This window comes from Balaenoptera ricei, chromosome 15, assembly GCF_028023285.1.
Source record: "Balaenoptera ricei isolate mBalRic1 chromosome 15, mBalRic1.hap2, whole genome shotgun sequence".
Classification (NCBI taxonomy): Eukaryota; Metazoa; Chordata; class Mammalia; order Artiodactyla; family Balaenopteridae; genus Balaenoptera; species Balaenoptera ricei.
In genome coordinates, this window is record NC_082653.1 from 6,203,405 (window position 1) to 6,264,352 (window position 60,948).

The following is a 60,948-nucleotide window of genomic DNA, read 5'->3' on the forward strand; positions in this document are numbered from 1 at the left end:
AGTTTATTGGGATTTAACCCCATCGCCAGTCAAGGAGGACCTGTACCCGAAGTCCTCAGAAGTCACAGCAACCTGTACAGGAATCCACAACAGCTGGTAACCAACACTTACCCCGCGAAATAGGCAGTGGGCTCCCGCATCCCCACCACTGCTGGGCCTTAGAAGGAGTTTCTCTGTCTCTCACCCATCCATGACCTTATCTTGTTTTGTTTTTTAACATCCAAATACAGGAACTTCAGGTCTCAGACCTCACCCTGACACTAGACCCCCAAAGAGAAAAGAATGATGGTTGTTATGAAATCATTTCAAATGAGAAACAGACTAACCGTCCCTTTCCTAACTCACAACTTAAAACTGCGTGCACTTGGGAGATAAGACAACCATCAAGTGCTATTGAAAACACCCTCTGACCTCCCAGAGAACCTCTAAGTGTCTGTGAGGCAGGCGAGCACCTCCAAGGTGCCAGGTACCAGGATGGGCAGGTATCCAGTTTACAGACGCAGAGTCAGTCCTGCTGAGTCCCTCTCATAAATAAACATTAGACCGCACGTGCCTTCAGACAATGGTTTTCCTTCAGTGCAACCAGGAAAAAAAAGGGAGCATCTTCATTTCTTCTCCCAGAGGGCAAAGACTTCAGCAGCATCTTGTGTCTTCATAAAAAGCAAGCCCAACCTGTCAAAGAGCCAGCCGGCAACAACGGCACAGGGTGAAGGGAGAAGGGAGAAAGGAATATAATTCCTACCAACACAAGACTTGAAACAAAAACGCTGGCCCCTGGGAAAAACAAGAGTCCATTGATCTGATGGTCCTGGGAGGTGGAAGTGCTCAGAGGGCAGGAAACCCTTCTCTCACCGATGGGAAAGCCAAGACAGCCGGTGTTTCGGTAGCGACCTCATGAGGGTGCTTGGTTGTCCTCCATGGCACCAGCTCAGAGTGTTGGGAAGTAAAACCTGTTATCATGCACTGGACCCAGGAACCCGGTAGCTGTCCTCCGGTGTCCAGTGGGAGTGAGGAAAAAGGAGAGCTGAGCGCTGAGCCAGGCATAAGCCCTGCTTATGACTCACTCCAATCCTGGGTTGACTTTGGGTTGATTCCAGAACATTGTCTGCACTGCAATTCAGCACAACTCCTCAAAGCCAGACTCTAGTCCCAAAGCAAGTGAAGGCGCCGATAAGAAAATAGTCCTTTTTCCTTTGGCCCTTTGCCCCCATAACTTCCTCTTAGCACCCAATGTCTCACGTCTTGACTGAGAAATAACTGCCAATATGAGACCTTTTTGCTGCTCTAAAGCAAAGCAGTTGTGATCCTGACATATCAGCCAGATAAATCCAACTTAATGGGAATGTTCAGCGGCCAAGAACAGGCTGCCAAGAGCAAAGTATTAGGCTGGCAGAGTTTAAATTACTTAACAACATCCAATGCCAACATTAAATCAGGAATTGCTGATCATTTGGTAGAGAGTTATGAATTAAGGATTATGAGACTGGAGTTGAAGCAATAGCCTTATCCAATGTTGAAGCGCAGCCACTCATGCCAAACTATAAACATATCACTTCCTGGAGGATGTGCCAGGCCACTTCAACTTGAAATCAAGGACTGTCGGTGTGCATCCAAGATCCTTGCAAACATCCAGCAAGTACACAAGCCCTACCAGTCTCTTCTGCTCCGCAAGTACAGAGACCCAACCTCTGATCTGCCCAGCAGACAAAATGATTAGGATCCCTTGGATAGATGTGCATAATCATGTTACGATGGAGAATTTCGATTGATTGAAAACACTCAGAGCACCTACCACACCGCCACTGCTTGCATTTGACTGAATGCCAAGTCCTCCCAAGGAGGATCTGCCCAAGGATTTACCAACAATCATCTCATTTCCATTCTCAAAATTTTGAGGTGGCAACTTCACCATAAGTACAGTGTTTCTCAACCGAGCAGCCTTACACAAGAGACATGATTCCCAAACTGCGGATTCCTCTCTTGTTGTCAATCAACCATCCCTCACACATCTCCCAACAGCCCTTGTGTTGGGGAAGATGGTACCATACACAGTCAAGAACCGCTGATGAGTGCGGGACGTGGCACAATAGAGCAGTCTTCCAAGAGAGACAAAACGAAACTCCAGATTCCCCTTGGCACAGAGATTTCCTGCTCCGTCTTATTAACTAAGCCACAGTCAAACCAGAAATTAGCTCTGCCATTCTTCCACTCCTCTTAGAAGATTAAAAAAACACACATCAAGTTACAACCAGACTTTCACAGCTTCTATTGAGAATACTTTCTTTTTATTATACAGGTTTCATATACATAACAATTATTTAGGGAACATTTACAGGCAAGGAGTTCAATTCCAAAACTCCGTTTTCACCCACACACACTGTACTTCACACTCATCTTCGGGGTCAGCCCAACAGGAATAAGACAAAAGTTATTGCTTTGTGAACAGACAGCTTCAATTAAAGTAGAGTCTTCCAGAGTCGAGAACAGCGCTCAGGATCCTCTTAACTCTTAATACCCTGTGTACATATGAATAAAGCCTAAAGATGTGTCTTAGATTACCCCTTCACCTTTAAAAGCTAATATTAAAGTTGAATCCCATTTCTCAAAAAGTCATAAGAAGTGCACCCGTATTTACAGACCCCATTAAATTATGCATAAATAAAATCTGTACACTCAACGCAGCTTCTCAAAATACAGAATCTCCTCTGGGACTTGGGATGAGAGACAGCAAAAAAAAATGCTTCATGCCCACCCCTTTTCAAGTTTTCTCGAAACACCAAGATGTGAAATAAATACGCAAAATAAAGCTTCCGTACCTTAAAGGAACATGTCTTTTCAAAGAGTCTCCTCCTATTTGAAGAATTAACTTTCAAAGTTTTGTTTTGTTTTTTTCTTAAAAAGAAAAACATAAAATCATCAGCAGGCTTTGCTTCTACAAGTTTCGTAAAACCCGAAGGGTCCCTGTGAACAAGGGATTTAAAGTGTGTCAAATATCACCTATTAACCAGTTCTTAAGCGGATAGAATCCTTGCCTCCTGTGGTATGTAGGATGAGACTGAAGAGGGTACATAAATACTTTTACTTTAACACTGAACCTTATTGTGGATCTGAATCACATCAATTTGACATTTCAACAGCTATGTGTGTGGGGGTTTTTGTTAGCCCAGGGAATTTATGTAAAAGCTTCCAAAACTTGTAGCACCACTTTCAGAGAAAGGAAGAATGGGGTTCCAAAAAATAAAATATCAGCTTAACGGGTAAAGAACCAGCACTTGTCACCTCCTGATAGCTCGTCCAGAGTTTAGGAGACACTTCAGCACTCCTTAAATACTAAGGAATCCAGGAGGGCACGTGAAGATCTGGAAATCGACGGAGGCCCTTTTCATGGGAAGGTGGATAACAAACTCTGTCCCCCAGGCAAGCGGGGTTCCCAGTTTGTCCTGGTCGAAACCGGTTTTGGAGCCCTTTTCCTTCCGGCCTCTTCGGCCCTCGGCTCACCCCTGTTTTACTTCCTGTGCCTCTCCATGTTGTCCAGGGCTTTGCTGGGGTCGGCCGGACTCTGATCTCCGGGACTCACGCAGGACTTGTCTATGGCCATCAGGGCTTCTTTTACGTAGTTCTGCACGGCAGATACAGCAGCACAGATGGCCCGGCTGCCAAACCCGTGGGTGATCAGGCTGAAATGAGACAAGCAGTTCTGCATGCTGGCCTCCAGGACCGGGGTGGGCCGGTTGTTCCCGTTGGGAGTTCGGTCTTGATTGAGAAGGTCGGTGAATTCTTTACACACTTGCCTGTGAAAGACAGTCAACACACACCACTGAGTTCAAGCTAGGCCGTGACAGGGAAAGAGCACAAACTACTGTGGGGATGACACCTAGAGGCAAAGAGAATTTGGGGCTGGCCAAGGAAGTAGATTTTAAACTAATAGCAATAGCCAGCTGCTGCACTTAGCACCTATTCTGTACTGGGCCCTGGACTAAACTCTTTTTATTTATTTTTGGCTGCACTGGGTCTTCGTTGCTGCGCGGGCTTTCTTCTAGTTGCGGCGAGCGGGGGCTACTCTTCGTTGTGGCGCGCGGGCTTCTCATTGCAGTGGCTTCTCTTGTTGCGGAGCACGGGCTCTCGGCGAGTGGGCTTCAGTAGTTGCGGCACGTGGGCTTCAGTAGTTGTGGCTTGCGGGCTCTAGAGCGCAGGCTCAGTAGCTGTGGCGCACGGGCTTAGTTGCTCCGCGGCATGAGGGCTTGAACCCGTGTCCCATGCATTGGCAGGCAGATGCTTAACCACTGCGTCCCCAGGGAAGCCCTGAACTAAACTCTTTTGAGTACTATCTTATTTAATCCTCACTGCAATTAGAAAAGATAAAAGGATTAATGCCAGAATCAACTGGCCAAGGTCACCAGGACTGGTTAGAGGTGGAGTCAGAATTCCAGCCCAGGAGAGTAAGGGCTAGCTTTATTTGATGCAGACTGGTTCCTTAAACCAATTCTGTCAAGAACCCTGAATTCATTTCCCTGAAACTCACTCTTTCGATACAGGCTGGTTCACCGTGCTGTCTTTTGCCCTATTTCCCACTTGACTAGTTCTGCTTCATTTACCGTGATTTTAAAATCCATTTACTCTTGGTTTCTATGAGAAATCCCTCAGCTGCATTAAGTCATTTTGAGACATTTAATTTGCCCTCGTCTCCTACACGCCCAACCCGATCATTACATTTTAAAAAGTAAAAACATCTTGTTATCAGGAGGCAGAAGGCACATGATCTTGACTGGATGTGATAAAATAAATTGTTTTCAACACATTTTTGTTAAGACATGCAAATAAGGTAATGAAAGAGTAGCTTAACTAGTTTGAGCTGAATAAGTAAACAGCTCAAAGACACTCATTCTGAGCAATACACTCACTGTTCTAATTCTTCTAAATCCTACAAAATGTTACTCTCATTTGACTCTGTAAAAGATGCTCCTTGCCATTTCCTTTTGCTCAACACCCTAACTTACTTAAGGGCCTTTCTTCCTTGAGCACCAGGGACTGTGCTGGCCCCTCAGCTGCAAGGTCAGAGCATTAGGGCATCAAATTCTCAAGCCTGGATACTCACTGTGCAGCCAGCAGCATATTCTTCCTAGTTGCCATCTCATTCCGTCCTCCGAGATGAGGTCTGGTTAAATACTCGGCCACGGATTTACTAGGAAATTCTGCTTCGCAGACATAGGCAAAGTCCCGAGCCAAATGAACAGCCTCACCTAGAATAATCGGCAATGGCAACAGACTTTAGGGCCGCTGTGGTCCCCACGGCAAACTGTCCCTTCCCTCTTTTTCCAGCACTATCGGTATTGGTCTAGCAGTCATTTTGCATTCTAAAATGAAATCATACAAGGGGACAACAATCCAGCCGGTAAGTAGAACTTCCTGGGTACTTTCAGTGGGTACTCTCCCCTAAGGTGGAATCATACAATGCGAGAAAGAAAAAAAAAAAAAAAAAAAAGCCTGAAAATTTTAACTGTATTTAAACGATGTTACCCCAGTCCTCTGCCCAACCTGAGCAGATGAAAAAACACACCCATGCTTCCTCTCGCTGATAAAACAGCACCCAGCATCCGTCGGTAGTGCATAAGTCGGAAAACTTAGGGGGGGTGAGCATGACTGACAAAGAAGCAAACTGTCACTTTTCTTTATGAAACTGGGACAAAAGTCTTTGACACGGAACTTTGTTTCGTGGGCGCCCCATTACTGGTGGAGGTAAGTCTCTAGAATGTTGCTTTAAGAAAGAGAAGCAGGAGTGTTTCCTACTGGAAATGTTAGGAGCCCTACCTACCCTCCTGTCTCAGGTATTGGGGGGCACAGAGGGAGAAAAACGAGGGGAGGGTGTCATTTCCCACCCGAGGCGCTGGGTTCTTTCTGGTTCCAAGATTTGGGGCTGCTAGAGCTTTACAAACCCAGATGGTGGACCCCACCCACCATCCCCACTTCCCTCCCCGACTCACTAAATCAACATCTGAGAACCATTGTTCTGGCACACGCTTTATCATTCAAGCACCCCTGCCTGGCTGGTAAGGAAACCTAGGGGAGCCGCATTTATGCTCCACGAATGCAGAATCCACCATTCTCCATGCAGGACAGCTGGTCCCCAACAGCATCGAACAGGCCAGGCAGCTCCTTTCTCCTTGCCCTGACCTCCAAAGACACTCGTAAAAAGGTAGAGCAGGGCCCTGCCAAGTCTCTTTTAGCACCGCAGTCGCGCCATTTAGACCAGGGAAAGAAAGTGTTCAAAAGATTGCCTGGCTACCAGGAGACCACCCCTCATTGGCTCCCCCCGCCCCGAGCCGGGGCCCAGCGCCCTGCTGATTGGGCGAGGTGCTGGCGGCCGCTCCAGGCTTAAGGATAAGCCCCTCCGTGTTCATCAACTCGTTTTCCTGTGCGCAGTAACAACGAGCTTGTTTTGTTTTGAAAAATAATTATTTCACTTTTCCCTCGCCCACTTTGTAAAAGGCCGTATTGCATTCTTGGCTACTTTCCAGGTTCGGGGTGCAGGCCCATTCAAGAAACTGAAATGTCACATCCTAACTATCTTAGGACTGGGGAGAGGGGCTCATCTGTGGGCCCCATTACTTTTTTTTTTTTTTTGATGGGGGAAATGAACAAAGGAACTGTGAATTGGGCTAGTCTCATTGTATACAAGGGCTTTTCTCTTCACTGACCACAATCCCAATATTCCACAGCTACAAAAACTAGAAACGGTCCTGCTGCCCACCAGTAACCAGCTTTTTTTAAAAAAGGTGTACCAAATGATCGATTGCCTCCTTCAAAAACTGGTTCATCTGATAATGTGATGTCTTAGGAAAACCAATTTCTTTTTAACAATGATTTTCTGGGAGACCCAGAACAGAATACTTCAGCAGACAGATCGTTAAATGTTTAACTTATTTGATTAAATGACTGTGATTCATTGTAATGAACGCATGGCAAATCGCTTGCATCTCTCTTTTGTGACTAAGAGTTGTGTTTAACCTTTTCTTATACCTCTTTTTTTGGGGGGAGCGGATGCCGCACCCCACGGCGTGTGGGATCTTAGCTCCCCGATCAGGGGTCGAACCCATGCCCCCTGCACTGGAAGGCGAAGTCTCAACCACTGGATCGCCAGGAAGTCCCTAACCTTTTCTTTAGAGAAATATTCAAGACTCAACACAGCACTAACTAAAAACACTGCAAAACAAAAACACAACTCCACTGACCTTCTACTAAAGATGTTAGGAGGGTGACGTGAGCAGCTTTCCGTCTCCCAGCTGGAAGATTCAACCCAATCTTGTCCAACTTCTCCCGCAAGGACCGGCCACCATTTTTAGATTTGGCTCTGAACAAAATAATAATAATAATAAAATAAAAAATTCTTTTCTCAAGAAACCACTTTAAAATTCTAAATGCCTAACATGCTACTAACAAAACAGACATCTGTCAAAAACAATCTACATTATATGGCTCATAATCAAGTGATACAGGGAATCCTTATTTAGTTAATCCCTGTAAAATTCAAAAATCTTTCTTAGCATCGCCAACATTATTTTTTTTTTAATCACAGAACATTGCAAGTTGTACGGAGCAGATAAATTTTCACTTGTACAAACTGCAGCAGCCCCCAAAAAACAACTCCCTGGGGGAATCAGACCCATGGAGCTCTTCTACTCTGAATACAGATGCTACCACTTCATACAAGGAATCAAATTCTAACCAAATGAGAATTTGTTAGCGCTGTTTTAACACTTCCTTCTACATTTGGCACTTTCTAAAAGAGAAGATGTGTACTAAAACTCCCTGAGCCAATGAGAATTCAGTGTCAGGTATAAAAGTTCCATAAATGTTAAAACTATCTCCCTGGTCCTTTTATATTATTCATCCCCATTCAATCGCCATGCCCAGAACGTGTCCCCATGTACCTTCTGAGGACACCTCCCAGTAATGAGGCATTTAAGCACTCAGGCGGGGACAGTCGCCTCTGGACTTCAGCAACTGTCACTTTGTATTTAGATGTAGAGCTGAGGAGGGACAATCTTCCAGGGACCGAGCAGAAGACCTCGCTGGGATTCATCACAGCCTCCACCAGCTCCTTCTGACAAGGGAGACTCAAGGGGTTCTTCGTCATTGAAATAGGACCTGTGAGTGAAGATCAGAAGTGGCATTCCCAAGCAAACCACTAACCAAAGCTGAAAGAGCTCTTTGAACAACTAACACTGCAATGTTGGACTATAAATTGCAAGCAGATTTTTTTAAATCCATATTCTTCAAAGATAATCGAATCTGAATTTCACAATTGAACACCTTGGGAAGTTAGTCAAGATCCCAAGCGTGGAGGGTTTGCATTTCCTAACCACTGTTAAAATCTGTTTAATTAGAACATTTATTTTCAAAAGACTACTTCATAACTAAATAAATGAAGATTTCTTTTTCCCCCTCACTCAACGAATATCCAAAATCACAGGACATAATCATCTGGCAAAATCTTTCAGTGCAACTGATCACAGTAAATTTTAAAATACAAACACACCTATTCCAAGTTTACTGGGAAATTCAGTTTATTTTCTGAGGTTTTCTTTCTTTCTTTTTTTTTTCCCCAAAACCCATTTTTCCTCAGTTGATTTCAAACAGTTTAACCTCAAGTAACAGACCATAACTACATTTCATTTAGGATTACCCCATTTCCCAACAGAGCTAAACTGTTAATCCTGGCAGTACGTAACTTAATTTCATGAGCCACTCACTCGCCCAAGTAATCCAATTTTCCAAACCCCCTCCCACCTCATCCCTGCATAAACCCGACAGATCACCCAGCCTGATGCTTTTAGGGCTGTATGTTTTGTAGGCCAAACTGTGTCCCACCTTCTTGCAGGTCAGAATTAAGGCTCCTTACTCCTGTGTGTATTTGAAATCAGAAATAAAATCACATCAACCCATTCAACAATTAAAGTTGTCACAGAACCGATCACTCCACTAAGGTATGTGGTGACTTGTTTTCCAAATTTAATCACAGCCTTAACTCACTCTGGGATTCTTTCTGGAGCATTGTAAAAACACTCTCGAATTCCAGAAGTAACACCCGCCAAGGGAAAACTACGAAGTAACAAATCCGGAGATTGAGAGGCAGCTCCTGAGAGCATCCTTTCCCACTCAGATCTTAAAGAAATGCCCGGTCTTCTCACTCCTAAAACCTACCTGCCTCGAGCCCCTGTCACTCCCTTCCACCACAAATGTCCCAAGCCGGATACCAAAAGCCCTACCTTACCAATAAGTTAATAACTTCCCAGTACCGCTAAGAACCAGTACAGGGTGTGTGACGCCAGAGGAAGAAAAGAACTCGCGCTCACTCCGTACCTTTGCGAATAACCGTCTGATCATGCAGAAGTAGGTGCTGGTCGTCGACATTCTGGGGGAGAAATGACAAAGTTCCCTTTAAGTTCGGGGGAGCCTGGGCGGGGTAGGAGAGAGGCAGTGGGGCGAACGGGTCCGGGCACAAGGGGCAGGGCCGAGGCGCTCACCTGCACCTCCTCCATCTGGTGCGCCATGTCGTGGAGCCCCAGGTTCTCGGCCAGGCCCGCGGCGTCCAGGGCGTGCGAGTGGGGCAGCAGCAGGTCCGAGCGGCGGTAGGCGTCCCTGCGGGCGCTCACGGCGCCGCCGTCCAGCCCGGAGAGGTGGGGCAAGAGGCCGGCCGGGCGCGCGTGGTGCGAGGGCAGCCCAGCCCCCTCCTGGCTCTGGCGGCCCGGCCAGGCCTGCTGCTGGCTGCCGGTGGGCGCCGGCTGGTGCAGGGGGTTGATGGCGGCGGCGTACGCTTCTCCCAGATGCGAGTAGGGGTCGGCCGCCTGCGAGTAAGCCAGCTGCTGGTAGGGAGGCGGAAAGTAGGGTGGTGGCTGGTATTCGGCGACTCCAGCATGGGAGAGGGGCGGCGCGGGGTTGTAGAGATGCTGCCCGGCGGAGGAGAGGTGAGGCAGGCGCGGGTTCCCATTGCTGCTCGCGTCGTGGCGATCCTGGGCCAGAGAAACGGAGACCCGGTTAGTACGAAACCCCGCTACTGCGCACGGCCCGCGGCCCCCGCGCTGAGCCTTGTGACCCCCGGGGACCCACCGCACCGGCCCGGACCGACTCCCGCGGGGCCTGCCCTCGGGCCAAAAGGCCCCGGGGAGCAACGTGCCCCGGGGGTTTCGTTGTCAACCGCGAGTCCGCAGAGGAAGGGGAAACTGGAGAAAGACCTGGAGGAACGTGCCCTCCGGGCCCCGCGGCGAAGGTCTGACGCCCGAGGTATTCTGCGGCTCCAAGTCCGAAGCCCAGGCCTTGGGCCGGGAGAAGCTGGGGTAGGGGTCCTGGGAAAAAACCTGCAGGCAGCGCAGAGAGCGGTCGCTCACAAGCCCGCACATGCTGGCGTCGTCGGCCGAGAGTGGGGAAGCGGTGGGCGCGGATAATGCGCGCCGCGCAGGAAGTGCGCCGTTTCCCCGCCCCAGGGACCCTCCCTTCCACGCCCTCAGGACAAAGACCTCCGGGTGAGAGACCCTCCCTAGCGGGGGCAACTACCCAACGCCGCCCAAGGGACTCGGGGAGGAGCCCGCCGCAGCCAGGGGTGCGCTCCCTGCTAGCTGTGTCCCGACCAAATAACGCCGTCCTGCCCAGCCACCGTCAGTCTCCCCACAAATCGGGCGCAGAGAGAGAACGAAGGGCCCCGAAAATTGGGCAACCTTGCCTGCGCACGTTCCCTCGCCCCACGGCTGTCCGACTTAATTCTCAAAGGACGTGTCGCCATGTGTTCCCGGGGTCAAAGGGGTGGCGGGGGACCAGGAGAGCTATGGCACCGTCGCCCCCTAGCTGAAGCGCCCGGGCCTGCAAACAGGGGCAGCCCCTCTAGGTCCCGCGGGCGCACGGCTCTCCCGCGTCCACGCCGCCACCGCTCCCCTCTCCCGGGGCCCAGGCTCACGCCTCGCGCCGCCTGCGTCTTCTTCCTCTTCCCGCTCGCCGCCTCCCTCCCTCCCACTCTCCGAAACTCTAGCTCAACCTGTCCGACAGGCTGGAGCACTCCCGAGCGCTTACGGCCCCATCTGGCCTCAGCGCCCCCCCCGCCCCCCCTTCTCTGGAAAGCCAAACTTCGGTTGTTTTCTTGTTTCCCCGAGGGGGTAGCGGGGCAGGTGACAAGCCCGCCTCGGAGGAGACTCCGCAAAGGTGTCGCCTGCAGGTCGCCTCGTCTGACCCCTTTGGACGGAGGTTTCGTGCGTAAAAGCCACCTCTAAAAGTTGCAGACCCAGCGCTCTTCCGAGAAAACGGGGAAAAGGGCTGTTTTGCTTCGCAGGAAACCGGCCGGTAAGCTTTGTGGTAAGCTATGCTCTTTCCAGGCCCCATTCCCGAGACTGGATATTTAGGTAAAGGCCCGATTCAGGAAGGGGACCCCGGAGAAACGCACTAGGGAGTGTCCGGAGAAGTGGACCCTGTCCCATCGAAGGGCGAGCGGTGGGTGCCTGTTCGCTGCTCCTGCGCCCTCGCCCCCGACCTCGGTCCAGTGGCCCGCGCCTCCGGGACTGTACTCGGGCGGGGCCAGGCTGCGCCCTTGTGCCCAGCTCACCTCGCAGTCCTCTTCATACTTGACATTATCGGTTATTTTCCACAACATGGCGTCCGGCGTCCCCCAAAACAGTCGCCAGTTAAATCCAGGTTCCCCCCACCCCCCGAGCGGTAAATCCAAAATTGGGGTCACGGTGGCCAGGCGTCTGCCGCTGCCCCCGCCGCGCGCGGGCCTAGCCGTCCCGGTCACTGGACGCGCATCGGCGGCTCCGCGATTATAGATGCTGCCGCCGCGGGTGTAGAGGCCGCGGGTGTAGAGGCCGCGGCCGGGGACCGGGAAAGCCGCGCCCGCAGTGTGTGTCCAGGCGATAGCCGGGGGATCCGGGCGCCTTAATGAGAAGGAAATTACCATAACTCCTCCCCGGGGGCCGGCGCGAAGGCCCCGGCGCCGGGCGGGGCGGCCCCCAGCCAGTCCCAGCCTAGCTCCGCCCCGCATCCTGGCCCGGCGCCGCGCGGAGACCCACGCCTCGGGGGGCTTAGGAGAGGAGTCGAGTGGGCCGCACCTCGCTGACAGCCGCAAACCTATGAGGCCAGTGTCCCCCATCACGCCATCCATCAGTCACCCTCACCAAGCACACACCTGAGGTTGGCAGAGCTGGGGACCGGGATCCGAACCCAAGAGCCCCCCCTCTTTCACCGACAGGGCCTTCCCCCACCCTCCAGAAGACGTCTCAACAGCTGAGGTCCTCCTATCTCCTGAAACGTCCCAAACACCCGCTCCAAGGAGATTTAAGGTTTAAACTGGGATCAGGCCGCTGGAGTCCCAATCCCTCCGAGGGACGACGCCCTCCCCCACACGGCGTGGGCACAGTGCGCTCGGGGTCCTCCGAGGGGGCGGGGGTGGGAAGGCCTTCTGGGGAGTTGGCCCCAAGCGCCACCGAGCGGGCGGGCCGCTCCACCGGCCCCGAAGTCTCGGACAACCGCGTTTCGCCGCCATCGCCCGAAGCTCCATCTCCAAGGCTGGGCTGCGGCCGGGAGGCGGGTGGGGGGCACCCGCTTGCCCTCGCCCGGCCCAGCCCTGCCCGGTGCCGGCTCAGCAGCTTCCTCCGACGGTTCAGGCACTCAGAAGCCTCAGCTCAACCGAGAAAAGAGGTGCGGGGCTGAATGCAACCCTAGCGTCACAGGCGGGGGCGAGGGAAGAGGTGGGGGGAGGGGGAGGGGCCATGGAGGGACCCCACCCCCCCGCTGGAGAGGTGAGCACCCGGGGTCCGCAGATACAGGCAGAAAACGAAACTTCCTTCCACATAAACGTTGCCTCTCCCCCCAGTATGCGTTTGCCCCCCAAACTTGAAAGCAAAGCGCAATACTGAAACATTTTAAAGAAACGAAATCCATTGGCCCGATTATTGTAATTGACCTTTTTTTTTTTGCTGCAAGGGAAAGTCGCTCATTCTCGGGAGCTGAATTTAAACATTCTCAGGGAATCAGAGAAGGAATCTTTCAATTTGATTCCGAATCCGATTTTGCAATAATCAATACCTATCAGTTTAGTGCCCCGGGCCTGGAGTGGACGCTGCTCCCAAACCACAGAATGAATGCACCCACCGCTTCCCTACTCCCGCTCGGGTTTGTTTGAACTTTAGCATTTCTTTAAACCGAGATGGGCCTAAAATAAAATAACTAAAATAAAAATAGGCGTCTTCCAAGCGAAAGGTTCTCCCTCGCCCTAGAGAGTAGACAGATTCCAGGTGATATTCCGACCAGTTGTGAGAACAAAACCTGGAGGCAAAACCACTGGGGGCTTTTCGGCCATGTCTGCGGGCTCTGCACTAGGAAGTACAAAGACAGTGCACACACGACCCCTAACACCTAGCTTTCAAGACACCGTGGTGGGGGGGATGGGGGGTAAAAGAGAAAACCGCAGAAGCAGCGCTCCTGGTACTCGGGAGTGGGGGCAGGGGGCACCTGCTCAGGGCAGGAATCGGACCCGGCGCGGTAGGCACGCTAGCGCCCTGGGCGTGGAAGATTGGGGTCCCAGGTACTTTCGAGGGAGGTTGCGGAGCCTCTGGACGCCCCAGACACCCAGACCAGTGACGCAGGAGCTCTCCTCCACGCTGGGCCTTCTAGCCCCGGCTTTGACTCGAAGACCCGGCCGGGAATGCAGCTTGAACAACTTGTCTCGTCCACGCCTGCAACTTTACCGCCGGGCATGTTGGGGCCAGGGCTGGGCAACAAGGTACCAACCCCCCGCCCCAGGTCCTGGCTGCCCTTCCTTTCCGCAGCAGCGCTCGCCAAAGCCACCCGGAGGGACGGAAATCCCTCGCAGCCCCGGGGCGTCTATGGCGGAGGCAAAGGGAGCCGATGGGCCCCGAGGGTTTGCGCACCTCCGTTTAGGGAGCCCCAAGGGCACAGAGGTTTCGGAACCGCTCAGCAAAGGCCATTCATTCCCAAGCCAGCGCCCTGGACCTGGACGCTGCCCCCCTCCAAGGGACACGCGCTCAAGCTAGAGCGCGACTTCTGCGCCCTGGATGGGGAAGGCGGCTCAAACGAATCCTCAACCTTCCCGGCCAGGCAGACTCTACCCCAACACGCACAGCTTCTGCTTCAGGGACGGAACCCAGGCGCGCGCGCGCCCTGGTCCGGATGCCGGAAATCTCAGCCCTTCCTTGAGCTCAACTTTTCTGCTCTGAGCCGAGAGCAGAGAGCCGATGGCTCCCACACTCAAGACAGACCTCCCCCAAGGCCCCCGCCCCTCGCCGCGCGAAGACGCGTGACCGCGTGGCCGCGCCCTTAGGCAGCCACGGCCTGGGAAGGGTGCCCCCTCCGACCCTCCGCGGCTTCGCAGCCGCCAAGTGTAAACAGAACGTGGGGATCCCGGGGAGCAGCCTCGCCGCTCGCCTCGCACAATCAAGGATATGGGGCTGGACGGTTGTTATTGGCTTCCCTCTGTCGCCCCCTAGGGAGCCTGCACTCAACCCACAACGCTTGAAGCCCTGGACCCCGGCCCCCAGCCCGCTCGGATGGCACTAGAAACCGGAGACCGGAGGCGACAAGGCGTCTGCGAGGACAGCAGCGCTACAACAGTGCGCCACCTCCAAAGATGCGCGGGCAGCTGCCTCTGGAAACAAGGCTCCCAGCCCCGGGCGGCAGGCTTCCGCCGCCTCCGCCCCCATGGCAAGCCCAGGAAGGCGGCGGGGCGGGTAGAGCTGGACTGGAGCAGGCCTGCGACTCCTCTTCCCGCCCCGGGGAGGGGGCGCCCGAGCGGCAGGTGGAGGCCCCGAAGCGCCCTCGCGGGCGCCGTGCACCAAACGAGGTGTCTGTGTCGCCCCGCGGAACGGCTTGGGCTCCGACTGGGACCGCAGTAAGAGGCGGGGCCCGGCGAAGCAGAGCCGAAAAGCCGGGGCCTACAGCAGTCCGGGAGGGCGCGCATTCACGCGCTAGCCCGCGCCCTCCCTCGCAGCACCGGCACCCACTGGACGGACACGGCGTCCAAGAGCATCCGAACTGTCTAAGCCCACTAAGGTGCACGTCCGGAGCGCCACATGTATTAAATAATTCACAGTCACTCCAAAAAAGCAGCAATAATATAAAAACAGCAGTTGTTTTACTGATGCTCAAAGTGGCGGCTACACACACGCACAGATGCTTCTCGTCCTAGCCCAGGGTCCAGCCCAACTCTTTCTACTGCTCACTTGTAAGCGCTCCGCGCCAGGCCGGGTCCTCGAAGGGGTTTCGCAGCCTTTAGCTCTTCCTTTGCAAGCATCCTCGCAAACCAGCAAAAGCGAAGCACGGAGCTGGGGGAGCCTGTAGGACCCAAGCTTCGGAGAGGCTCTAGTTTGCGGAGCGCTCGCCGAGCGCAGCGGTCGTGGGTAGAGTCTCTAACTTGACGACCATCGCCCCACTTCCCAGCAGGCGAATTTTCAGTCGTCCAACTACCTCAAAGCCACCAGCCTGCCTGTTCTTCAAGGCCATCTTCCTAGCTGCTCTCGGGCACCTATTAGAGACAAGCCGGCTCTCGCCTTCCCTGCCCCGGGGGACCCCCGCCCTCAGAGTGCCTGTCACCTCTCCACCCACTAACATCCCTGGGCCCATCCGGGTGCAGCCTAACCGCTCCGAGCGCAGGCAGGAGGGCCAAGGCGCGAGCCCAGTGTCCCCGGAGGCCTTCTCGGCTCGGCGTCCTAGAGCACCAGGCACCTCCAGGCCGGCTAAGCCCGGAGGCCTTCACCTGTTTATCTGGTCGCCGCCAGGCGAGGAGGAGGCCCACCGTGGCCAGGCGCCCAGCGGCGCGGACTCGGCTTCCTGCGCCAGAAGTGCGCAGCGTCCAGGGACCACCGTGCACCCCGCACCGGCGCCAATCCCACCCAGGGGGCACACCCCGCCTCCGGCAGCCAGCCCTCCAGCACCCCTCTCTTTCCCTGCCGGTCCTTGGATCTGTCCTCCACCCAACACCTCTCTTCTCACCTTTAGGAACTGGAAATTCATGTTGCCAGCTCTTCAACCCTCTGTGAGTTGAGGTTTTCAAGAATGGGAGCAACGCAGGAACAGGTCCCCAAGGGCCGCGTCGTGTGCTGTAAAGTGCTCCGAGCGTTTATTTAATTAACGGAAGGGGGATGGGGGGGTACAATTCACAGCCAAAACGGGCTATCGCGATTGGAAGACACACCTGAAGGTCCTGGTTACTCCTCCCCTGCCCTCCTCCCCTTGGAAACTGTAAACTCGCCAATTGAAAAGGGTCTTCCCGGCCTTTTGACTGATCTTAACATCTGTTTATAACTAGCAGTAGGTAGGGCTCCTTCCATCACAAAATTATTTTAAATGTAGTCTACGCCTTGCAGGCAGAGGACATTTTAAATGCGTTCTGTCTCCACAGCCAGATCTATTAACATTTCCGTGAATTCTCCGCCCTCATTTCTGGCTTTGATCTGACTCCAGGCACCTCGCAGATTTCCAGGTCCAGCTAAAATTGAACCAGGGGCACTGAATTCCTTGGAGGAGAAGGAGGTGGGTGGGTTTGGGGTCTTCCTTAAGTGCCAGAGAGACTTGTTTACACCTTGGTTATCACATGCTCTTTGCCTGAAGGACAGAGGCAAAGGACCTAGGTTACTTAAAAAAAGAAAGGAAACACACACACACACACACACAGCTGAGAGCCCAGTAAAATGCAGTCTTAAGGAAGACTGTAAACACAAAAATAAATGCCATTTGTTGACTGTACCACAGGGGACCCACTGTGACCACCCAGGTCAGCAGGAGGAGAAATTAGCTTTGTACAGAAGCTGCCCTTCAATACCTGAGTCCTTCATAGTTTTCATACAAAACCTGCCCAGGCAACCAAACAGCTTCTTTTCCAGAGAGGTGAGTTGAAAACTTACTCAAGATTACTCTACATATGCTTTAGAAGAAATAAAAAAAGAAGTGGCAGGAAAACTGCAGGTTTCAGCCCCACCTACTGGGAAACTCTCCCAGAGATTCTCTGTCCCCAGTAGTCTTCAAAGGTACAGTTTTTAAAAGGCACCAAGAAATTTCTATGACAGAACCATCCATGTAGTGAAATGTACATTTTTACGTTTCTCAAAAACAAAAAGTGATATAAGCACAGCCAAAACTTAGTGTAAAGTGGTTTAAACATTCACTCTTAGCCACTGATTTGGGGGGCGGGGGGGAAAGGCAGAATACACAACTACAGGGAAAATAGCTTAGTTGAAGTTGTAAGGTAGGATTTTGATCATCAATACGGTTCTGTTCTAAGATCAAAACATGCTATGCCTTTTGGTCTCACTATAGGAATAGTGAAAAGGATACAGGCCACATTTTGGGGTGTAGCTTCACCCAGGCAATAGGATGGGACTGGGGGGGGAGGGTATGGAGAGAAAGGTGATTTTTTTACTTCATTATGGATGGGGTTTTGTTTTCATTTGTGGTGGGGAGGGGTTACAATTGCTATGTCTTGTGTTAATTATTTTTTTAAATGAACACACTAATCACTGTTAACATCCTGATTTTATTTCAAAATTTAATCCAGAAAGGAAGATTTTGTTATTGTTGTTGTTGTTATGTTTCTGGTCTTCTTTTGTTGTTGCTGCTCTGAGTACATCTTACTTTTATAATTTTTTAAAAAATGCAATGACCACTGTTAATGCCTAAATGTATTTATTTGACCTCAGAAACTGAAACATCTTGTACTGCCACAATACATAATTATGAAATATTGGCACCTGGACAAGGTGTCAACCTCCCCAGGGTCTCTTTAGACAACTCCTGCTAGTGGGGTCTGCAAGGAAGCTAGAGCAAGGGCCCGCAGGGGGAGAGCCCCCAGCTCCCAGGCAGCCCCCTGTGTCCTTTCTCCTCTGCCCACTCTTCTATTTATTTATTTTTAATATTTATTTATTTATTTATTTTGGCTGCGCCAGGTCTTAGTTGCCGCACGCGGGATCTTCCTTGCCGCGTGCCGGATCTTTAGTTGCGGCATGCGGGATCTTTAGTTGCGGCATGTGAAATCTAGTTCCCTGACCAGGGATCGAACCTGGGCCCCCTGCATTGGGAGTGTGGAGTCTTAGCCACTGGACCACCAGGGAAGTCCCTGCCCACTCTTTTAAATTCTACAAGCCAGGCTGCAGTAGCTCCAGTTTACTGCTAGCATCTTCCTCACATGGCACACAAACGTTTTCTTCCCTGAACATGGTGCCAAGCTCCTGAGTTCTGCATGTAAGAACTCATTTCAGTGGGGCTGTCAGCCCAAAAACAACAACATTAAAAAAGCCAAAATGGCACCATGGCAACCCAAGGATCCAGAGGGTAAACCTAGCCAGCAAAAGTCAACACCAAATTAAAACCAGAACCTAAAAGAAAGAAAAGATATTATTCTTTATAGCCACTCTTAATATAAAATAAATATCAGTTTCCAAACCCTTTTTAAATACCAGGAACACCAACCAAAAAATCTTAAAGACTAATACATAGTTTCAGGTGTTCATATATGAGACTCTGCAACTGTGTATAATGAATCAAATGCACATGTTCCAAAACCATAACTGCATAGCTTAAGGGATTCCTCTGTCCCTCTTTGGGGTTCAGGTCACCCAAACTCTTTCTGTATTGAAAGGATGCTCTTCAATCTTATCACAACTTGGCCTTTTAAACAAGCAAGTTACCCTGCTCAGAACCACTCAATCAGACTTTTTAAAAAAAATTTTTATTGGACTATAGTTGATTTACAAGGTTGTGTTAGTTTCAGGTGTACAACAAAGTGAATCATATATCCACTCTTTTTTAGGTTTCCTTCCCATTTAGGTCACCACAGATGATTGAGTAGAGTTCCCTGTGCTATAAAGTAGGTCTTTTTTACTTATCTATTTTATATATAGTAGTGTGTTTATGTCAATCCCAATCTCCCAGTTTATCCCTCCACACCCCCCCACCACCCCCTGGTAACCACAGTTTGTTTTCTATGCTTTTTTAATATAAATTTATTTATTTTATTTTATCCTGTGCTATAAAGTAGGTCTTTTTTAGTTATCTATTTTATATATAGTAGTGTGTTTATGTCAATCCCAATCTCCCACTTTATCCCTCCACCCCCCCCCCACCCCCACCCCCTGGTAACCACAGTTTGTTTTCTATGCTTTTTTTTTTTTGCTTTTTTTAATATAAATTTATTTATTTTATTTTATCGATTTATTTTTTGTTTTTTTTAATAAATAAATTTTTTTTTTTTAAAAAGCGTGTTCTTAAAAAAATAAAATAATAAATAAAAAAATTAAAAAGCGTGTTCTTTTAGCAGCAATTGGTGTGCCTACATCCTTTATAGCCCGTGGGCCGGGCCCACTAATGACATTTATCCAGCCCCCAAACTTGCACTGTCCTTCTATCCTTCCACAATTAGTGGAGGAAACAATGCCATAGTCTCTTTCTTTCCCTTTAAATAAACCTCTTGTTGGCTCCGGTGGAGGAGCTGGGGAGTCTGGGCCTATCTAATTATTTTTGGCTGCGTTGGGTCTTCGTTGCTGCACTTGGGCTTTCTCTAGTTGCTGCGAGCCAGGGCTACTCTTCGTTGCGGTGTGTGGGCTTCTCATTGCGGTGGCTTCTCGTTGCAGAGCACAGGCTCCAGGTGCGTGGGCTTCAGTAGTCGTGGCTCGCAGGCTCTAGAGCGCAGCCTCAGTAGTTGTGGCGCACGGGCTTAGCTGCTCCGTGGCATGTGGGATCTTCCTGGACCAGGGATCGAACCCGTGTCCCCTGCATTGGTAGGCGGATTCTTAACCACTGCACCACCAGGGAAGTCCCTCTATGTTTTGTTTTAAAGAAAACAGTTTTTCATTCTTGTATACAAGGTTATAAAAATTCTATCATTTATATGGATTTGGGGGTTGGGGAAGAGGAGGCAAAGGAAGTTTATCTTAAGTCGAACGTGATTTTTTTTTAAAAGAATTTGATTGTTTCTTCCTATGTCCCCTCCCCCACCCAAAGGATTAGATTATAAATCCATATTTCAATTATATTCAGGAAAATTCTGAGGCCCCAGAAGAGGTGGTTACCTGAAACCAAGACTTCCCCAGCCCCATCCTATCCAAACAAGCAAGTCACCCGTTTCTCCTTTTGGACTCCCACCCTTAGGACAGGTCTGAATCTACAGGTTCCCCTCACCTGGACCACCAGCCTGCCCTTATGACTCCTGATGACTCCAAAAAGAAGGGCAAGTCAGTTACCTCCAAGGTCAGTAACAGGAGGGAAAGGACCAGGGCTGGAATTAGAGTGAGGAAGCAAAATTTAAGAAGACACCCCAAAACACAGTAATCAAGACAATATTTTAATGCACTAGTTTTTAAAAATCAAAATGAACACACACAAAAAACTCCCTGATGAACAAAATATCAAAATTTTAAATGAAGACAGCCTGCGGTTGTTTTATGACCCTGTGTCACTGTGTGATGGGGAGTTACGTTCCATCAGCCCGCGGTCCCAAGCCCCTTGTGTCCCCTGCCAGGTGGGCTGACGCAAGTTGACAGTGGTGAGTGAACACACTGAGCAAGGAGGGGCTTGGGATAGAGCCGTGGTTTTTGATTGCAGAGCTTTTATTAACTTTTTCCGATTGGGAGGCTATTTGATGTGTATCCAGGGGTTCACGATGTCCTTGGCCCCAGGCTCCAGCGCTGCCTTACCTTGTCTGGCAGGGCACTAGGGGAGGTCAGTGCCCCACGGTACCGAACACTAGAAAACAGGGGGTCCGAATGCCTTACACTTCCTATCGCATTTAGGACAGGTGGAAGGCTGATGGTGTCTGCATTTCCCGGAATGTGCCACACCCTCACCTCTTACTCCCTGATGAAGACTACAGGCTTGGGCGCCGCTGTGTCTGCTCCAGATCCTGACTCCGCTTCAACTCTTAGTGCCTCAGTGTTTCCATCTGCAAAATGGAGATAATAGTGCCTATCTCGTAGGGGTGAGGATGAAATGAGATAGTGTACGCAGAGGGTTTAAAAGGATGCCTGGCCAACGTAAGTGTTACACGGTGTCAGCTACAATATCATCACTGCTGAGTCCTCTTTACCCTCAGAGCACAGGATGCTGTCTGTCCACGGCCGACCCTGCTCCTCGGGCTGCCCACTGACCCGCAACCCCCCACTCCCGCCCACACTCAGCCACCTCCCTGCACCCCTCATTCGCCCAACTTCACCTCCTAAGTGCACCTGCCGCGTCGGTAGCCCTCGGGCTAATCAGCAGGTGCGAGGCGCTTGGAGACATTCATTCCTTCGTTCCTCCAACTGATAGTTATGAGCGTCTCTGCCAGGCTGTCACCAGGTTAGGAACCCGCCCTCCGGTAACCCCTATTCTAGAAGGAGGGGCCACGCATCCCTCCAACAATGTTTTGAGGGCCTCCTACGTGCCACACTCTATTGTGGGTTCTGGGGATACAGAACGTTCACAAAACTGACAAAATCCCCAAACCAGTGGCTGGGGCAATAGTATTAAGTAAACTATTACAAAGGGAGGGAGGGAGGGAGGAGGGAAAGGAGGGAGGAGGGAAGGGAGGGAGGAGGGAAGGGAGGGAGGAAGGAGGAAGGAAGGGAGGGAGGAAGGAAGGGAGGGAGGAAGGGAGGAGGGAAGGGAGGAAGGGAGGAGGAAGGAAGGGAGGGAGGAAGGAAGGGAGGGAGGAAGGAAGGGAGGGAGGGAAGAAGGAAGGAAGGGAGGGAGGAGGGAAGGGAGGGAGGAAGGGAGGAAGGAAGGAAAGGAGGGAGGAAGGAAGGAAGGGAGGGAGGAAGGGAAGAAGGGAGGAAGGGAAGAAGGGAGGAAGGGAGGAAGGAAGGGAGGGAGGGAGGAGGGAAGGGAGGGAGGAAGGGAGGAAGGAAGGAAAGGAGGGAGGAAGGAAGGAAAGGGAGGGAGGGAGGAAGGAAGGGAGGAAGGAAGGGAGGGAGGGAGGGAGGGAGGAGGGAAGGGAGGAAGGGAGGAGGAAGGAAGGAAGGGAGGGAGGAAGGAAGGGAGGGAAGAAGGGAGGGAGGAAGAAGGAAGAAAGCGAGGAAGGAAGGAAGGGAGGGAGAGAGGGAGGAAGGAAGGAAGGGAGGGAGGAAGGAAGGAAGGGAGGAAGGGAAGAAGGGAGGAAGGGAGGGAGGGAGGAAGGAAGGAAGGGAGGGAGGAAGGAAGGAAGGGAGGAAGGGAAGAAGGGAGGAAGGGAGGGAGGGAGGAAGGAAGGGAGGGAGGAAGGAAGGGAGGGAGGAAGGGAAGAAGGGAGGAAGGGAGGGAGGGAGGAAGGAAGGGAGGGAGGAAGGGAAGAAGGGAGGAAGGGAAGAAAGGAGGAAGGGAGGGAGGGAGGAAGGAAGGGAAGAAGGGAGGGAGGGAGGAAGGGAGGAAGGGAGGGAGGGAGGAAGGGAGGAAGGGAGGGAGGAAGGGAGGGAGGAAGGGAGGAAATGCTAAGAGGAGAAATGCTAGAGCAGAGGCCTGGCTGCCTAATAGGCCGGGGAGGAGCTGATAGCCTGTGGCTCGGGCCGGCGGTGCTGAAGAGCCGACTTTGGCCCAGAGAAGACTGGAAGGAGGCCCTCTGGACACATTGCTCTTATTAGCTCTGGGTGTTCCGCCCAGAGTAGATGTTTAGAGAAGAAATGCTGTTCCCCTCTTGGATAATCTCACCAGGTGGCCGGCTTCTTCATTCACTGGGCAGGCAGCTTGCCAGGGCCTCTCCTGTGTCAGGGGACAGTGGCAAAGGGCCAAGTCCCTGCCCTCGAGAGACTCAGGGTCTCCGGAGATAGACAGTAAGTACCACGGACATATATAGTATCAGATGGCGCTGGAGGCAAGGGCAGGGGCTGGGAACGGTGGGGAGACGGGGTGTTTCAAAGAGGTGGGAGGGAGGGAGATGCAAGAGGGAAGAGAAATGGGAACATATTGTATATGTATAACATTCACTTTGTTATAAAGCAGAAGCTAACACACTATTGTAAGGCAATTATACTTCAATAAAGATGTTTAAATTAAAAAAAAAAAAAAAAAAAAAAAAAAAAAAAAAAGAGGTGATCATGTAAAGGAAATGATCTCTGAGCAGGGACTTGAATGATGGGGTTGTTTCCAGTTCAAGCACAAAAGGAAATAAATAAACTAGAAAGTCCCCAGTTTTCCCATTCCCAGAGATAAACACCATTAAAACACAGAAGTATAATTCTACACATTTTCCATCCATAATCTATATTATGTGATATAGAAGATATGTTACATTAGATCTACATTTTAAACATAAATTTTAAATAACAATAGCGAGAGTAGTTTATCTTCTGCAATTTGTTTTTTGCACTTAGCTGTAGAGTGGGGACATCTTTGCATGCTGATATATGTAGATACACTTCTTTTTTTTTTGCTTTCCTCCTTGGTTTTTCTTCTTCCTTCCTTCCCTTTTTTTTTTTTTTTCTCTTTTGCTGGTTTTAAGTTTAATGTTTATGATAGCTGTCACATTAGAATTTTTTGCTTTTACTTGCCTTTTTCCTATGCATCCTAGCTGACCTGCTTTGACACTTACCATGTGTGCCTTACTGTTCCAGGGCCTTTGCATGTATTATCTCATTTAATCCTGCAGGAACCTCATCAAGGGGGAACTACTACTATTTCCATTCTGCATGTGCGGGAACCCAGGAACACAGCGCTTTAGTAACTTGCCCTTCAGAGCCAGGGAGGTGGCAGAAATGGGTAAATAGACACTAGGTGCTAACCTGTCTGCTGAAGACTAAACTCACATCCTAACAAGTTGAGTCAAGTTGTCTTTTAAAATAGCCTGTGGGACAAACAAAACACGGCCGCAGGCTCTTTAAGGCCTAGGGCTTGCCGGGGTGAGTCTAGGAGAGACTTTGAGAGCCTGCAGAAATGCAGATGTACCTTTTCCAGGTGTGATGCCTAGAAGTGGGATTTGGGCACCAGAGCCTAGGAGAGCAGCACGATCTACATCAGCAGTGTAGAAAACGTGTCCAGTTCCTCCCAATTACAAAGTGGAAAGAGGTGATTTTACCAATCCTTAATTTTTGCCAATTGGCTAGCTCAAAAGAAAAATGGTACATTTGATTTGTATATTTTCAAATATTTGTTGGTCATGTGTGTGACTTCTTCTGCATACCGTGTGTGCTACTTGACCATTTTTCTATCAAGGTATCTTTTCTTCAATATTTTTTCAGTCCTCGCTTCTGCAGCACATATACTAAAACTGGAATGATATTTTTCAATGATTTTCATACATTCTTGTTAATGTTTCGATCTTTAATGCAGCTGGTATGGGGGGGGGTAAGTGGGAAGGGAGATGTATTCATGGTCTAAGGTAGACAGACCTAATTTTTATTTTTCCCAAATGGAGAGATGATAGCCCACGGCCCTAACAGTGCAGATGGGCAGACTGAAATGCCACTTCAATCGTACAAGTTGACCTCTGTCCATGTGTATTTTTCTGCCCTCCCATCTGTCTTCTTTAATAGTTTGTTCCTATGCCAGTGCTAAACTGTGGGATTTTTTTGTTTCTTTTTTTTTTGGCTGCATTGGGTCTTCATTGCTGCGTGCAGGCTTTCTCTAGTTGCGGCGAGCGGGGGCTACTCTTTGTTGCGGTGTGCAGGCTTCTCATTGTGGTGGCTTCTCTTGTTGCAGAGCATGGGCTCTAGGCGCGTGGGCTTCAGTAGTTGTGGCACATGGGCTCAGTAGTTGTGGCTCACAGGCTAGTTGCTCCGCGGCATGTGGGATCTTCCCGGACCAGGGATCAAACCCATGTCCCCTGCATCGGCAGGCGGATTCTTAACCACTGCGCCACCAGGGAAGCCCCTGTGTTGTTTTTTTTTAAGTATTTTATTTATTTTTGGCCACCCCGTGCAGCATGAAGGATCTTAGTTCCCCGAGCAGGGATCAAACCCGTGCCCCCTGCAGTGGAAGCGCAGAGTCTTAACCACTGGACCACCAGGGAAGTCCCCCAAGCTGTGTTTTGATGACTGTAGCTTTTGCCCTGTTTCCATATCTACCTCATCTCCCTGATTCAAGTCTTCCAGAAAAGTCTTGGAATCAATGTGTCAGGCTCTTCCCCACCCCCGACACTCACACACACACACACACAAACCACACACACGCATATCTTGCTTCCATTTTGAGTGGAATTACTCAGAATGTATAGCTAGAAAGATCCGGTATCTTTGTACTAATAAGGCTGAGATTAGATGTCTTTTAGGTCTCGAAGAGACAGGAAAAAGCCAGGCCTGGGGCCGAGCTCTCGATTAAAGCTACGGCTCTCAACAGGGTGATTTCTCCCCCAGGGGACATTTGGCAAAGTCTGGAGATACTGCTGGTTGTCACAGCTCAGGGGTGGGCGCTCCTGGAATCTCTCGGGTGGGGGTCGGGGTTGCTGCTCAACCCCCCGCAGTGCACAGGGCGCCCCCGCAATCTCGTCCAAAACGTCAGCAGCATCGAGGTTGAGAAACCCTGCGTTATTTTGGTTTGTTCGTCAAAATCCAGTCGGTGGCTGGAGAATGGCCACCAAGGCACAGCATGTTCAGTGACTCACTGCAGCTCTGGCCTAAGGCCGCTCCCGCCGCTGCCGAAGGCTGCTCAGCAGCTCAGGGCGGGGGCGAGACAGCGCCACGGCTCCTGGCCCTGCCCTGGCCGGGGCTGAAGCCCTCTGCACCGGTCCCCGCCTCTTAGGTGCACTCCTAAGGGTGGGAAGCACATGGCAATTTGCTAGGTCCGGAGCAAAATGACAATTCAGACCCTCGTTCAAAAGTTAAGAATTCCAGGAGGGTCACAGCAGAGCATTAACCCAAGCACGAGGCCCTTCAAGCTCGGGACACTTGTAAGTGCACAGGTCACACGCCCAGGAAGCCGGTCTGGCCAGACAGGAGCTCCAGGTGGAAGGCTGGGCGATCAGAGGGCGCACGTCACCCTTCTTCCAGGGACCACAGTCCTGCGATGTTGGTTGTCCGGTGTCTGAAAACAGCTGTTTCCTATTATCTTACTCACTTGTCCAGTTGTTTACAGCAGGAAGGCAAGGCCAGTATTCGATGCTTCATCATGGCTGGAAGAGGAAATTACCTTTTCATGTCTTCTCGTGTATATATTTCATATACCTGTGCCAGGTACTATATAAGGCAATGTCATTATTTTTAAAATTACATTTCACAGTGATATATGAGTATATTTGTCTTCAAAAACATTCAAAATATTACAGATAAGACTATAGTCTAATTCGATCACCCTGCCCAAATCCAGCTCTCTCACTCCTCCCCCTCTGCCTCTCTAAGATGTAACTAATGATCTCAGCTTGGATTGTAACCTGGGTCTGGACTCTTTCTCAGCATTCACCCGCATGTCTGTGAACCCATGTCATGAGGTCTACCCTAGGACCCAGCAATTCTACACCTGAGTGTTTGCTGAAGAGAAATGGAGACATCAAAAGAGTTGCATAAGAATGCTCTTAGCAGCTTGAGTCATAATAACCCCACACTGAAAACAACCCGAATGTCCATTAACGGTAGGATGGATACACTGTGATGTACATATACAACAGAATTCTACACGCCAGCAAAGAAGAAGAAACTACCGCTAACAAAATGCGTCTCACAGACATAATATTAAAGCAAAAGGAGCCAGGCAAAAAAGAGTATGGGGCTGGGGGGCGGGGAGGGTAAAGTTCAAGAAGAGGTGTAAGTAATTAACAGTGGTAGAAGTCAGAGTAGTCGTTAACTTAGCTGTGTGGAGCGCAGGGACTGGAAAGGGCAGGAGGAGACCGTGAGGCGTGATGGAATGTTCTAGGTCTTCATCTGGGTATCGGGTACAAGGGTGTATTCACTCTGTGAATGTTCATTGAGCTGTATACTCATGTGGCACTTTACCGTATATACATTATGTCTCAACTTTAAAAAGTGAAAGCCATAATGTAACTGACCCCTAGGAAGGGAGTAATTAAACCAAGTGTGGAAATCATGAAGAAATGAATTGGCCCTATGCGACTGATGTTTTACAATAGGTTTCAGTGTGAGTATAGTGATAACTTTTGTAATATGTATTTTGTAATAATATATTTTAAATAACATATTTTGTAAATCCATTTTAAGTTATTTCAGGTCTTTATACTTGCAAATGATGTTTACATGTATCAGGTAAAAAATACATGATTTCTTTATATAAGGGAAATTAGATTTGTAATTAATAGCTAAACGTTAGATTTTTTTTTAAACAAATTTATTTTATTTATTTATTTTTGGCTGTGTCGGGTCTTTGTTGCTGCTCACGGGCTTTCTCTAGTTGGGGTGAGCGGGGGCTGCTCTTCGTTGCGGTGTGCGGCTTTCTCATTGCTGTGGCTTCTCTTGTTGCGCAGCATGGGCTGTAGGCGTGCGGGCTTCAGTAGTTGTGGCACGCGGGCTCAGTAGTTGTGGCTCGCGGGCTCTAGAGCGCAGGCTCAGTAGTTGTGGCGCACGGGCTTAGTTGCTCTGCAGTGTATGGGATCTTCCCGGATCAGGGCTCGAACCCGTGTCTCCTGCATTGGCAGGCGGATTCTTAACCACTGCGCCACCAGGGAAGCCCCTAAACATTAGATATTTAAGAGAAAAAAATAGATGTGTTTGCATGCTTATAAATAAATGGTACTACATATTCCTATATCATTCTGCAACTTGCATTTTCTACTTAATAATGTATCTTCAAGTTCTAACCATATTCTAATACCTCATTTTAAAAACTGCTGCATAGAATTTAATAATCTGAACTGTGGTGCTTTACATATGTTATCCAGTGTCAGGCATATAGGAGGTACCTGATACTTATTTGTTTTATGAATGAAAATGCACCTTTTCTCTAAAACGTAGAATCCTTGAGGGCCTAAGAGTCTGTCTGTTCCATTCCCTGCGTATAGAACGTGCCAGCAGAGAGAGGCCACATCATTAACATTGGTTAACTATAAAATCTCTTTGACTCTACAAAATGCTCCTGTGAGTCAGGTCTTAGTTTCCTCACCTTGAAGAGGGAGTGGATGAGGGTCAGAGAAGCTACATAACTTGCCTAAGGCCATACACCAAATAAAAAGCAGGGCTACAGGCTTCGGAGTCTGAAAAGCCTAAGGTGAGCTGAGATGCTGAGCTTCCAGAGGGAGTTACCTGGCCAAGCAGGGGAACAGGCAGGGGAAGTTTGGAGAGGAATACGGGGAGGGATGGAAGGAAACAAAGGGAGGAGGTCAAGGGAGAGGGAGAAGAGGGCTGCATGCCTACAGGGCCGCTGCAGGCTGCTTGGTGACCCCCAGCCCTGTCTGGTCCTACTGCCCTTGGCTGGTGTGTCCTTGTGGCAGTGGAGTCCATAAGTCTGTTTCAGAGGGTCACGAGAGCACCACTATTTCATAACAGCATAAGATGTCATTTGCCTCTTTCACTCGGTTCGGTGGAATTTTCCAGAGGCTACGTGATGTGTACTATCACAACCGATTGGAGGCAGAAGCAGGCAGGAGAGCCCAGTTGCCTTCTATTGCGCCAGGCATTAAAGGGAGCTGTAAAATGTAAAAACAACCCAACAAACAAATCCCAACCACTGTTCTCACTACATTTTTTTTTTTTTTTTAGTTTTAGAAAATATGGTGACTTTTTTCATAAAATATGTTTTTAGGTTAATATGTAATGGGTGTGTATTATTGTTACTTTCAAATAAGTGTTTTAAATGTCTCAGTAATTTCTGATACAGTAACTATTGCTAACCCACATAATCAAAAGCTTTTTGAGAATTTCAGTAATTTTTTTCAATGTAAAGAGGTCCTTAGACCGAAACTGAGAATCTCTGCCCTTTGGTGCCCTTGGTATCTCGCCACCAAGCAGGTGCTCATTTACTGCATGATTAAATAGATATATGAAGGGATAAATAAGTGGGTAAGTAAATGAATCAAGAATTGTGTTTCTGAAATATTTGACAATAGCCAAGATAAGGAAACAACCTAAATGTCCATCGACAGATGAATGGATAAAGATGTGGTTGGTGTATATATATATACATACACACACATATACATACAATGGAATACTATCCCACTGTGAAAAAGAATGAAATCTTACCATATGCAACAACATGGATGGATGGACCTTGAAGGCTAGATGAAATGAGTCAGACAGAGAAAGAAAAATACCATATGATCTCACTTATATGTGGAATCTTTTTTTTGGCTGAGTGGTGTGTGGGATCTTAGTTCCCCAGCCAGGGATTGAACCTGCACCCCCTGCACTGGAAGTGAGGAGTCTTAACCACTGGACCACCAGGGAAGTCCCTATATGTGGAATCTTAAAAACAAAAACAAAATCAAAACACCAAGTTCATACATGTGAAAACAGACTGATGGTTGACAGAGGTGTGGGGGGCAGGCAAAATGGGTAAAGGGAGTCAAAATTTCCAGTTATAAAAAAATAAGTCTCAGGGATGTAATGTACAGCATGGGGACTATACTTATTAATATCGTATTGGGACTTCCCTGGTGGCGCAGTGGTTAAGAATCCGCCTGCCAATGCAGGGGACATGGGTTCAAGCCCTGATCCGGGAAGATCCCACAGGCCGCGGAGCAACTAAGTCCATGCGTCACAACTACTGAGCCTGCGCTCTAGAGCCCGTGAGCCACAACTACTGAAGCCCGCGCGCCTAAAGCCCGCGCTCCGCAACAAGAGAAGCCACCGCAATGAGAAGCCCGCGCACCACAAAGAAGAGTAGCCCCCGCTCGCCACAACTAGAGAAAGCCCGTGAACAGCAATGAAGACCCAACGCAGCCAATAAATAAATTAATTACTTAATTTTAAAAAAATAATAATATCGTATTGCATATTTGGAAGTTGCTAAGAGAGTAGATCTTAAAAGTTCTCATCATAAGAAAAAAAATAATTCTGTATGGTGACAGATGTTAACTGGATTTATTGTGGTGATCAGTTTGCAATATATACAAATATGAAATCATTATGTTGTACTCTTGAAACTAATGTAATGTATGTCAATTACACCTCAATTTTAAAATTAATAAATTAATTTTTAAAAAGAATTACGTTTTTGGGTACATTAGAGGATAAGAGATCTACTGCTCTAAGCGTCCCCAGAAGAAAGGGGGGAGGCGGGCAAGGACAGCCCTGTCCCTCTTGACAGGTAGAGCTTCTTCCTTTGTAAATGAGACAGTTGTGGGTCCCCATAAGAATGTTCTGCTTAGGATCCCTTCGTAAGAGTAGTGAGCAGAGTACCTGGCACTGCGGAAGGAAGCGTGGGCTACGAATACGATAGAAACCTTCCCGATTGTTTGTTATTTTGCACCTACTGTGGGTGGGCGGCCAGAGGTTTTCTGAGCAGGTTACCCATCCCCTCCCACCTGCCCCCATGGTCCCACCTCTAGATTTGAGTTTCTCCTTCTATCCGACTGAAGGGGAACGGATGGCTCAGGGACAGTCTCTGGGGAGGCCAAGGGGTCTGCCTCTGCACCTCTGAGAAGGCTGGCAGTGGTGGGAGAAGGGAGTGGGCAGGGGGAATTGGGGTCGGGCTTCCAGTGCCAGGCTGATGGCAGCAGCCATCAGTGTTAAAACCCAACACTGCAGAGCATCGACCACACATCCAGGACCCTACAGCACATCCTGTATCCTTCAAGGAACTTTTAAAATCTTCTAGGGAGGGCGGGTGGTGGGATGAACTGGGAGATTGGGATTGACGTATGTACACTCTTGATACTATGTATAAAATAGATGACTAATGAGAACCTACTGTGTAGCACAGGGAACTCTATTCAATGCTCTATGATGACCTAAATGGGAAGGAAATCCAAAAAAGAGGGGATGTATGCTGATTCACTTTGCTGTACAGTAGAAACTTAACACAAACATTGTAAAGCAACTATACTGCAATAAATATTAATTTTAAAAAATCAATCCACTCACTAAAAGTTAAATCCAGCACATTATTAAATGAATCCATAACAAAGAGCTAATTTACCTTATATAAAGATTTTTTATGTAGTGTAAAAAGATCTACTACAAATAAATAAGAAGTCAACAACCCCAATAGAAAATTGGGCAAGAAATATAAATAAAACACAGGTATTGAAGTATAGATGACTTTTAAACATATGAGAAGATTCTGTACTTCTCTCCTAATAAGAGAAATACAAATGAAAATTATACTGAGATATCATTTTTCACCTGTCCGTCCATCCTCCTCTCTGTAAATGCAAAGAAAAATGTATCTAATAATATTTTCCTAATATTAGCGGTAACAATTTTTAGATAGTAGGATTTGGGGAGCTTTTAAAACATTTATTGTTGTATTTGCTATAGTGTCTATATTCCTTATAATGAGCATGTATAAGTTTTTAAGTAGTTTTCATTAAAAAATAAAATTGGAAGTAAATATGCAAAATAAATAAATAAAATAAAATCTCCACTGGCCTGACACCCCAAAAGTTTTCCCCATGGATGGGGGGCGGGATACAGTGTTAATTTCCAAGCACTGGGAATTGGCAGAGCCCTGACATTGATGGAGCCCAGGGAGTCTGGGTGCTAAATTCCACCAAGGTCTTAAACCAGACACCAGTGGAGGGAGGGAGAGAGGGCAGAGCTGCACCCATGAGAGCAGAAACCTCTGGGTGCTGTGGGCCACGCGTTCACAACCTCTTGGGGTTTGGAGAGAGAGAAGCGAAAAGCAGTATCTGCAAAGCCCGTGGGGAGTGTCTGAAGTGGGAGCCTTGACCTTAAAAGGTCACTCTGTGGTGTGTTCAGTGTCCTTGTGTTTCTGGGGCATCGGCACCTGCGAAGGCCTGACTAACTGGTCCCCTCCTGGACCGGGGTTGAGTCAGGCGTGTCACCTTCACAAACCGGCCTCTCCCCTGTCACCCGGCTCCACAATGTCCCTCCACCCTGCGATTCCCTATCTCTGTTGGGAGTTGTCTCTTTTCCATCTTTCATTCCACAAATATTTATGGAGAGCCTACAGTGTTCCAGGTCCTGTGCTGGGAAGCTCACAGACAACAAAAGAGGCTCCAACCCCTGTCTTTGGGGCCTCGCATCGCTGGTGGGAGACAAAATCTTGGCAAACGACTACACAGCTAACCCAACCTTTACAGAGGCGGCGACACCACGGAGAGACAGGGGTGCTGTGGGTATAAGGCAGCCTGGCCTGTTCTGGAGGTGAAGCAGGTTCCCAGAGGAGGCGATGCTGAAATCAAGAGGGGCCAGAAGGTCAGAGAGCAGATCTTTAGAGGAAGCAGAGGCAAGGGGAGTGAAGGCAAGGCCCTGGGGCAGTACAAGTTGGGAGCTAAGGTGGGGTTAGGAGCTCCATCCTTCAGTTGTGCACTAACATTCCTCCTGTTATCTCCAGAGCTCCACTGAACATTGTCCTACCAGCGGGTGTTTTGTAAATAAGGTGCTCTTCTGAGGCTGCCCGGGTGGTGAATGAGGGGTGTCCCACGTCCCTGCAGCAGATGTACTATGAGTACCTCTGGGTACCAGGTCAGGCTGGGGGATGGTGGGGAAGGAAAGCAGCACAAGTCCTGCTCCCCAGAGCTTACCATGGGGACCACCACGAACCTCATAACTAAGATGGGTCAGGTATTAGAAGGAGAGGCAGAGGTAGGAAGTGAAGGGGCGTGGTGTCTTAGAGGGGTGGGACCTGCACCTGTGGAGGTGACCCCATGGCACACAGGAGGGACCCCAGGCTCCCAGAGGTTCAAGACTTGCCCTTCCAGGCCGGGCAGGTCCTGTGTGCTCAAGTGTGAGACTTTTGACACCAGGTGCCAAACCACTTACCTGATTGAGTCACATTTTCAAAGAGCCCATGGCCCAAACAAAAGCCACCCACAGGCTGTTTAAGGCCTGGGTGCCATGAGGAATTGGGAGACTCTTCTGTGCCGCAGAATGTAATGGAGCAACTGCCCATAGGATCTGTGGGATTTGCAGAATCATACAGGTACATTCTGTAGGGGAAACGCAAGAAGAGTTTGTAACTAATGCTACGTTTAGTTTCTAAAATGCTGCAACCGATTACACACCCCCATCGTGTCGAGAAGGCCCACGTCCTCACAAGGTCACGTTTGTACGTTAGAATGAGAATGAACGCCCTAGCTTCTCCCAAGTAACCATGATTAAGAAGTTTGGGAAGTGTCCTTTGAATCCTTTTTCTATTTGTTTAAGCCCATATTCTGCACACAACTTATAAAGGAGATCTTATTCTTTCCTATTTGACATGAATTTTCCATGTAGCAATATTCCTGGCTATTCTTCTGCATTAGTACCTGGAGCTCTGTCTCATTTTTTAGCTTCTGCACAATCTGAGGGTCAAGACGGTAGTGACCAACTTTTCCCATAATGACTGACCACTTGTATTCCATGCTATTTGCTCCCATTTCCATCACACTATCTTTTTACCTGTCTTGTTTCAAGGATTCTCCCTGAATTTGTGTTTTAGGTTTGGGTTTTGAACCCATATGGAATCGGTGGTGTGTATATTTGTGTGTGTTTGAGGTTGAAGGGGGAAGACTCATGCTACGGTTTGCAAATGGATAAACATGTCCATTAGCGGACTTCCCTGGTGGTCCAGTGGTTAAGACTCCCAGCTTCCAATGCAAGGGGCGCGGGTTCGAGCCCTGGTTGGGGAACTAAGATGCCACAAGTCGCACGGCGTGGCCAAAAAAATATAAAAAACAAACAAACAAAAACATATCCATTAGCATTTATTTTAAAATCCCTTCCATTCGAAGTGCTGCCTTTGTCATTTCCTAGATTCCCTTACAGGCGTGGGGCTGTCATTGTCCTGCGTGTTAGTTCAACACTCTGTTCCCACCCCAGTTCCAAGATGGAGCGCGAAAGCTCTCAGCCTTCTTTCTACACCTGCCTCGCCTCACTGCCTTCATCCTGCATGAGCGCTTCAGAATCTATCAGTATTTGCTTTGCTCCAGCCCTCAACCTTACGCTCTTCCCTCCTCCCCCCAAAACTCTTGCTTGAATTTTAGAATTACTCTGAATGTACAGACACATCTTGAGACACCTGAGATCTTTATACTGATGAGGCTGAGATTAGGTCCCTTTTATGTCTAGGAGGGACAATAAAACACCAGCCTCTTGATGCAGAGCCCTCGGGTGAAAAAAATAAAAATCCAGACGGGTGACCCGGAGGATGGCCACAAGGGCATAGAGTCCTCAGTGACTCACCTGCGCTCTGGCCTCGGGCTTCCTGGATTTCTTCCGAAGGACACGGCCTGGGGTGCAGGCATGCACCCACCGCAGGGTCCAGTGCAAGTCATTTTCTGTAGTTGCTGTTTGTATCAGCCTCCTTCCTCATAGGAACTCTTCTGTGGGTAGGAATGAAATAGATTTTTTTTTAAAAGAATAGCTGACTCATATTGATCACTAGTAAGTGCTTTCCTTCATTGTTCAAAAACTTTTAGTAGACTTTCATCCAGCAAATATTTATCCTACACCTCACATCCTAGCCAAAGAGAAAAGCAATGAACACATAAATAGGAAAGATCCAGGTCCAACATCTGGAGGTGAGGACCACTGGGCAAAGTGAAGCAGGAGGGGCGAGGCGGGCGGGGAGCTGGGTTGGCGGGACAAGGCCTTAGGAGCCGGTGCAATTTTTTTTTTTTTTTTTTTTTTTGGCTGTGTTGGGTCTTCGTTTCTGTGCGAGGGCTTTCTTTAGTTGCGGCAAGCAGGGGCCACTCTTCATCGCGGTGCGCGGGCCTTTTACTGTCGCGGCCTCTCTTGTTGCGGGGCACAGGCTCCAGACGCGCAGGCTCAGTAGTTGTGGCTCACGGGCTTAGTTGCTCTGCGGCATGTGGGATCTTCCCAGACCAGGGTTCGAACCCATGTCCCCAGCATTGGCAGGCAGATTCTCAACCACTGCACCACCAGGGAAGCCCGCCGGTGCAATTTAAACAGGGTGTCACAATGGAAAAGAACATAAAAAAGAATGTACATATATGTGTAACTGAGTCACTTTGCTGTACAGCAGAAATTAATACCACATTGTAAATCAACTATACTTCAATAAAAATAAAAAATAAAATAAACAAACAGGGTGTCAGAAGAGACCTCATCCAGCTGATATAGGAGCAATCACAACTTGCAGTTATTTTATTTAATTATAAATTTGCTGTCCGTCTCTTCCACTAGAGTGAGAGCTTCAGAACAGTGGGGACCTCTCTGTCCCCAAGAACCTGGTTGATGCCTGCAGCATGTCGGGCTCTTACTGTGGGTATTAAGGCTTGAAGGAGACATCTCTTCTAGCCAAGCAAGATCCAGATCTCAGGGAAAAAGTGGATTAATCCAGGGTGCGCTGGCCACTACATGCTATGCAGTATAGATAGAGACTTTAATCACCCATGGTTTTCCTTAAACTGGCGGTTTGGTTTATCAATACATGGGTCTGGGTTTGGGATTTTTCCATTTCTAACAAAATCCTGGGGATGTGGTGGCCCTCATTCAGGGATCTCACTTGCTATTTTTGTTTAAATGCCTTATGGCGTTGGGCGATTTCTCAAAACTGTTCAGGTCTTCCTCTGGCCAGACTAAAACACACAACATTGAAGAGTGACTGGTTATTAGATGGTAAGAAATTACTATTAACTTCTATCGGGAGTAATAACCATTTTGGGGTTACAGGGTTAGAATAACAACAAACAAGCAGAAAGTCTTTATCTGTTAGAGACACACACTGAAGTATTTCTGGGTGAAATGATACAAAGTCTGGGTTCGTTTTAAAATATTGATGGGGGGAGTGGAGGAGAGAAATGGACGAAAAGCAAGGGGCAGAAAGTGGTGGTGACTGAAACAGCGACGAGTCCGGGTGAAGGGTGGGTCGCTGTACAATTCTCTCTCCTTTTGGATGGGTTTGAAAACGTTCTATAATAATAACAAATAAAATGGAAATAAGATGTGAGCTCCATTTTCAAGAGAAGGCAGTTTAGCTAGAGTTGAAACAGGGTCGAGCACACAATAGCCGCTAGTATGATTCTAATTAACACCATTATTATTTAAAAGACGGAGGTTGACAGCTGTGTCTCCGTAACATGCACAGGAGATCACATTCAGAAAGAAGTGTTCCATTTGTGGCTTCTTTCCTTCTTTTCTTCTTTTTTTCCTTTTTGTGGGAGGTGTGGTTTAATTCCTTTCTCCTGGGGCCGCACCCAACGAATAACCATCCAACTTCACCGCAGAAAACGCTATTAACATTTTCTCTGAACACAAATATTTACTCACAAAAGGAACGATTACAGATCTAAAGAACTGCTGTTTGTGGTGGCCACCTGGGAGGGTGGAGCGTAGATGACTGGGTGGGACAGGGATTTGCATTATTCCCACTTTATAACTTTCTGTTGGGTTTTTTTGTTTGTTTCAATGTATTTTTTTTAATTACCCACTAATGCATGAATATATTTTGGTTATAAAACATTCATGAAATATGTATAACTGTACAGCTCCAGAACATATAAATGTCCATCTCCCTGGCTTTCTCCTAGAAGTAAACCTTCTTCCTGAGTTTAACCCCCAGATGACTGATAAATTCTTGGAGTCCTTTTTCTATATACTGAAGTATATATCTCTGCAAACAGCTTTTATAAAGATCTTATTCTTTGCTATTTATTTATTTATTTATTTATTTTTTTGGCTGCTTTGGGTCTTCGTTGCTGCACGTCGGCTTTCTCTAGTTGCAGCGAGCGTGGGCTACTCTTCGTTGCGGTGCGCGGGCTTCTCACTGCGGTGGTTTCTCTTGCTGCGGAGCACAGGCTCTAGGCGTGAGGGCTCAGTAGTTGTGGCTCGTGGGCTCTAGAGAGCAGGCTCAGTAGTTGTGGCGCACGGGCTTAGTTGCTTCGCGGCATGTGGGATCTTCCCGGACCTGGGCTCAAACCTGTGTCCCCTGCATTGGCAGGCGGATTCTCAACCACTGTGCCGCCAGGGAAGCCCTATTTGCTATTTTACACAAATTTACCACCCAGCAATATTCTTGGCCATGCTTCTGCATTATTATCTATCGATATGTTTCATTTTATAAAATACCTGCAGAATAGTCCACTTCGTGGAATTCAAATTATTCAATACATACAACCAATACTTTTTCTCCTGGGGTAGAGGACGTCTGGAGGATGACCGAGACCAGAAGGGTTTGTCATTCTAGTAACAGAAAATATTGTAGAAGAATCTAGAACTTTCATCTTCTCAGAGGGCAGTGAATCTGGGAGGCACCCCCTCCCCATAAGTGCGGTGATTGAGGGAAGGCCCGTGAGCCTGGACGCCCAGCGTGAGAACCAAACAGCCTTGGCACACGAACTGCGTCGGAGAGCGCCCGGCGGGTGACCGTGATTTCTCTCCACTTCCTGGGTCCAGCTGACTGTGAAAGGTGGCTTGTGACCAAAGTTTAGATAAAAGCAACCAAAATGATGCAGGCTCTGTTACTCACAGGCTCAGCAGCACTCAGAGAAACAGCACTGTTGCGCCTGCGCAGATGAGTGGTAGAAACAGGCTCGTCCGTTACGAAATGCGCCCTGTGCTGCTGGCATTCTGAGCAGCCTGAGAACATCCGTGCCAGCCACTTGGAGACCGGCGCCTGTCTGTAGACAAATGCCCTCTAGCACGTAATTATTAGCATGTCTTAAGCCTTTCCTAGGCTCCAGGCAGTAGGTTAAGCATTACCCTGTCAATCAACAAATATCCACTGACCACCTACTACGCATCTCCGGCATCTCCCAGGATTACAGGCATTGGGCATAGAGCAGTGAACCCAACAGACCTGTGTCTGCCCCCGTGTGCTTCTGGCCTCAATCCAATATACAGAATTACAAAGTGTGAAAGCGTGGTGGAGGAGAGATGGTCCAGGCAAAAGGAATAGTACGTACGTGTCCTACTATGCAGCTCTAACCTGAAAATGTTCACCTACCAACTGGCAGCATGAATTTGGACAAGACAGTTAATGGCTTAGGACTTCATTTTCGTCATCGGTTAAAGAAATAACAGTCACAGCTGATTCTGTTGCTAGCCCCAAAGGTGCACCATTTCCAGCTAATGAATGAGGAGCCCCGAGAATCTTAGCAAATGACTGGAAGTCCCACACCTGCCTGCTGATAAGGGGCTGGGAATGGCTGCCTTTGAATTGCCGGCACCCCATCTGGGCTCTCGTCCCTAATCTTGCCACGAACCCTAACCCAGACCTTTATCGCTGGGAGGTGGGATTGGGGATGGCGGGAAACTACCTTCTTCGTGTGTTGTGCCGACATCGTTTACCATGAACATGTGCTCTATTGACAAATATGCCAATTTAATTTTTTATTAAATGATCTGGTATTGGTACAAGGACAATCAGAAAAGTTAATGGAACTGAATAAGTCACTTAATACCCTACCCACATATATATGGGGCTTTGGTAAATGGTAAAAGGTATCATTTCACACCAGTGGAGAATCTATTATTCAATAAGTGACATTAAGGAGAAGGATTTTGGGGAAAAACTTAACTCCTTATTCCAAAAAAGAGTACACTTATAGCAAAGAGTTAAATGTATAAAGTGTTAGACGTAAGAAAAAGTTTAGTCATGGATGTGACTTAAACACCAAGACATAAAGAAAAAACATTGATGAAATATACTACCTAAAAATTTCAAATGAAGTATCTTAGATATTAAAAAATGGAAGCATAACCCCCTGTGTGCTCCCCTCCCAGTGTAGGAAGGAAAACAATATAGCAAGTTATCACCCAGGCAAAAAGAAGTTGGAGTATTTCCTTCTTTGCCGGCTTTTATTCTTTTATTTGCCATATAGGGCTCCATGAATCATATACAGGAATAAAACTCTGTATCCTTCTGCAACCTGCATTTTTCCCCTCAAGGATATATCTTGGAGCTCCATCTGTGTTGACACAGGTAACTCTGTTACAGGAAAATGCAAAACTGCAACGGTAGCTGACAATGGTTGAGTGCTCAGTGCCCAGCTCTGGGCTCCATTCCCTACGGCGTTACCCTTAATTCTTGCCCCAACCCGATCATGCTGGGAGTTCAGTTTATCCCCATTTAACAGATGCGGTAATTGAGGCCGAGGTCTAGGCAGAGGGACTCTGGGGAACCCACAGGAAGAGGGAAACAAACCCCGAAATGGATGCTGGCCCAAACACTGTCCTCAGCAGGGCTGCCTCCCCAGGGAGCAATTGAAAATGCAGCACCCCTGTGGGCATGACAGTGGGCAGCTGCAGCCCAGGAAAGAGCCGAAATGCAGGCTGTGCCTCTGGAATGGTCCTTCCCCTCTCCTGCTGGGATTTAGCCCATTTACCCTAATTGGCCAACTTCCTAAACTCTAGAACAGTGGTTCTCAAAGCCTGGTTCCCCCACAGGCAGCATCTGCATGACCTGAGAAAACATTAGAAATGCAAATTAGCGGGTCCCACCCTAGAACTCCTGAATCAGAAACTGGCGGTGGGTCTCAGGGATCCCCTAGGAGATTCTGATGGAAGGTCAAGGTTGCAAACCTCTGTCTGGAATGTGAGATCCCCCAGCCTCTTGCTTTTAGCCTTGGCTCAGCTGTGTGTGAGTGTCACAGGCTCTTATGAAGTCAGTCCTCATGAGATGAGCCAGCAGTAGGTGCTCAGTAAGTATTGCTAATGATTCCTTCAACAGACATTTCCTAAACGTCCACCCCGTGCTTGGGTCTTTGCATGGGGCCCCTGGAGGTCGGGTCCAGTGGGGAGGCCTGTAAGCAAAGAAGCCCTCTCAGGAGCCCAGCTCTGACAGCGGGACCTTGACCTTCACTGAGTCCAACTCGCATGTAGGGCACAGGAAGTGGGGTTGGATATGGAACCCCATATCCAGTGGGAGACCGCAGACTTACAATTCCCTCTGGTCTGAAATGCCAGTGCTAATATATTTACACTTATGCATACTAAAATAAGTGGTTTTTAATGATTAAAATGAGACATAGAAAAAAATAAAGGAGACATATGCATGGCTCAGAAAACAAGAATAGGACAGAAAGGCAGAAAATAAAGATTAATTTCTCTATTCCCCTAGCCATTCACCTCCTAATTTTCACATATTGTTTTTAAATTTTGAAATATTTTGTTAATTTGCAAAACAAATGGCCCACTCACTTGGGTTTCTTTTCTATGAATTGCCTGTTCACATCTATTTCACATCACAGCCTATTTTTCTACTTTCTACTGCTCTTTTGCTTAACTTTTTTCTTTTTGATTTCTAGGATTTATATCCTGTATTCTGAAGCACTGCACATATTATGGACTTTTCACATCAAGTATCTTGGTTTTTTGTCATAACAAACCCTGTTTAGGGACTTCCCTGGTGGCGCAGTGGTTAAGAATCCGCCTGCCCGCAGTGGTTGAGAGTCTGCCTGCCAATGCAGGGGACACGGGTTCGAGCTCTGGTCTGGGAGGATCCCACATGCCGTGGAGCGACTAGGCCCGTGAGCCACGGCTGCTGAGCCTGCGCGTCTGGAGCCTGTGCTCCGCAACAAGAGAGGCCGCGATAGTGAGAGGCCCGCGCACCGCGATGAAGAGTGGCCCCCGCTTGCCGCAACTAGAGAGAGCTCTCGCGCAGAGACAAAGACCCAACACAGCCATAAATAAATAAAATTTAAAAAAAAAAAAAAAAAGAATCCGCCTGCCGATGCAGGGGACATGGGTTTGAGCCCTGGTCCGGGAAGATCCCACATGCTGCGGAGCAACTAAGCCTGTGCGCCACAACTACTGAGCCTGCGCTCTAGAGCCCACGAGCCACAACTACTGAGCCCTCACGCCTAGAGCCTGTGCTCTGCAGCAAGAGAAACCACCGCAATGAGAAGCTTGCACGCAGCAATGAAGACCCAACGCAGCCAAAAATAGAATAAAGTAACTAATTAATTAAAAAAAAGAAACCCTGTTAAATGCAATTGTGTCAACATTCTATTTATAGTTTTGTTGTTTTTATCTTGATTAAGAATCCTTCCTTACCCTAATATCATATTTTCTGTTTTCTTCTAAAAGTTTTCAGTGCTGCATTTGCATATTTAGTTCTTTAATCCATCTGAAATTTATTTAGTGAATGATCTAATAACAGGAATCTAATTTATCTTTTTATAATAGCCAGTTACACAGAACGGTTTGCCAATTAATCCATTTCCTCTGTACCAAGTTGTCCTTTCACCCCTGTCATATACACGTTCCCACAGAAGTGTGGGTCTTCTCTGAGTTCTATTCTAGTACATTAGTCTGATACCACCTGTTGTACTTACCACTTAGCTTTAGAGGAAGTTTAAAATCTTTTAAGATACGTTCTTTCTTGTTTTATTTTGCAAAATTGCCTTGACTCTTCTTTGATCTTTTACAAAGTAACAAAATTCCAAAGGCTAAAATCCAGACTCTAGAGTCTAAAATCCATAAAGGACTTATGCATTTAAAATCACCCTTGCCAAGTTTTTGGGCCAATTCACTAACGTATTTTTATTGGCTTCCCTTGAATTTGGAGGTTATTTTGAGGAAAACTGACCTTTATGTAAAACTTCCTTTGAGTTTTTTAGCAAAGTATTATAAATTTCTCCAAAAATTTTTACATGCCTTTTATTAGATTTATTCCTAATTATTTTTGTTGCTCTATCATTTTTTGCTATATCATTATTTTAACTATGTGTCTAGTTCTTATTTCCTTGTGTATAGAAATTCTATAGATTTTTAAAATATTAATCATTTTTCCAGTAATCTTATGCAACTCTTTTACTTGTTGTAATGGTTTGTTGAATCTCTTGGATTTTTTAAAAATTAATTAATTAATTTATTTATTTATTTTTGGCTGCGTTGGGTCTTCGTTGCTGCGTGCGGGCTGCGTGCGGGCTTTTTCTAGTTGTGGCGAGCAGGGGCTACTCTTCATTGCGGTGCGCGGGCTTCTCACTGCAGTGGCTTCTCTTCTTGCGGAGCACAGGCTCTAGGCGCACAGGCTTCAGTAGTTGTGGCACACGCGCTCTAGAGCGCAGGCTCAGCAGTCGTGGTGCAGGGGCTTAGTTGCTCCACGGCATGTGGGATCCTCCCTGACCAGGGCTCGAACCCGTGTCCCCTGCATTGGCAGGTGGATTCTTAACCACTGCGCCACCAGGGAAGCCCTCTCTTGGATTTTTGATGTAGTCATGTTATCATTGAATAATGACATTTTTGTTTCTTTCCTTTTAATCCTTATAGTCTCTTCCTTCTTTTTTCTTTTTTTCTCAGCAGGGGTGGGCTTGGCTTGGAACTGGGGAGTAAGGAGAGCTAAGCCTTGTACTAAGGCCATTTCTGTTGGACTTTTAGGCCTTTGCTTGTGTGTTTGGCTGTATTTTTAATAAAGTGATTGGTTTTTAATTATTTTTAAAAAGATATACCTGTGATCCAAATAAATCAATGTACAAGAGCACAGAAAGATTGTCCCTGGACCCTGCCAGGACCTCTGGTGTAGTGTTGAATACAAGCAGTAATAGAGAAGGTTTTGTCTTATTCCTAACTTTATTGAAACATTTTCACCATTAAGAATTCCCTAGGGGTCCAGTGGTCAGCACTCTGTGCTTCCGCTGAAGGGGGCGTGGGTTCCATCCCTGATCAGGGAACTGAGATCCCACAAGCTACACTGTGCAGCCCCCAAGCCTCAAACAAACAAAAAAAAATGTGTTCTCTCTAGATTTGTGGTGGATACCCTTTATCAGGCTCAATTGCTCTTATAGAAAAAGGTTGTTGATTTGCTTAAACTTGAAATTGTATGGAATTTTATCAAATGTCTTTTCTGCATCCACGGATGTAATCAAGGAGCCTAAAAATATTTATTGAATGAATTCTGTTTTCATCTTCAGAACAACCCAATGACTCAGACATTGGCTTCCTCATCTGTAAAGTGGACAGATGGGGCTCAGAGAGACCGTTTAGCTTTTCCAAGGCCACCCTGCCGGGAGACATCAGTATCAGAATAGAAAGTAGACCTGTCAGTCTCCAGAGTCTGTGATCCTTCCACTAACCCTCCATGTGTACCCCGGGAAAGTCAGCAAAAACCTGGACATTGGTGGAGCTCCACGTATGTGCAGGGTGGAGAGAGGAGAATTGAAAGCAGCCAGAGACACCCCAGGAGGTCCGTTCCCAGGGGCAAAAGGATTCTCCAGATCGGCACCTCGGCCTGTTCTAGGTTACAGAGACTAAGGAAACGTAACAGGCCAACGCAATGCGTGAATTTTGATTTGATGCTGGATGGTGTGTGGGGCAGGGGGACAACTGCAAGGTATATTTTTGAGGCGCTTTCTAGAGCCTTGATGGAACATTAGAGCACAGCTTCCCAAGGGGGGCTGCCCCAGGCTTGGGGATAAGCATGGCATGTGATCATCTGTTTTGCAAATTAACTGTGAATCAAATACTTGAAAATTTACAAAATCATAGGAAATAAAATCGGGAGGTGAGTGACATGGGCATCAAAGTGTCTACTTTTTATTTTCTCTTTGTGTGGTCTTGTACATTGATTTATTTGGATCATGGACATGTCTTACTTTTATAATTAAAACCCAATTATTTTGGTTTTTATTTAAGAGGTACAAACTTCCAGTTACAAAATAAATGAGTCCTGGGGATGATATAGAGCATGGGGAAGATAGTCATTAATAATGGAATCTCTTTGTATGGTGACAGATGGTAACTAGACTTCTCATGGTAAATCATTTCATGATGGATGTAAGTCAAATCACGATGCTGTAGACCTGAAACTTATACAGGGCTGTATGTCAACTGCATCTCAATAAAACTGGAAGAAAAAATTATTTTATGAAAAATAAGACCAAACAGGGACTTCCCTGGTGGTCCAGACTCCTCACTCCCAATGCAGGGGGCCCAGGTTCGATCCCTGGTCAGGGAACTAGATCCCACATGCATGCTACAACTGAGTATGCATGCCGCAACTAAAAAAAAAAAAAAAAAAAAGATCTCGCATGCTGCAAGTAAAAAGACCCCACATGCCATGCCGTAACTAAAGATCCCGCGTGATGCAACTAAGACCTGGCACAGCCAAATAAATATTAAAAAAAAATAAGACCGAACACACAAGCAAGGACATCAAAGCCCAACAGAAATGGCCTTAGCACAAGACTCAGCTCTGCCCCCTGCCCCCTCCCACCGCAGCCCACCCTTGCCCTCTGCACCCGGGATGTTCAGTCACAGGGGAGCTCCCACCCTCTCGGGGGGAGGGGCTCCTCTGTGATTCTTTCCTTGTGGGTCTCCCCACCAGACTCTGGCCTCCCTGAGTACAGAGACTGTCTCCTCCTCTTCCTTATTTCAGTAAGAACCTCCACGTTCCAGGCCTTGTGCTAAAAGGAATCTGAGCCGGTCAATGTTCAGTTCAAGAGTATTGGGTAATGGGGATTTCCCGGTGGTCCAGTGGTTAGGACTCCGCACTTCCACGGCAGGAGGCCTGGGTTCGATCTCTGGCTGGGGAACTAAGGTCCCTGCTCTGCGCGGCCAAAAAAAAATATTGGGTAAAAGGCAGCACAAACCTGGTCTCCAGTTCAGGTAAATGGGCTAATTCCCAGCAGGAGAGCTCTGACCCAGAACCTGAATTGTGGCTCTTCCCTGCCTTGATGTTGCCCACGGTCAATCCAGGCACCCACCTGGGGAGTGGATGCAACCGAGGACAGGATGTAGGCCAGCACCCACTCTCCCCGAATCTGTGTGGTAAAAAATTATGAAAGATCAACTCAAACACAAGTGTTTAATGCAGATTATTAATGAGTGAGTGGCCAAGGCCGCCTCTTAATAAGGACTCTCCAGATTGGCACCTTGGCCTCGGTCATTTCATCTGTCACATGGGCAGCACCAAGGTGCCCAAGGTCATCACGTTTGACCAGTAAATAAAGTGATCTACATGGGGAGCTTAACACAGGCCGGCACTGAATGTACATCATTGTCAGCCACTACTGAGGCTGGAGGGGAGGAAAAAACATCTCTTACAAATTCGGGACAGTTCACAGGTGGGGTGGCTACGGAAGACCACCCGAGGTTTCAATGCGCTCTGCTGTCCTCTGTGAGACAGGAGCCGAGCAGGAAGCCGTGATATTTATTATCCCCTCTTCTTGCTTCATGCTTGAAATATTTCACATTTGAAATTCTTTTTTTTTTTTTTAATTAATTAATTTATTTATTTACTTATTTATTTTTGGCTGTGTTGGGTCTTTGTTTCTGTGCGAGGGCTTTCTCTAGTTGCGGCAAGCGGGGGCCACTCTTCATCGCGGTGCACGGGCCTCTCACTATCGCGGCCTCTCTTGTTGCTGAGCACAGGCTCCAGACGCGCAGGCTCAGTAGTTGTTGCTCACGGGCCTAGTTGCTCCGCGGCATGTGGGATCTGCCCAGAACAGGGCTCGAACCCGTGTCCCGTGCATTAGCAGGCAGATTGTCAACCACTGCGCCACCAGGGAAGCCCTGAAATTCTTACATAGTAAACGTGTCCACCTTTTTCTTCATAGTCCTGGTGTTTGAGTCATCGTTTCTCTTTTCTTTCTACTATTTTTTACTATGACTTCACCTTATACATCTTCCTGGCTGTATCTGTCCTTCTTTGGGACTAAAAAATGATGCATCATTTTTTTAAGTCTTTGATTAATATTTTTTTGAATAATCAATTCTTTCTCTGCTAATGGGAACTGATACCTTTTGCCATTTCTCAAACTCCTATTGAGTTGTCTGCTTTTCTAGTACTAGATTATTTTACTTTTTGGTTAAAGACTGGAATCATCAGTATTATAAAAGAAAAAATATATGGGGTTTCCCTAGTGGTCCAGTGGTTAAGAATCTGCCTTCCACTGCAGGGGACACAGGTTCAATCCCTGGTCGGGGAACTAAGATTCCACATGCAGCAGGGCAACTAAGCCTGAGCGCTACAACTAGTGAGCCTGCGTGCCACAGGGAAAGGTCCCACATGCCGCAACGAAGATCCTATGTGCCGCAACTAAGACCCGAAGCAGTCAAATAAATAAATAAATATTAAAAAAAAAAAAAAAAGGATATATGTTTATGGTAAATGAATTTGAAACAACAGATAAAGGGTACAATTTCCCACTCCCTATCTAATTCCACCTCCCAGAGGTCTGGATTAGAGTTCCCAGCGGGATTAGGGAGCAAGAGGTGACCAGCTGTGCCCAGCCTGGGGTGCCAACAAGTCAGTGGAGCTTCTGGGTGGCCGTGACCCTTCCACTGGAGATGAGGACCCCCAGCCGGCTGTGTCTGCCTATCTGAGTGCCTCACCTTCTCCTTCCCAGGCTCTGCTCTGTCAGGCCAGGGGCGTGGTCAACGTCAGAGCCAGCAAGAGGCTGAGAGAGCCTGGACCAGGCCGTCGGGCCCACACGCTGCCCGGGTCCGTGCAGGGAGGGAGGCCTGCGGTCCCATCTTCATCCCCCACTAGCAAGTTCCCTCACCTCTCGTGCCTCAGTTTCCACACATCTAAAATGGAAACAACATGCTCAACCTCTTGGGGTTTGGGGAAGGGAGGGGTGAGAAGCAGTATCTGCAAAGCCCCTAATGAGCGTCCAAAGTGGCAGCCTTGACTTTAAAATGGGACTCACGGGACTTCCCTGGTGGCTCATTGGTTAAGAATCCGCCTGCCAGTACAGGGAACACGAGTTCGATCCCTGGTACGGGAAGATCCCATGCCGCGGAGCAACAAAGCCAGTGCACCACAACTACTGAGCCCACGCGCCACAAGTACTGAGCCCACGTGCTGCAACTACTGAGCCCGAACGCCTAGAGCCTGTGCTCCACAACAAGAGAAGTCACCGCAATGAGACGCCCGTGCACCGCAATGAAGAGTAGCCCTCGCTCGCCACAACCAGAGAAAGTCCGCACGCAGCAACGAAGACCCAATGCAGCCGGAAAAAAAAAAAAAAAAGGGGGACTCGCTTTGTGGTGTGTTCAGCATGTACGGTTCCGTAGCATCGGCCCCTGAGAAGGCCTGACTAACTGGTCCCCTCTCGGACCAGGGTTGAGTCAGATGCGTCATCTTCTCAAACTGGCCTCCCCCACCCCACCCCCGTCACCTGGGTCCACGACGTCCCTCCACCCTGTGATTCCCGGCTCTGCCCCGAGTTGTCTCTTCCCCACCTTTCATTTCATAACTATTTATGGAGCGTGTACTACGTGCCCAGCGCTATTCTGGGCATTAAGGATGGAGCAGGGAAAAAAACAGACCAAAACCCCTGTCCTCCTGGGTCTTCCGTTCCACTGAAAGGACCTAATAAACTAATGAGTCAAATACAGAGAAGGTCAGGAGATGCCAAGCACCAGGGAAGAGAATAAGGCAGGTGGGAGGGTCGGCAGAACCTCCCGAGGGGTATTTGAATGATCACAATTTGCAGTGTTTCATTTATTTGTCAGTTTTCTTATTTATTGCCTGTTGGTCAATATCAACACCCCATGCCCTGACTCCAGCATAAGAGCCCCAGGACGTGGGGGGCCTGTCCGTGGTCCACTGCTGTACCCCTAGGGATTACTTCTGTGCCTGACACATCCAATCACTCTGTATTTATTCATAGAATTGCAAGAGGAACCCTCACCCTCTAGCAGTGCTGAGATCTCAAAAAAAAAAAAAAAAATGTATTTAAAGTGTAAAAACCTAGAACTGGCTGAAATCCTCAAAGGAATTTCATTCAAATACCTTACAGCGCTTTGCCCATTCCTCACAGCTTCCCAGTTTTACTTTGGCCTTAAGGAAAAGTTGAAAAATACAAGTGGACCGTGAAATAAGAGTGAGGTGGCAATCTAACTAAAGATGCTTCTGACTGAGGCTCATAGTAAGCGTTAGTTACGAGTAAGTATTAATTTCTTTATCCCCCAAGGGGACTGGGGGCCAAAGGTCAGGAGGATGAGGTCACAAACATCGGTGCATTTTTGTGGGGAGAAGGGTCAGAGCCAGGGTGACTACATGTTTTATCAGACAGGGCGTTTCTGAGAGTCAAAGGGGTCGATGTTAGTAATTCCCCCAGCTCAGGAGATGCCAATCAGGAAGATCTCAAGGAAACCTGAACACAGATCACGCTAGTCAGGCGGCTCTCAGCCAGGGGCGGGGATGAGGGCGGATTTCGCCCCCAGGGCACATTGGGCAATGTCTGGAGACATTTTTGGTTGTCACAGCTGGGGGGCGGTGGTGTTTACTGTAGGCATCTAGTGCGTAGAGGCCAGGGACACAGCTAAACATCCTACAATATATAGGACACCACCCCCTCTCCCCACCACCAAGAGGTCTCTTGCCCCAAATGTCAGCAATGCCAAGAATGGGAACCCCTGACATAGTTAAGACTTTTCATCTGATGCAGAATGGGGTTGGGGTTGATTTTTCAGCTTTTTTTAGAGGGATCTGGGTGAGATTTTAATTTTAATGTAGTACTCCTGTTGCCCAGCTCTGGCACAACCGTCTAACTTTCCCAAGGAAGCAGCTGAGCTGCTAACACCAGCATTTACCTGCTAGAATTGTGGTATTGTGCTGGGCTAACGTCCACTGTTGAAAGTTGCTACTTCCTTGTTCGTTTTAATGCTGTGTGTGTTTTTTAAATGACCCGAGTAATACTTGAATACAATCTTTTTTTAAATTCCGGAGGGGGAAGAGACTTAACTCATTTGCATTTCTAGGCTCTCATCTGAGTATCGATTCACAAACACATATAACTTAACACTGGCTTTGTTCTCTCCACAGTCCTTGATGTCATCTTTGGCTTCTGCCTCATTATTTTAAGCACCTGGGAGACATTCCATTGTATGGATGCACCCTGCTGAACCTCTTCCCCCTTAATGGACCCTTAGGTTATTCCAGTTTTTCCTGTCGTTACAAAGAGAGATAAAAGGAGCATCCCGATGCTTGTTTCTGAAGATGAGGTCCCAGGAATTGAAACTGCTGAGTCACGGGGTCAGCTCAGATTTGTCTTGTTAAAACTCTTCTACGGTGGTGGAACTTTTAATACCATGATCATATATTCCCTGAATCTAAGTAAGTACATATACATATATATGTTAATTTCCTCCCCTGTAGGGAAGACCAAGGTCTAAAGCATTCCTTGACATCTGTTACTATTAAGAGGAGACACTGTTTTATCAGAGCCAAGAAATCCCAGCTAATTGGAGGCGGTGTCTTTGTGAGGGCCAAGCCCAAAGTACGGTAATTACAGGAAAACAATCCTTTTCGCTGGGGACATTTGGGGTCAGCCTAGTGTATAAACCATACCCAAGAGAGCCCGGTGCACGGGCACAGTTTCTCCTACTTCCTGTGTCTACCCTACTGTGGAAGGTGGATGGTTATCAGAGCCGTTTCAGGTGGAAGTATGACGAAAGCTCTGTTATTCACCAGTTCTTGGGTATCTACAGCGAGGTTCCCCGATGAACAGTGGGAGCAGGTCTTGTCTGCTACTGAGTGCACTCTTCCGGCTGGGGTGATGGGCCTTCCCAGAACTCTGGGGCGGCTCCTGAGAGCCTGGATCTCAGGAAGAGAAAAGCTGCCTTGCTTACAGTTACACCCTTTCTGGAATACTCATAAGGCAGCGAGCTGATCATCTGCATGCAAATGACAAACCTCTGTGGAGGACCCACTGCGCTCCCTCTGTTCTAGGCACTAATGTACAGTCACTAATGAGACTGACCTCAATCTGGCTTCCATGGGGCTCCTGATCTACTAGGGGGGATGGATTTAATTAAAACATCACACAAATATACAGTCACAAAGCGTGGCATTGGGTTGGGCTTAGGTTGGGGGCGGTGCTCCAGGCAGAAGGAACAGCACCTGGCCAGCCGTGCACCTCGGACGTGGCGAATTCTGCCCACTCAGCAGTGTGGCCTTGAGCTGATCACCTAACCTCTCTGAACTTCCCTCTTTCACCTACAGAGTGGAAAAAATAACCATAGCTTCACTATATTGAACAGTGCCCATATAATTTTTCATCTATAGGATGCTTTTGAGAATAATAAAAGGACACTTTTAGGGAATTCCCTGGTGGTCCAGTGGTTAGGACTCTGAGCTTCCACTGCAGGGGGCCTGGGTTTGATTCCTGGTCGGGGAATTAAGATCCTGCAAGCTGCACAGTGCAGCAAAAAAAAAAAAAAAAAAAAAAGACACTTTTAATAATGATGCTGGGAGACCAGGCATGACCCAGGTCTACTGTGGGCGAACAAGGATGCTTGACCCCTGCTCCTGTGAACACACGGTGTGTACCGGCCGTAGCACCGCATACTCGCCTTCACGCTCAGAGCAGGAAGCATTATCCTGATTTTACAGATGAAGAAACTGCCCATATTTGCAGGAGGCAGAATTTTTTTTTTTTTTTAACTTTGGGTTTATTTATTTATTTTATTTACGGCTGTGTTGGGTCTTCGTTTCTGTGCGAGGGCTTTCTCTAGTTGCGGCAAGTGGGGGCCACTCTTCATCGCGGTGCGCGGGCCTCTCACTATCGCGGCCTCTCTTGTTGCGGAGCACAGGCTCCGGACGTGCAGGCTCAGCAATTGTGGTGCACGGGCTTAGTTGCTCCGCGGCATGTGGGATCTTCCCAGACCAGGGCTCGAACCCGTGTCCCCTGCATTGGCAGGCAGATTCTCAACCACTGCGCCACCAGGGAAGCCCCGAGGTAGGATTTTTATGCAGGACTTTTTGACTCCCAAATCCATGAGGGGGATTATTATGCTATCCTGAGATTAGGCTGAAATACTTGCCTTTAGGGTTGTCGTCCTTGCCAAAATGTATTCAAGTTGTCTGACTGTAGGAGGACCTTCAAAAAATGGGAACTATTACTATTGTAATTAGTGAGAACTAAAACTCACATAATCCCCGTGTTAAGCAATACTGGGATCAGGTAAAAGTCACTTGCTGCCGGTTCCACGAAATATCTGCTTCTGGAAGATAAGATTATGCATCAGCTCTGCTTTGAAAACTCCACCTCCCTGGGCCCACCATTCCAAAGCTGTTGTGTCAGAAACTGCCCGATTCCAACCAGTTTGCTGCCTTGCAAAACTGCTTTAAAATCACCCAACCAGGGCCCTAAAGCCCTATAAATACCATTCCCTAATTTCCCTAATTTGAGACTTTGTTGAAGTGGCGTTTTCCTTTACTGCAGGAGGTATAATAACCCAGCTTTGCTCGATTGGCAGGTTTTTCTGGTGGAATTAAACCAGTGGAATTAAGGTCTAGGAAGGCATTAAAAATGCTTTTTGTTATTATTCTACAAAATGGAAGTAACCAAATGTGCTAGACACAATGATGGCCTCCAAAAGATATCCACATCCAAATCCCCGGAACCTGTGAATATGTCGCCTTACACGGCAAAAGGGGCTTTGCAGACGTGATTAAGGGTCTTGAGGTGGGAAATCATCCTGGATTGTCGGGATGGACCCAATGTCATCACAAGGATTCTTATAAGAGGGAGACAGGAGATGAGAGTCAGAAGTAAGAGATGTGATGACGGAGGCAGAGGTTGGGGTGATGGCTTTAAAGATGGAGGAAGGGGCCCTGAGCCAAGGGATGCAGGCACCCTCTAGAAGCTGGAAATGGTAAAGAATGGATTTTCCCCTAAAGCCTCCAGGGGGCACACAGCTCTGCCAGCCCATTTTAGACTTCTGCCTTCCACAACTGTAAGAGAATACATAGGTGCTGTTTTAGGTCCCTGAATTTATGGTAATTTGTTACAGCAGCCATAAGAAACAAATACGCCAAACATTCAAGAGACAAACTATGTGAGAGTGACCAGCAGAGAACAGCAGAGGAGCTAGAACACAGTCTGGCACTAGACTACATGGGTTTGAATCCCTCCCCTGCCACTTCCAGGTTGGGTGATGTTGGCTGAGTTACTAAGTAACCCTCTAAGCTTCAGTCTTTCCATTTATAAAACAAGGATGATACAGATAACTGCCTTGTAAAGTTACTGTGCTGATAAAACGAGAGCTACTGTGCAATGAGCCCAGTGCAGTGCCTGGCACAGAGCAGGTGCTTAATAAATACATCTCAGCGTTGAGGTTAGAAATGGAGGAGCTGGGGAACTGCTCTACTGTTCGTTTTCTCAGGCTAGACTGGAAAGCGTGAGTTACTGGGATAACCAGGTGAATCTCAGTTACGCCACTGCTGTCTGCCATTGGTACATAACACATCCTTCCGACACTTCATTTCTTAATTCACACAACCAGTTGTATATCCTGAAAAAATGCTTTCCAAGGATACATGCCATGTTTGTCTCTGATCTGGGGGAGGGGGTCCTGAGGGAGCTGAAGCCCCTTGGGCCCGACCTTCCTTCTCCACGGTCGCTGTTTCTTCTCAGGCTCCGGACGTGCCTCTCGCTCAGTCTAGGTATCAACACTGTTTCCTTTTTCAATTTTATTTATTTATTTATTTATTTTTGGCTGCGTTGGGTCTTCATTGTTGCGCGCGGACTTTCTCTAGTTGCGGCGAGCGGGGGCACCTCTTCCTTGCAGTGCGTGGGTTTTCTCATTGCGGTGGCTTCTCTTGTCGTGGAGCACAGGCTCTAGGCGCACGGGCTTCAGTAGTTGTGGCACATGGGCTCCGTAGTTGTGGCTCACGGGCTCTAGAGCGCAGGCTCAGTAGTTGTGGCGCACGGGCTTAGTTGCTCCGCGGTATGTGGGATCTTCCCGGACTAGGGCTCGAACCCTAGTCTCCTGCATTGGCAGGCGGATTCTTAACCACTGAGCCACCAGGGAAGTCCCTCAACACTGTTTTCTAAAATGGGGATTGGTGACCTTCCCAGGCACCACCGAGGCAGATACTGCGATGTGCGACGTGCGTGCAACGCTGCCAGTGTCTGTTCTGGAGCCACACCAGCCACGGTGGGACTGGTGGAGGACGGAGGTGCCCTTTCAAACGCCGGAGGCTCCACCCTCCCAAGAAGAGGGTCAGGACCACCGGAAGTTTGGGGGAAAGATGCAAACATCCCCATTTCTGGTCCCCAGGCTGGGCACACTCTCTTTGAAATGCTGGCATCTCCACTGGTTTCTTGTTCCCTAATCCTACTGGGAACCCTAACCCAGACCTTAGCCTCTGGGCCTGAGATTGAGCGGGTGGAGGGGTGGGAAATTACTGGCTGTTATTTCAACGTTGTCAAACAATTTTTTTCTTTCAGTTTTATTGAGATATAACTGACGTGCTCAAATACTTTTGAAATAACGATACTCATTTTTAGCATTATTAAAAAAAAAAAGATTTTTTCTGAAAACAAAATAAAACAATTTGTTTTCTGAAACAAACAATATGATTCTAGTTCAAAGATAAAAAATTCAATAGATTGAAACATTTAAAAATTCAAATAGGGAACACCTAACTATACATGTAGATTTGGTATATGATAAAGGGTATCATTTTCCTATCAGTGAAAGAAGAAATGGTTATCCAATAAATCATATGAAGTCCTACTTGGAAAAATAAAAATAAATCAAGAAAGCAGAGATTTAAAAGGGGAAAATCTGACTTGAGCCTTAAATGCACCATCTGCGGGGTCCAGCTCCCCACGTGGGCGACTGGAAATGCCCGATCCCTTTGGGAATGACAGTGGGCCTCAGAAAACTCTCTTCCTTCTTCCTGCTGGGAATTAACCCAACTACCCTTATTGGCGGTCTTCCTAAACTCTAGAACTCAAGTGTTCTCAATGCTCTTCTCAATTGTTAATGTGCATGAGAATTGCCTGGAGGGATTGTTAAATGGTGGATTGCTAGGCATAACCCCCGAGCTTCTGATTTTGATTGAGTAGTTCTTGAGGGGGAGGGGTGGGCAGGAATTTGGTGGTGCTGATACTGCAGGTCTAAGGACCACACTTTGAGAACCACTAGCCTAGGATTGGAGATCCGTGGGCTCGGGGCCCTGTGAGCCAGAACTCAAGAGCTGTGCCTGACACTATCATCAAGAATGGAGCCAACTCTGGGTGCTCAGTTAATATTCAACTGACAATCCTAAAAGCCCACTCACTGTGTGCGAAGGTCTTTGCCCAAGACCAGGGGCCCTGCTGCTGAACACCTGGAGGAAAATCAAGGAGGTCCCTGGCCTCTGGGAAGTCAGAGTCCAATGGGTACCTGTAAGCAAAGAAGCCCATACATGAGCCCAACATAGGCAGAGGGAGCTGGCCCCATGCTGAGTCGGGCAGGGGTATGTCAGCAGGTGAGTGACAAGGTACATGAGCTACAGAAGAGCCTGGTGACTGTGGTCCAATTGTATGAGCATAAAAAACCATAAGGCTGCTGCTTTCTGCCAAGCCTTGAACCGGAATCTCTAGGGCCATCCTAACCATAAACATATGGGGAAGGGAACTGTGGGAAATGACGTCCAGTCGAGGAAAATTAACTCATTACCAAGCCAACACAATCATGATATTTTCCCATTGATTGAAGCCTAAGTTTATGCCCTTTGGTCAAGTTTTATACTTTCTTTATAAAGATTTTACACTTCTTTTGCTAGATTTAGCCTGCATATACTTTTCGTTCAGAGTTTTGCCAGTCATCCTAATAATGCTGTCCTTTATATCGAAAGGATCCAAACTCGATCACACTTCGCACCCAGTTGTCTTATCTCTTCCGTCTTTTCCATTTGGAGAATTTCTTCAGTCTTTCCTCAACTCTCATGACCCTAACATCTTTGAAGATTATGGGACAAGTATTTTGCGGAATGACCCTCAATTTGAGTTCATCCACTGTTTCCTATGATGAGACTCTGGTTACATGTCTGTCTGGAATTTCACAGAAGGGATGCTGTGCTCCTCTCCTTGTCTCCTATCAGGTAGCACATGATTTCAACTTGTCCCGTGACTGAGGATGTGAGCACTGATCTCTTGATTAAGATGCTTTGGTCAAGTTCCTCCACAGTAAAGTTACTTTTCTTCTTCTGTATTTAATAAGTATTTCAGGGGGAGATACTTAATTTCCCATTCCTATTCTACTTTCACCCACTAATTTTAGCATCCATGGATGTACCTTGTCTGAATTATTTCTATGATGACTGCCAAAGAGTAATATTCTAATTCCATCATTCTCTCTACATTTAATTAGTTTGCATTGTAGTGTTAGGAAGAGCTTCCTGTTTTCCTCATTTATTTATTCATTTTAAAATTTATGTCAGGGCTTCCCTGGTGCCGCAGTGGTTGGGAATCCACCTGCCAATGCAGGGGACACGGGTTTGAGCCCTGGTCCGGGAAGATCCCACATGCCGCGGAGCAACTAAGCCCATGCGCCACAACTACTGAGCCTGCGTTCTAGAGCCCACATGCCACAACTACTGAGCCCATGTGCCACAGCTACTGAGGCCCGCACGCCTAGAGCCCGTGCTCCCCAACAAGAGAAGCCACTGCAATGAGAAGCCTGCGCACCACAACGAACAGTAGCCCCTGCTCTCCGAAACTAGAGAAAAGCCCGCGCACAGCAATGAAGACCCAACGCAGCTGAAAATAAATAAATAATAAAATAAATAAATTAAAACTTATGTCAGTGTGAACTCAAGGATTCCTATTTTATTCAGTGGGTTTTAATCCATCTCTGTCATTACTTATTTTGAAGTTCTTGTTGTCCCAGGTTTGGAAGTGGGAGCCGGTTCAAGACAGGTTTAGTGGCTTTTGATATGATTGCATCAGTCTTTGAGTGATTCCTTAGCATAAAAAGAAAGTTCAGGATCATCTTGTTCTTTTCCTGCCTCGGCCCTGGAACCATCCCGTTCTCCATGGAGTCCTGGCTTCTTTTAGTGCAGAGCAGTATTTAGAAACCAATATCTGGGTGCTAGATGGGCTCATTGCTCTTGGGATGGTGCTGCTCCCAGGCCCTCTTAGTGGGCAAAGGCAGGGAGTGTGTGTGTGTGTGTGTGTGTGCATGTACACAGATACATCTATATTTATTTACATTGGAAAAACATGCATTCATATTAATCCTTCCAATTCTAATTCGGTTCCATAGGATTCATTCCAGTATTCCTTCCTTGCATATTTGGACCTCCTTTCCCTTAAAGTAAGATACATGGATCCCATTATTCTCAGTATATTTACTTATTTTCTGAGTCCCCTGTGCTCTGTGTTCAGCAAACCTCCTGAACCACTGGGCCACTGGCTCTCAGGACACCCTCATTAGGTAGACACAAACCCCTGCTGGACTGCTACCCAACCCTGTTCCATGGGCCTCCATCCTCATGTACAGTCTACATATTGACTTCCATTTGACTGGATGATACTTTATGTACATGGATTTTTGAATTTATGTTCACAAGAAATATTGACAATGGTTTTTCTTTTTCACAGATTTGTCTCTGGTAAACCTAGCCTCATAAAAATGCATTGAATGGTTTTCTTTCATTTTTTATCCTCTGGAATAATATAGGAATTACCTGGGTTTTTTAAGAACTTTCCTGTGAAATCAGCAGAGTCCTGCAGAGTCTCTGTTCACTGTACTTTAAACTACTGATGCAATGTAACAAATACAGGTCTACTGCAGTCCTCTTAAGTGATTTTGTAAGGTTATATTTTCCCAGAAAATTGACAGTTTCTTCTAAATTTTCTAATGTATTAGTATAAATCTGCTTCTAAGTGTTGGCTTACTTTTTAACCTCTGCAATATCTGTAGTGTACTTCTTTTCATTCCTAAAACTTACATCTTCTTCTTTCCCTATAAGTAATATCATCAGGGTTTTACCTATTTGTTTTTATTTTTGAATAGCCAATTTTTGGTTTGTGATACTCTGAGTTGATTCTAATTCATTTTTATTATTTTTATCCTTTTCTTCCTCCCATTTTCCTTGGGTTTATTCTGATGTCTTTTCTCTAATTTGTTGCATTGGATATTTAGCTTATTAATTTTAGCCTTTTTTCTTTATTACATATGTGCACTTAAGGCCATATATTTCCCTATAGTTACTACCGTAGCTGAATCCACAAGTTTAACTAGATAGGATTTTCATTGCTGTTTAGTTATAATACTCTCTCACTTATATTATGACTTCCTCTTTTTTTTTGCCAGTTTCTTTTTTTAAAATTGAAGTATAGTTGATTTATAATATTATATTAGTTTCAGGTGTACAACAAAGTGATTCAATATTTTTATAGATTATACTCTAAAGTTATTATAAAATATTGGCTATATTCCCTGTGTTGTACAATATATCCTTGTGGCTTATTTTGTTTTTATACATAGTAGTTTGTACCACTCAATCCCTTCCCTATCTTGCCCCTTCTTCTTTCACTCATGAATTATTTACAGGTTTGTCTTTAAATTTACAAACATATAGGATATTTGGGGTTTTCTTTATATAGCATTGGACTTAAACATAATGAAATCTGCATCACAAGGACAAAGTGAACAATTTGTTCCTGGCAAAACTCAGTTATAAAATATCTTTTCATTTACACCACAGAACATCTGTTTAATGTGTGCAGAGGGTGCATTTTAAAGTGATTTCTAGTTTGTGGGGCGGCACTGAGTAAAGTTTGGCTACCTGGGCCCCAAAAAGACCTTCAACTGGACCCCAGAGATAGATAACCAGTCTAAGACAGGCACGAGGTACTGTGGGAGGTAAAAGATGACCCCGGGTTCCAAAGAACCTAGAGACAGTGGGGCGAGAAAGCAAGCGCCCAGATTCATCACTCTTCGTCCCCTGACTTGTTCATTCTATCTATCTATCTATCTATCTATCTATCTATCTATCTATCTATTTATTTATTTATTTATGGCTGTGTTGGGTCTTCGTTTCCGTGTGAGGGCTTTCTCTAGTTGTGGCAAGTGGGGGCCACTCTTCATCGCGGTGCGCGGGCCTCTCACTATCGCGGCCTCTCTTGTTGCGGAGCACAGTCTCCAGACGCGCAGGCTCAGTAGTTGTGGCTCACGGGCCTAGTTGCTCCGTGGCATGTGGGATCTTCCCAGACCGGGGCTCGAACCCGTGTCCCCTGCATTGGCAGGCAGACTCTCAACCACTGCGCCACCAGGGAAGCCCTTGTTCATTCTTTGAGAACCTTCCTCCCAGGTCCAGTCTGCAATCTGTGAAAGGATCCCTACTGTTCCTGATCCCCAGGCTTAGGTAGTAATACTTGGAAGGAAATGCAGAAACAACGGCAGAGTCAAACTGGGACTTTCGTGTCCATAGGGCCGAAGACACTCTGGTGAGGATGACCCAAGGCCCAGGCTGGGAGTGGACACCAGGTAGCCTAGCATCTGGACGCTCCGGGAAGGTCGGCCCACCAAGCAGCTCAGGTTTGGGACCTGCCTCTGTTGGGGGTTCAAGCCCAAGGAGCCTCAGACGGCATCTGCCCCTCCTGCCCCACTCAGAACTCCTGGGGCAGGTTTTTGTTCTCCATTAAATGATGGGGTCGCCACTGCCCCTCAGGGAGCTGGGGTATTTCCAGCAAGGGATGTCCCTGCTCCTCTTCCCACAGGCATACTCTTAAGCGGGTAGGAAGAATCCCTAGAGGCTTTCACACTTCAGTCCTTCCCATCTTTGGAGGTTTCATTCACCTGGGTTCTTTTTTTTTGTTTTTGTTTTTTGGCTGCGTTGGGTCTTCGTTGCTGCACATGGGCTTTCTCTAGTTGTGGTGAGCAGGGGCTACTCTTCTTTGGTGCCCGGGCTTCTCATTGCGGTGGCTTCTCTTGTTGCAGAGCACGGGTTCTAGAGCGCAGGCTCAGAAGTTGTGGCTCACGGACTCTAGAGCGCAGGCTCAGTAGTTGTGGCGCACGGGCTTAGTTGCTCTGCGGCATGCGGGATCTTCCTGGACCAGGACTCGAACCCGTGTCCCCTGCATTGGCAGGCAGATTCTTAACCACTGCGCCACCAGGGGAGTCCCATCTGGGTTCTAAAGCAGCTGGGGGTGGGGAGCAGCTGAGGGGTGGGTGGGATCCACGGAGGAAAATGCCTTTATTTGGGTCCTGACTGTGTGTCAGGAACTGAGGCAGGAGCCTTATGCCCACCGTTTGGTGCCCTTGATCTCATTTTTTACAAAGCAGTGAGTGGGGGCAGATGGCTTGCTCTGGGTCACAGAGATCTAAGTAATCTCTGAAGACGCCCTCCTAGGAGAGGACATTCCCCCCTCACCACCTCTTTATAACACGCCCCCTCCCCCGAGAGCTCACAGCTCCTGGTGACACTGTACACATTAGTGGCTGTGAACCCAGTTTCCTGAGTTGAGCAGAGACGGGTTCAACTCTGGACCTCCCGCATCACACCATCTCCCTGAGCTCTGGTCTCCTCATCAGCAAAATGGGAAGAAACCCATTTGCAGGGCTGCTGGGAGGATTCAACAGAATAATAAGGCAGTAAAGTGCATAGTTCCATGATCCCTCTAAGAGAACAGGTATTTGGTCAGAGTCAGACAAAGGGCCAGGCCCGCAGCCGTACAGTTTGCTGGGATGGAGCAGCCAGTGAAAATTCTGCCCGGCCGAGGGCAGGGCCGCTCCCCTCCCCCTGGGCCGCAGTTTCCCCTTCTGTAAAGTAACGGGGTTTGGGGCAAGGTCTTCACTACACGTCGGAAATTCTGTACACCCGGGCGCTGCCCGGAGCCCCCAGCCCCACTCCCAGGTTCCCTGGGCGCCTCTTTATCAGCACGTTGAAGATGCCGCTTCTAAAGGGCCGCGACTTCCGTCCTCACTGGCCACATTCCTGAACCCCGTTCTGCGGTGCCACCTGGGACCTTCTGCCCTCCAGGGTCCTGGTCTGAAGCCAGAGCTTTCGACTCACTGCTAAACCAAGAAGCAGCAAGGCCGAGTCCTACAATATGAGCCTTGGAAAGTCTCGGCTTCTGCTTTCTTTTCTCCTGAGCCTCAGTTTCTTCCTCTTTGAAACAAGGAGGTCACACCTAACGATTCCCAAACCCCTTCCAGTGCTAAACGTCCAAACCACCCAGACAGCTTATGTTCTCGTCTTAAGGTAACCCTGAAGAAAGACGTTCTTACTGCACCCTCCGAAAGCAATACCCATCAACCACAGATAGGAGAGCTTACAAAAGCCTGTGACAGCGACAATCTCATTTCTTGTTGGGTCTTTACCCACAGAGATGAGAGCATTGCTACCTCCACGATTCAGATAAGAAACCTGAATCCGGGCTTCCCTGGTGGCGCAGTGGTTAAGAATCCACTTGCCAATACAGGGGACACAGGTTCAAGCCCTGGTCCGGGAAGATCCCACATACTGTGGAGCAACTAGGCCCGTGCGCCACAACTACTGAGCCTGCGTTCTAGAGCCCGTGAGCCGCCACTACTGAGCCCGTGTGCCACAACTACTGAAGCCCACGCGCCTAGAGCCCGTGCTCCGCAACAAGAGAAGCCACCACAACGAGACGCCCGCGCACCACAACGAAGAGCAGCCCCCGCTCGCCGCAACTAGAGAAAGCCCACGCGCAACAACAAAGACCCAACACAGCCAAAAAACAAACAAATAAATAAATAAAATAAATCTATATTAAAAAAATAAAGAAACCTGAATCCTCTTTGGTCATACAGCTGGGGGTGGTCAAACCAGGACTTGAACATAGGCTTTTAGACCCCAGACTCTGGTAGGACAAGTCACTGGGGGTCCGAATCCAGGCCCCTCCACTGCGAGGAGCACCGGAAACTAAGACGGGAGGGTGCAGTTTCTAGGCTTGACCACAAGATGGCGATCTGACTCTAGGCATTGCCATTAAGGGTGGGGAGGGCCTCCTTTGGTGTCACAATTGTGTGTTTACACTCTCCTACCTTTACTTTCTCCAGTCCTGGATCTGGTTTTCCAGAGGTTTGCAGTGATCTTTAAAAAAGCAAAGCAAACAAAAAGGAAATCAGATCAGGTGATGTGTTTGATTCCCCAAGGGCTTCTCACCATACTGAGAATAAAATCCACAGGCCCGCGTATGACCTGGCCACTGTGCCCTCCCGCTACGCTTTCTCCCACCCAGCCTGCAGCCTGCCTGATCGGTGCGATGGCTCAGCCAGCTCAACTGATGCATTCGGAGAAGGGCCATGGGTGCTCCGGGGACCCTGCCATCCTGTCATCCGATGGTTCCATGATTTGGAGAGCAAGAGC

At 47.9% G+C, this 60,948-nt stretch overlaps 1 protein-coding gene and 1 long non-coding RNA gene across 2 annotated transcripts; both read right to left on the minus strand.

Annotated features, from left to right (window-relative positions):
* Positions 1-2,301: 2,301 nt before the first annotated feature.
* Positions 2,302-11,866, minus strand: TFAP2C (transcription factor AP-2 gamma). The gene is made up of 7 exons (XM_059896371.1): positions 11,588-11,866; positions 9,525-10,010; positions 9,361-9,412; positions 7,929-8,145; positions 7,230-7,348; positions 5,096-5,240; positions 2,302-3,791 (listed from the first exon to the last, which is right to left on the minus strand). Exons 1-7 carry the CDS (start codon positions 11,633-11,635, stop codon positions 3,506-3,508), a joined length of 1,353 nt encoding a protein of 450 aa, XP_059752354.1. The 5' UTR covers positions 11,636-11,866; the 3' UTR covers positions 2,302-3,505.
* A 15,370-nt stretch (positions 11,867-27,236) lies between these two features.
* On the minus strand, positions 27,237-60,673 carry LOC132349141 (uncharacterized). The gene is made up of 5 exons (XR_009497622.1): positions 60,624-60,673; positions 34,161-34,300; positions 32,760-32,926; positions 32,070-32,169; positions 27,237-27,546 (listed from the first exon to the last, which is right to left on the minus strand). It is a non-coding gene; the product is annotated as an uncharacterized LOC132349141 (long non-coding RNA).
* Between the last annotated feature and the right edge of the window lie 275 nt (positions 60,674-60,948).

Bases quoted from the DNA above. Each gene is read 5' to 3' on its own strand.
- TFAP2C (XM_059896371.1), bottom strand. From the start codon at position 11,635: ATGTTGTGGAAAATAACCGATAATGTCAAGTATGAAGAGGACTGCGAG. The intron at 10,011-11,587 runs GTGAGCTGGGCA...TCTCTGGCCCAG, and splicing joins AGTATGAAGAGGACTGCGAG to GATCGCCACGACGCGAGCAG. The intron at 8,146-9,360 runs GTACGGAGTGAG...CTTCACTCACAG, and splicing joins TCAGACGGTTATTCGCAAAG to GTCCTATTTCAATGACGAAG.